Raw genomic sequence first — 54866 nt, 5'->3', positions numbered from 1 at the left:
AACAATAGCCAAGTTAATATGACGCAGATTTGAGAATTATGTTTGACACACATGCATTTGAATTGTCTGTTCTGTACAGTAATTATTAGGGAGGACATGTCCTCTATAGAACATTGACAAACGGGATTAGCCATGTGCTAGCCAGCACAAACAACTCTGTTATAGTTATGTAAATAAATAAATTCCTAACAGTTCCTTACAGTTCTTATAATATTATCCAATATTCTTATATAATATTTTACAGTTCTTTATAAGATTTCTAAAATCTCCCATTTTCTGACATTCTCTTGGCCTATCTAGACCTTACGACAGTTTGGAACTTCCATAGGGGTAGCACGTTTTGTTATCTCTGTAGCCTGGTGGGATAAGTTTTCGCCACAGGACAAAGGGAATAGGCATACGAAGGAAACATCCAGTAATATGTGAATGTACGGTCGAAGCAAATCGAGTGCACCCACAGACACATCCAAAGACCTCCCCTAAATGTTGCTATTGGCTAGCGAGTGTGTCAATCCAGGGTGCTGCTAGGTTGCGCCGTCGAGTCGTTCCAGTACAACTATCAGTATCACCTACACTGTACAGCGGCGAAACACATCAATGGTGGAGTACACGAACGAGTCCATTCAGGGAAAGGTCTGAGGCAGACCATTTTAGGGCTTTACATGGAGAGCTGAAATTAAGTATGCGATTAACGTCCTTAATGATGTACATATCTCCGACTTTGAAATTTATTTTGTACATTGGCCTGACGTTATATATTGGATTTTCTGAAGCTGCACCTCGCGTCAACACAGACGATGCGTCGCCTATCTCCGGGAAGCTTCGCTCAGCCTCCGAGACTTTGGAGTCCTCTTACACCACCATGCCTAACCGCTTACCTGAGGACAGGTCTGGCCCTCTGACGGGGGTCACACATTCTCCCACCATTGTTTCTACAAGCAAAACGAAACAAGGCTCTACATCCGCAACGACCTTTAAGCCACCGACTACGGACCCTACCACTCCAAGCGTAGCATTTATATCAACCACGAAAGAACAAATAACAGCTTTGGGCTCAAGAATATCTAGCTCTACTAGCAAAAGATCCACTGACAAAATGTTGCAGACCATGGTCTCCATGGTTTCTCAGCGTACGACAAATGATGCATGGCCTGCAGATAGCATCGATACGCCGATTACATCAACCGAGAATAGTCAAGGTTAGTGCTTTCATGGTAGAATAAAAGACAAATGTATAAAAATGTATGCATTATTTGGTCTATCCTCAGACCACACCTATAACTGCCATGGGTTCTACCTGTATGACGATGGGATAAATGTTTTTGTTGTTTTTTTTAATCACCATAACACTCACACATATGCTTTCAAACTGTATCAATGCCAACATGTTATATAGTTGATGTAGGCCTAGTAAACGACTATTAAAGTTTTAGTTAGTGCTGTCCGCACTGTTGTTTTGGTGCAGGGAATATGCGGCCGAAAAATCTTGACAGATTGCAACAATGGATGGCTGTCATGGACGGCTATCCTTGCAAAATGTTCCCTCATAATATCACGCCAGTTGACACATATTAGCTGCATTGTATACGAATTATATTATTATTGAATGTGGACCGTGATACGAACCATGGTCTCTTATTTTTGCCAACAGGCTACACAATACCCTCTGGGTTTTTATTAGGCTATAGAGTCTGATAGGCTAGGGCCTCATGCAGTGATTTGTTGGGAGGGGGCGGGTGTGATGGTCTATCCTGTTGTTTTGTCTGTTTATCTAACCCCGGGGTCCTTATCTCAATAGTCGTGATGCTCGTTTTTATTCAGGTCTTTTCGTGAGTTTGTTATAGATTATCACAAACGCGTCTGCTTTAATAGCTGTTTGATCCCATTGTGTCTATGAAGCATCCGCAGAGGGTAGGGGGGATATACCGCATCCATCCAAAATGGCCAGTCCAAGAAAACCCAGCGCCTTGCCTCACACGTCTCGGCCCCCGGATAGTCATTTGCATTGATGGGCTCCCTAACAGAGCATCTGCAGAGATGAGCACGTATACGTTTGTATAAAATAACTTTAAAATGGCCACCCTGCTGACTGCCTATCAGACTGGGATAATGTTGCTGCTTATGCTAACAGGTCCATTTGCGAAATTGTGTTTCATCTACACCCTAGTCATAGGTTCCATTGTTCCCCTGTAAAGGTCACTTGGATAACAACATTAACAATTGCCTCACCATGAGTGACAAGCTAAGAGTCCCAGGTGTCATATGCGTAGGGTGATAGGCCCAGGTATGCTTCCTGGTATTTTTCACACACACATCATTATGAAACTAGGTGTGATCAGATTATGAATTATGATTATGTGTGATCAGAATGTTCATAGTAAGTTCCAGTATATTTGTGTGAAAGATATTCTGACTACCTCCACCCCTGTTGTTTTCATATTGATAGCCTAAACAGTGCCATGTAGGGTCTGCCAGAGTCAAGAGAGGCAGAGGAGTCCTATTTCTGCATTGTTGTGATTTGTCTTCAAGTTGCATACCTGCACACCTGAAGTAGGCTACCATACTAGCTAATGCACCTCACTGGAATGAACAGCTGTGGGGAGCATTCATATTTCTTCATTAAGTGTGCTATAAATACTATAAATCATAGATCAAGCTTTGTAGTTGGATTTGATTGGTTAAGGACAAGGCCTAGTCTAATCTGTGTCAAATCAGCTCTTTTATGTTGAATTATTTTTACACTTCCTCCATACATACTGTAAAAGGCGGCTATCTAAAGAGGAAGTATTGAGATGAGAAGTGTGTGTGTGTGGCGGGGAGGGGGGGGGGGGGGGTTAAATTATGCTGCACAAGATCTTAACCAGTCTAGGAGTTGATCTTGGCCGACAGTTCTCCATTGGACATGGCTTCAGTGAACAAGTGGAAAGCTGACAGTCTGCAGGCTTGCATAACCATGCCCTTTCACTGTTACATAAAGCCCCTGTAACAGAAGCCAGAGATGGAGGAGCCTAATGTTTACTGCTACAGAAAATGACATTTAGCCAGCTTTACATTCTGGGGCGGCTGTGGCTCAGGAGGTAGAGCGGGTCGTCCAATGATCGTAGGGTTGGCAGTTCGATTCCTGGCTCCTCCTGTCCACATGCTGAAGCGTCCTTGAAATTGCTCCCAGTGAGCAGGTTAGCACCTTGCATGGCAGCTGCCGCCATAGGTGTGTGAATGGGTGAATGTGAGGCCATTGTAAAGTGCTTTGGATAAAAGCACTAATATAAGTGCAGTCCTTTTACCATTTTCCATGCCAAACAAAATAACCATGATCATTTTGCCATCAAGCACTATCAGGAACGTATGCTGCTGACCAAACTACATCAGACCTAGGCTATCTTAAACAACATGCAAGGAAAGGACATGTATGGATATACTATAACTATAAGTATATCTATATTTATACCAGTATACCCATATTTATAAGCCTACATCATTGACGTGGTAGGTCACCTAGATTTCCAGCTGCATGCTTTTTGAATGCTTCCATATTTCCATATAGCTACAGAGATACTTTACAGTAGATGTATGCCCGAGTACTGCCTTGTCATTCCTGTACAGTAAACGATGCTTCAGCAACCTTTCAATGAAGGGAAGTCTGGAATTTCCATGTCATGAGACACTTTGAGCCGCAGTGTCTCAGAATGAAACCGCAACGGTCTGGCTACCCTGCCCCCCTCTCTCTCCTCTTTCCTTCTCACTGGTATTCAGGAGAGAGCGGTGGATGGGCAGAAACCTCCCAACGGTTGCTCACCATCCCTAACCTGAGCTCAAATGAATAATAGATACCCACTCAGCAGTCTACAGGGTCAGCCACATGTCTGGCGCATTCACAGATCTCTTTTTACAATGCATGGCTCAAACATTGTGTTTTTGTGTGCGCATACACATCACGCATAGAATATATCGTCAGTGTCTGATGTTGAATACAACCTCTTGCTCCCCTCCCCTCTTATCTGTCTATCCAGAAGTTCGGTGTAACTGCAGCAGTGAGGGGGTTCTGGACCCGGATGACTGTGACCAGAGTACAGGCCAGTGTTCCTGCATGTCGGGGTACACCGGGCCGCAGTGTGAGGACTGTGAGGAGGGCTACTTCACCAACGGCACCACTGGCTGCCTGTCCTGCAGCTGCGACTCCTTCGGGGCCGTCGACCACCTCTGTGACAGGCGAGAGCATTCATATACTCCAAATGCCAACATTTGAAACGCCCTACAAGGAAATTAGTATGATATTGTGACATTACATTACAGTCATTTAGCTGACACTTTTATCCAAAGCAACTTACAATAATTGTATTTAGCGTAGGAAAAGTCAGTGTACTACTAATTGCCAGAACTCGCAAGCAGACTAAGAGCATAATCTAGTGCTGAAGGCAAAGTGAAGAATAGCAAACTACAAATACAATAGGGAGGATCCTGGTAGTACTTCTTGATGAGGTGAGTTTTGAGCCTGTGGCGAAAGATGGGCAGTGACTCTGCTGTCCTAGCATCAGTGGGAAGTTCATTCCACCACTGTGGGGCCAGGACAGAGAAGAGCCGTGACCGGGTCAATCGACTGCGGGGCCTTGGAGTGAGGTAGCAGAGTGTAGTGGTCGGGAGAGTGTATACAGCTTGACCATGGCCTGGAGGTTGGAGGGAGCTGTTCCATTCACCATCACATCCGCAAATGGCTATGCAAATGCTGAGCATGTACGTAGGTACGGGTGTGAGATTTAAATAAAGGATATTATATAAAATAAGGATGTTGCGGTGTTCGCCTGCTAGCTCCCAACATTGTTTTTCTTATCATCGCTGAGTGATTTTCAATCAATCAATCAAAGCTTTATTTGTATAGCGCATTTCATACCCAGAGGCAACACAATGCGCTTTACAGAGAACAAGGGAGGTGGGCATACGACCCACTGTCTACATATTCCAGATTTTGTGGAGTTGTTGCCCGCTACATCTGATTCACTAACCTGGCCTGTGAGCCCATCACCCCTGGCGACCCTGTGGAGACAACAGGGTCTTTCAACCTCACTTGGTCTGAGCCAAAACACACACAAACCATAGTAGGCACATTGCTGCATGGCAGTAGAAGTGTGACTTGGAGAGAGGCAGCGTGTGTGTTGGGTTAGGAACGTGGTAAAAATAGCTGTCGTATTTTTTGCTTCCAACCATTGAAAGGAATGTGACTGGTCAAAAAGCCAAGGGAATATCCATGAAGTATTTCAGAGTTGTTGGGACATGCCGGCGAGAAGGGACGCAATTCTCTGGAATGTAAAAAAGTCAAACCCAGATGCAGATGGTGTTTTTCAGTCTGAAGAAAGGAATGACTGTCCCCCTGTAACACTTATATCATTGCATTGTTGTCCAGTTATGTAATGATATACAGTAATACTGTGATTATTGTAAGACTCGCATGGAGTGGGTGAAGAAGGCTAGGAGGCTTCACACACCTTCTCAGATGGTCTGAGCCTACCTTGAACAGTGCTAGCCAAGCTAGCGTAGCCCAGCTTATCTCTCCCAGCAAGTAATCGCTAAACACAGAACACAGATAAGCCAGCTTTCAGACCCCCCAGCCTGGCGGTTGAAGGGATGTCTTTTATTGAGTGATGCAGCATGAAGCCTCTGTATTGTGCTAATGGCCGCATGTATCTTAAACATTGATGCGGTAATATCTCAATCTCAATGTGACATTAAGTTCTATATTGCAACCACAGAAAAAGAGTGGGATTGGATTCACCTAATGTGGATACGAATCATGGCACACACTGATCCCAGCCTGGAGTCTGTGAGAGGAAGAGGTTGTAATTGGCTTTTCAGACAGCTAGATCTGAGCTGGGATTTAAACTGTTCTTTGCACTTCCTCTAGGACAACCACCACCTCACCACCTCCTGTCATTTTTTTTTTTAACCATACAGCACTCTGTTTCCTTGGGTTTTGGGGAAGGAAGCTCCAGAGACCAAACACTTTTGTTTCTATTGTAGTGTAATAATAGAGCAATTACAATAGTAAGGCTATGTCAACAAGTTAGAGTTAAATGGCAGTAATTTGCTATGGTTCCTTGCATTCTAATGAGTTATGCTCGTAGGGCCACTTCCACTTTGTTCATAGCTAGCACAATATTGTCTTTTTTACTTTTATCATTCAAATAGGGTATATCTATGAATAGTTATCAGGCATTTATCTGTTTGTGTTGTTGATGATGTTCTAACCGTTATTACAGACAGAATACACTTGGCCTCCAGTCTACAGACTGTACTGTCCTCCATGCCTTGTTTTAAATCACTCATCTGTAAAATGCCATTACTGTGTCCTGCTGCGCCTTTACCAAAATAGATCCACAGGGGGCCGAACGCAAACAGGAGACCTGAGCCACGGACCCGGGGTCTGTCAATCAGAACAACAGTAACAGAGCTCGTCTCAGGGCCTCAGGTTGATGATTTGCTCACATGCTGATAATTATTGATAAAGACTCGACCTGTAGCTGTCAGCATGAACTGTGCTCTGATAATGACTCAGTGCTCATTAGGTTGACTACAGTAGGTTCTAATGTGCTCGTTGTTAGTCATCAGGAAACGACTAAACAAGTACAAACTTGCTGAATTCCTGTTCCTCCCCTCTCAGGTCATATGATCTCAGGTCATCACCCTGTAACTATTTGGGCCTTCGTATAGGTGCCTACAGCTAAAAGCTCTTAATTCTTTCCTGAGCAAGTCTGACACAAGTGGCTGAACCACATAATTGGAAACTGAGAAGGGGCCCCTCCTCTCCTACTGTATCATGCGTAGAATGAGAGTTGTGTAACTGACAGGAGGAAGTCTGAATAAAATGAGACTGCTCGAGTCAATGGAAAAGCTAGCTGTTGCTAAGGGACAGTGAAAGCTGTACAGGCGTTGGAGGAGGTTTCATACTATTGTAGAATAGCAACGTTTACTGAAAATGACCTTTAGGCCAATATTACATGGCATCACACTGTCGTCTAATAGCAGATCCCCTGTCAGTATTTTATCAAACAGTGGTCTGGCTTAAATCACTTCCTTCAGCCATAACAGTTATATAAATAGTTTTATATGGGTCAATCCTTTGGGGCATGTTTCAAAGTTGCACATGTAGGCTATTTCTCACCCTTCAGCCACAGTCTGTAATGAAATATTGATCTGGATGCAGATGTTTCCGCCTGGTCCCATCACTGTCCCATTCAGTAATCTGACTGGAACGATTGTCTCCCTTTAGAGTTTACGAATTTTTAGTGCAAAGTACCTACAACAACTGCTACTACTGTATAGTGCCTACAATAAAGTGCCTACTACTACTATGTTTTTTCTACAGGGGAATCGGGGATTAGGATATTATTCAAGCACCTGTAACACATTTTCTCAGAGTGCAGCGGCCTCAGGAAAATGCTTCCTCGTGCCCCTAGTACATTCTAAATGTGTTACAGGTGCTTGAATATCCATGGTTCGGAGGGAGCGCTCAGAGTTCAAAGATTTTTTCTCTCCATTTGAGCCCTTGATTGAACGAGAGTGACTGAAGCAGTAAATGGAAACCTGGGGCGCTCACATTCCGTATCTCTCCTCCCGTGTCGGGGGTCACACGCCACCATAAACCATCTTAGCAGACTGCGGGGGGCAACAGAAATGGATGGCATTATAGCATAGCTAAGCCTTGCTTGGAGATATTCACCCATGAGACCTCGCTTATCCTTGAGCACCAGCTAGCCTCTTGATCTTGGATTACAGTGCGGTTGGATCCGCAGGACGCTACGGAGAGCGTGGCGGCGAATCCTGGCAGGGTCGTCACCTGCTACATTCGCGAATCTAAGCGTTCTCTCTGAAACCGAGATGGAGAAACGGAGACAGATTAAGACTGCTGTGAGTTTGGCCCAGTAGATCCGCTCAAGTGCGGGCTGCCCCACACTCACATAAACAGGTTGGCAGCATCCGAGCCAGTATTTACGACAACAGACCCAGTAGGGAGGCTTTATTGGTCTGATGGTTAGAGTTCAGTGGCTGTGCTACGACTGCCAGCGCATTTTGGGTGGTGTTGCATAACCGTCCCGCCATGCGATCCTGAGCCAGACCCGTCTGGATTGGGGCCGGCTCTGGTAAAATGAGAACACTGAGCCAAAATTCCTGACTTCTGCTTCTCTGTGGCTAGGAGGATCTGCTGCCGGAACACGGCTATGTGATCAGCCGGCATCGCCATGGCAGCAGCGCAGCTCAATGGGGTTAAGCCTTGTCGCGATGTAATACTGACCTACTTAATATGCAGCTCTACGGCAGAATGGCTGGGCCCCCACAGCCGTCAGCCTGGCGAAACCCCACCAAAACAATAACAAGCCCCTCCCCCTAACCCCAACCACGGTGGAGACAACACAAATCTGTATCCATGAGGCGTGAACAGGAACCCGGGATTACGTCTGGAGGGACCAGCCTTTCAATAATATCCAGGTCTTAACTGTCTCTAGAGTCCTTAGACTCTACCCCCTTAGCCCTCACAAGCCCTGCTTCATCCCTGTTCTAAACTGCCATGTCTGCGAGGAACTCTCAGGTTCTTCGGACCGTGTAGGTTCTGTCCCCCTCTTAGCCCTTTTCCACCAAAGGAACTCTGGTTCGTGAACCGGTTCGTTTCAAAATTCCTGGAACCTTGGTTCTGTCCAGAGAACGGGCCCGCATTTCGACCAGTTTTGAGCCGAACCGTTGTACATCAGCCCACGCCCATGATGTCGTCACGGTTTGCACTGAAAAACATACTATTTTGTGGTGCCGGTTCAGAACCAGCTTTCGGGTTCCCGAACTCATTTCTTTTTGGTCGAAATGCTCGGAACCATTCAAAATTAGGTTCACGAACCGGCACCGAACCGGTTCCCTCTTGGTGGAAAAGGCCTATATGTGATACTGTAATAAGTCAGGGAATGTATCAGAACAGCTCTCATGCCATGACGAGGATACCAGAGTTGTCCGAGAGAGGCTTGATCCCACAGATGGATGGTAGGCTCCACAGTGTCGTCACAGGTCAGTTCCTGGGTGGCAGTCTGAGAGAGCTATGGGAGAAGTGGGCCACCGATCTGCCATTGCTGTCATCTCATACAACACTGTCATACAACACATGTCCCGGTGAAAACATATTCAAGATTTTCTCACCATCTGCTGTCTTTGGCGAGAATAGAAAATCCTCTTACATCAGAGAGACTGAATCACTGGTACAGTACTGGTGTACTAGCTCCATATTTCCTGTGTGCTTCTTCACCACCAAGAGAGGGGTCAGGAATAGCCATCGTGTATGCAGTGCTATTGATTAAGCAACGGAGAGAAAATAGCTCTCTTGCCTATGTGGTCACCATACTCCTAAGCTGTGATTGGATGGCGTTCTCAGACTAACAGAGTCTTTGCCCTTAAGTGGGGTCAAGGTGAAATGTGCAAAGATGTCAAAGATGAATATAAAACATAAAACATGTATCTAAAAAATAAACTTTGGTATTTTACAAAAAAATAAATAAAATAGTGTGTGGACATGCCGGGCCTACAAACAGTGGCAATAACACTGACAATGTCCATGTCTGTTCCTCTTGAGGACAGCAACTGCGTCGGTCAGAAAATAATGAAACAATCTTCGTCTTGTGCTACATTGAAGTGGCAGTTGAGGCGCTGCCCTCTAGGTGGGTGAAGGACAGAGGGCTATTGTCCACGTCCAAGTGGCTTGCCTGCCGGGGTGGGTTCAACTGTGTGTTGCGGTGAGGGTGCTGGACTGGGGGACCGTCTTACGGTGGCACTGGTGGTGGCATGGGCTGATACCAAGGGGTAAGAGGGCGCGTTCCAAGGGTTGTGTTGGGCAGAAGCCATGGTAGAGGCAAGAGATGCAGTTGACAGCATCATCATCCCAAACAGTTTCTCCTCGTGGACATGCTGTGTCCTCGGTCCTGCGGTTGCACATGGCTTTGGACATGGCCTCCGGGGTTGTTTCAGACTTCTTCTGGCGGAGGTAGGAGGTAGAGCGGATCGTTCAATGATCATAGGGTCGGCGGTTCGAATCCCGGCTCCTCCTGTCAACATGTCCTTGGGCAAGACACTGAACCCCAAATTCCTCCCAGCAGCAGGCTAGCACCTTGCATGGCAGCTGCTGACATGTGTGTGAATGGGTGAATGAGAGCCCATTGTAAAGCTCTTTGGATAAGAGTGCTATATAAATGCAGTCCATTTACTATTTACCATACAGCCAGCTCATTGGGTAGAAAAAGACAGCAGCACTAAGCAGTGCTAAGTTTCTCAACCTACTACTCAGTGAAACTGACAAAAGCAGACTAAACCTATAAACCGAGACACAAATTATATTTACATATTTTACTACTACTATTATACTCATATACATATTTAGCACATGTGGTATATACTCAGTTACCAGTTTATTTGGAACAGTGAGCTATAACTAATGCAGCAGTGCGATACATCAGTCCTGCAATAAATCTTAGTTTCATGAAGGTTATAATATTCAGCTGTGTTCATTTTGGAGGCTGCAGTTTGTGGTGCAGTTGAATTGTATTGTGTTGTACTGACACGTGTTTCTATTATTTTAAGCACGCCATTTCAATCAGTGAGGCTAAGCTAAATAACAAACACATTTATGTTTAATTCAATACAGTTTAACAGCACCACAAACTCCATCCTCCAAAATGATGAGTACGTACTTCCGCTTGACGCAGTAAGTCAGTGTGGCGCAGGACACATTTGGCATACACCACACTGCTACCTCCTTGGCTCCACTGCGTCATCGTTAACTGTCAGTGTCCATCAACAATCAACAAATGAACCTGGGCGATTCTCTAACGTCGGACGCAGGCATCGGAACGCGGCGCAACGGCTGCAGCTGCTGTCATTAATTACAATGGATTCATTTCCTTAGCGTCTGATGGTTGACGGTTGACGCTGACCGACAGTGGAGCCAAGCCATTAGAATGTGGTCGTACACCTGTACTTAGAGCTGACCACATGTGATCGGATCGCCCAAGACGCATGTTAATGCCAGGTGTGAACAGGGGTGTGAGATGCTCTCCTAGCCACGTCCAGTGTAGTGTAGCAGTGCACTTCCACCCCACTGAGCATTACGATGGGGCCATCTTATTTGCATCAAGAGCAGTGGTATAACAATGCCTCATTTGAATAAGGCCCACGCACACACTCCTGCAGACAGCACTCGCTCTCCGCCCAGAGAGCAACTGGTACTAATTGTCCACAGATGCATTGTATTTATTTTGATATATTTCGGGTGGTGGTAGGGCTTGTTTAGACTGGACCCCCCACTGTGTGTTTCCTTTTGAGAGCCACGGGTAAATCCACAGGATGGTGGGAGTTAGAGAGCATATAGGCTTTAGATGTGCAGGAGAGGCTCTCTCCTCTGCCTCTGTGAATGGATAACTCCCCTCCCAGCCACTGGGGCCTGTCTGATGTATAATTCAGTATCAGCTTGTAGGTTTAGTAGGCTAACCACGCAGCTCAGGAGAAACTGCGGGGTCCCAGGCGAGCGTTGGCATTTTGACTGAACGCATTAGTGAATGAAATCATGTACTAAATTCTGTGGGGTGCTAAAAGGGCTCAAATCTAATTGGATTGAGTGAGCTGAGAGCAAGACCGGATAACCGAGAAGAAAGCACGCCCCAATGAGATCGCTCGTTTGCAGCAGATCGCAATCACCCACAGCTAGATAAACATAATCAACTCCCACGCAACTCTCTGAGCCGTGGTTCAGCTGTTTAAACTGGCAGCCTTTTACTGCAGATCTTGTTTATTACATTTGCCTTTGTCTTACCCACTTCTTGTTTTTTTGGTGATCCCAGAAACCGCCCACTGCACCCTCCTAGGTCAATAGAAGCTGGTTTCCAGCTCTCCGTGACCGTAGGCGGTTTTATGTGAATGAGTGATCGCTACCGATCTTTCATAAGCTCCCCTCTCTTTGTCATTCCGACTGTTCCCTTTCAACACAGCTGGAGATGGGGCTGCGTCTAATGGGCTTGGTCCTTTTGAGCCTCACTGAGAGCTCTCCTGACAGGCTGAATGAGCGACGAGGGTCCCACAGGTACCCCGACCCGCTCGGCTCTCAAGGTCACCGTCTATGATGAGAAAACCTGTCTGGAAGAGGCCCCGCTAGGATAGACTGTTATCATACCCCCCCCCCCCCCCGCCCTCCGGCCCGTTCGCCCTGATCTAGGTCCCTCCCCAACCTTGGACCAGATGTTCTTCCAGAACACTCCGGTCTGTGGCCCCAGAGACCCCACTACAGAACCCGCTGTTCAGCAGCCCTGCCCCCCCCCCCCCCCCACCAAAAAAAAAGCACGCCTAGCATGTTAGCGTAATATGAAAGTTCTAGACGGCTTTGAAGCGCGGAGGGTGGGGGGCGGGCAAAACCCATGCCACGTAACCCGTCTGGACTCTGCTCACCACAGCGAGGAGGCTCTGGTTAACGGGGGCACTGTGTGTGAGTTATTGGGAGCAGATGGGATTGACGGGAGAACTCACTGAAGGGGAACCCGCCAGAGCTCACGCATGGAATCACCAGGGTCGTCTGCTGCACACGGAACGGCGCGGCTAATCCAATTCCACACCAGAGGCCTTTTTAACCCAATAGCACTCTCTCTCTCTCTCTCTCTCTCTCTCTCTCTCTCTCTCTCTCTGTACAGGCCAGGTCCTTTCTCAAGCCCTGCTCGGCCAGAGAGCATTAAGATTATTTGTTTTCGCAAGACTACCGTGTCTGATGTAGGAGGTACTCAAGTATCACACGCCCTCTACTCTCGCTCTCTTCTCAGCTCGGGGACGTGCACGTGCAAGACTGGCGTGTACGGCCCAAAGTGCGACGACTGCCACCCCGGCTTCTTCCGCTTCAGCAGCACGGGCTGCCAGCCCTGCCAGTGCAACAACCACACCAACTACTGCCAAACACAGTCTGGTAAGGAACCACGCATGAACCCCCCCCCACAGCCTGTACCAAGCCCAACCGGCGCGATTACACTTCTACCTAAGGCCCGTACATCAGTCATGAGCGTGGGAGTGTGTGCTGTTCACCTCCCCAGAGTGCAGCTATATGAGAGAGCACTCAAAGCCATTAAGGGGCTGGAGAGTGGATAAAGGTGTGTGTGTGGGTGGCGTCATTTTCAAAACCCATCCGTCTGCCGCCGTGATACGCGGCCAGATGGCACGCGGCAGCCTCTCCCGCCACCATAGGAGGAACGGACGCAGGCCGGATCTAACCCGGCCCAGGGCTGGCGTCCGCCACGGACGCGAGCCCCTCTGCTCGCGGCGCTCTTACATAAGGAGGGACGTTTTGCGAAAGCATCGCCGCTCTCCCGTCTCTAGCCCGGATTAACGTGACGGTGACTCGACACGTTTCTGTGGGAACAGTGGAAAAATAAGCCTATCGTCCTCCCCACTGCGTCATTGTTAGTGATTAGGTAGGCGCAATAGCCAGCGGTGTCCTCTGTGACAGGAAGGGCACAGAGAACACAAAGACAGAAGCGCATATCAAGTAACAGACTCATTGTGCTCGCTTAGCGTATTCCGTCATTCCGTCCGGAGTTCACCACAGTTTCATTTCACCCTCTTCATCTAGGACGTCTTCATCTAGGCTAAGGCAAGCTTCTACTGTATAAAATGGCCCATTAACTGACGCAACCTGGGCTCAAATTCAAACACAGGATAACTCTATTTACCTTTGTAAACATGTTCTTCATGATGTGTTTGAACTGCCTTACGTTTTCGGTGTGGCCAACCACCTTTTCTCAGGGGAAAAACTATTAAGAGCGAAGACATTAACCCAAGTGGTCGTGTTTCCCTCCATTTCCTTTTTGCAGGTTTCTGTGTGAACTGCCTGGACAACACCCAAGGACCCAACTGTGAGGAATGCAAGCCCAAGTTCTACCGCAGCCCCGGTGCGGTAGCAACCGACGCCTGTGTCTCCTGTCCCTGCTCCAACACCTCCTCCACTGGCAGCTGTCACTCTGGTGAGTAGCCAGGCCTCAGAGCCTCAGTCAGTCTGATACTCAGCGATGGTTTCCATTGTTGAAGCCCAGTCAGTCTGGTTCTCACTCCTCTGCTTTGCTTCCCATTATTGCGGTCATGGCCAGAGGGGATGCTTTCAACTGTCACAACAGACACATTGTATAGTGCGCGCAGTCAGGACACTGATATATCAGTTGTGGCAGGTACTTACCTCGAAACTAGAAACCGGCAGTATCTGACTCACCAGAGGGATATTATCGGCTAACTAAGATGTGCAGAACCCTATATCAAAAAAAAAAAAGAAGTGTGTCTGGTCCCATGCAGACAAACAGGCGTTTGATAAGTGTGTTGAGTGAGCGAGCCCGACGTTTGTTTGCTCCCCGTACTGAAGTGACACCTCAGCAGCTCGGGCCTGAGCCCTGGAGTCCCTGTCATTCTCCCTCACCTCCTCCCACCCTCCCCGACGCCACCAATCAGCAGCAGTCGCGGGACTCCTGACGGCTTCCCATTGGCTCCCCAACAGCCTGGCAACAGCCTTGTGAAGAGGGGCTGAGGCTGGTAGTGTTTGCCCAGCCAGGGTAGAGAGGGGGCGAGGGGGGGGGGCGGGGGTGCTCTGCAGCATCACTGTGCATGAGGCAGTGGGGGGGGGGGGTGGGGGGGACAAGGGACACACACCAGACTGAGCTGAGCACAGAACACACACGGGCTCAGCTGGGCCACTTCACAGCAGGTCAGGCAGCAACAGACAGGGGGATGGGCATCGCCCCCCCCCCCCCCCCTTCAGAACGCTACTTAACTGTAGAGGACGCTGTGGCGTGGAAGGAATCACCCCAGATATCCGCCGACAGTCGCCCCCATGAGACGCGAGCTGCCCTTCTAGGTGTGGTCGGCCTGGCTGGGGGAGGACGGCGAGGGGAGCGTTACGGGGGGGGGGCCGTCGAGCGAGACAAGAGACCGGAGACTCAGGCTGGAGGTTGCCCTGACAACGGCGACAAATGAAAGCACCACAATTCAGTGTCGTGTTAAGGACGCGTGAGATGGCTTCCAAACGTGCTGATTTGGCGAAGGGTGTTGTCGGCAAACACCTCGTCATCCCGACAGAGGGAAGAACGAGAGGAAGGGAGGATCGCATCGGTATGTAGAATGTGGGTCACACATATTAAATGATCCGTTCACAGCCTCTCTTCTCATGACGGCTTGACTCAATCATCCTAAGGCTAATAAAACATTGACTTTCCTTTCTCTCTTTTTTCTCTCTGTTGATCTGTCCCTCTCTCTCACTCCCTCTGTCGGTTTGAGCGAGCGAGTGAACTGAGAATGAAAAGCCGGGTTGTTGTCAGTGTGTGGAGGCAGTGCAGTAGGGGAGGATGGGTCAATGAGCAGGTCAGGTTCAGTGCAGAAGTCCTCTGCCTCTGTTCTGTTCTGACTGGATCAGGTTTCCTCCCGTTGATGTAACGCCATATATCTCTCTGCTGGGCCTCAACTCCCACCAGGGGTTAGACGCAGCCAATCAAAAACATCCAGGAGAAAGTTACAAGCAATATCATAAGAGTGTTTTGGATTAAGCTCCGCCCTAGGATATGAATTGTAAGAATTACTCTCATAGGATTTTAATTGTAAAAATGGCTAAATCAAAACGCTACCTAGTACATGATTCAGAGATTACAGATCCTGTGGAGACTCCATTGCTGTACTTGGTGAGAGGATATAAACACCCAAGCTAAAGACAGAGAGAGGTGCATTAACCGCTCAATAAACCGGCGTAAGTGGGAACCCTTTCATTAGTGAAAGTTGCCCACAGGGGAAGCACAGTAAGATAGTTGGTGCTGTCTATGGATTAAGTAAAGGCTTCGTTGTAGTGGCATTATATTACCAAGGAGCAGAGGCTGCAGGAGCAACCAGACCCTTCAGAAAAAAGCCATGTGATGTTAGTAAAGAGTTATGATTCTCTTACAAATGTATAATTCTTCAGAAACAACAGTTTGTGAAAGGCTTATTTATCTCCTGAGCTGAGTCTGTAGTCCACAGAATGTCCCTGGTCCTAATCATTATCATAAATACTGTTGTCCAGTATATTGACTTCAAACTTAGCTTATATGTGTAGGAGCTTCATGAACCTGTTATGGGGTGCTAGCCTCATTCATGTACAATACATTGTGTTTATAACAAGCATGCATATGGTACACTTGAGCCATCTAGTGGCAGAGCATCAGTAGGGTCTCTGTTTGAGGCACAGTACAAAACTGATTGTGTGTCTGTGTGTGTGTGTATGCTTCTGTCTCCAGATTCTGAGGGGTTTCCCGTGTGTGACCAGTGTCTTCCTGGGTACAGTGGCCAGCAATGTGACAGCTGCAGTGCTGGCTTCTACCGTGCTGCCAGTGGCTGTGTGCCCTGTGACTGCAGTGGGAATGCAGACCCTAAAGGTCCTGTCCAGGTCTGCCATCCTGTCACCGGGCACTGTCTGAGCTGCACCAACAACACCACGGGGTCTCACTGCCAGCTGTGTGCCCCGGGCTTCACAGGAGACGCCCGCGCACACAACTGCACGCACCCAGGTCAGGATGAAACCCACAAGAGAAATGTAGTTCTAGAGCTAAACATACCATGTCATAGTTAGTGAGGTTTTTTCCTGTCAGTTATTCACAATAACTTCAAAATAGCCAGTTATGACAGTGGTTAATTAATACTATATCATTATATCCACAAGAAATGAAATCAAACATGTATAGTCTCTGACCGAGGGGAAAAAAAGATGTAGACTGACGCCTTGATATCAACTTAAAGGAGTAGTAAAGGGAAAATGCATGTTTAGCTCTGTTTTAAGGTTACTTATGATCATATACAATGGTTCAGATCAAAACATTGACAAAACTAGCACTTTTGTGAAAGTCTGATAATTGCTCTACCACCGTTTTGGTCATACAATGGATGTGGGTGGGCATCTTGAAAAATCTTTAAAAAACATGTTAAACTCTCGATTTCAAAGACAAGAAACTCACTGAGGTGTTAGTTGGCGTTCTGACATATAATTCGCCATAAAGTAAGATTCTAGTTCATCTGGAAAGGCTTTTTTAAATATTTAGCATAGAACTATTTAGTCGCAGCACATACGTGTGTAAACTTCCGCAAACTAGGTAGCCTAGCAACATAAACAATAACAATAGCTACCGTAAGTAGTTCTGCTTCCTGAATCCCCTCTGCGGATTGATCTACACATCTACAACGGTCGCGTCAATACAAGTCAATGGATTTCATAAAATGATCAATAAAACCCTACAGGATTCATACTTGCGAATTTGATGTCAGAACACCAACGGACACCAATTACCCCCTCGGTGAGCTTCTTGTCTTTGAAATCGAGAGTTTAACATGTTTTTGAATGATTTTTCAAGGTGCCCATCCACATCCAATGACCAAAACGGTGGTAGAGCAACTATCAGACTTTCTCAAAAGTGCTAGTATTGTCAACGTTTTGATCTGAACCATTGTATTGTACCTTCTCTGTAAAGCGCATTGTGTTGCCTCTGGGTATGAAATGCGCTATACAAATAAAGCTTTGATTGATTGATTGATTGATTGATATGATCATAAGTAACCTTAAAACAGGGCTAAACATTCATTTTCCCTTTACTACTCCTTTAACTAGTCGTTATTATTGATTAGTGCAAATTATCATCCGTGATATATTACTTAAATCAGTACATAGTGCAGTAACATTGTTAACTTTTGTTCTTTGTTTTCATTTAGGGGTCATTCCTTTTTTACGGGTCTTTCCTTCTCCAGTGACCAGGACTACAACAGAAGCCCCCAAAACCTCGTCCTCCACGTCAGCTACACCCCCCACCACCATGACCTCCGCCATGCCCACTAGCACTCCATCCTCCATCGCTGCCACCAACTCCACCACCCTGCTGAGTGCAGCCACCACCCAGGCCATGCTGACCAACCTGGGCAGCCCCACGGACAACACCACTTCTACCCTGACCGAGGTCTCCTGGACCCAGTTCAACATCATCGTCCTGGCTGTCATCATCCTGGTGGTGCTGCTGCTCCTGGGCTTTGTGGGGGGAGTCTACACCTACCGCGAATACCAGAACCGCAAGCTTAACGCCCCCTTCTGGACCATAGAGCTGAAGGAGGACAACATCAGCTTCAGCAGCTACCACGACAGCATTCCCAACGCGGACGTGTCGGGCCTGCTGGAAGACGAGGCTAACGAGGTGGCACCCAACGGCCAGCTGGCGCTCACCACACATCCTCCAGGCAACTGCTACAAGGTCTAGCACCCCATAGACTGGACGCTTCACATGACCGGGACATTGTCACATGGATAAAGAAGACTATTCTAAGCTGCTGGACACACCAAACCCAAAGCTCCACATGTAACTACTCATTACCCAGCTCCTCTGTGGCTCTTCAGAACAATTCTGCATTAGGACAGTGAGACCAGATGTTTTCAAGAAAGGGGAGGAATGTCTCTTAGTTTAGTCCAGACAGAAGATGAAAAGGCGTCTGTGTTCATGCTCCACTTATTACTTCAGATGTGCCTGTAGAGGGCACTGTTGCCGTGTTGGAAGGTACTGGTTTTGGGGCACAATGCAAGGAGAGGTAGGTAGAAATTCCTGTTGGCTAGCACACTGATCCTTATGCAGCTCAAAGAACACCAGGACTCACCTGGGGACTAGCATTTCCAAACTTTTTAAAACAGATGAGCAGTTTAAGTTATAACTTAAACAGAGATCTGGTCGAGACGATGATTGTTATTTAATTAATTTTTATTCATTTCTAATTTATTGTTTCAAGTTTTGTTCTTGGGAGAAATGCTGCACATGTATGATGTGTTTTTCATGGTGTTTTGCGTGCTATATTGAATGGTAATTGAAATGGGCAATATGTTTTTCCATGTACAGTACATGTCTTTTTGTGAGAGTTGTAGGGAAAAGTGAAGGCTGCTGGCTAACCTTAAAACTTTAATGACCTCGTCTTTTGTTTAGTTTTTCAAGTTGTATCCTTTATGAAGAGTTGCCAGGTCCTTACCTTCAGTACTATAGAGGAGTGTCTAGACTATAAAATAAACCAAGCTTGTAACCAGCCACTAGGCACACCTGCAGGGCAGTGGCTCGAGACGCCTATATGGACCATCACATTGTTTCCTTTTGTTACTTATGGTGTTCTAATCTGCTGATCTAAGAAATGCCTACCTCAACAGAAGTTGTTGAACAAATTCTCTCTCAAAAAGTAGTTATTGCCTATTTAGGGCTGATTTCACAATTTGTAATGGGAGTCTTATCAGCGCAAATTCTGCTAAATAGATGTTGATGTGTTGCTTGCAGAATCACTCTTGAACCTGATCACTTGTGTTTTTTGATAAGAGTGATGGGCTGTTTGTAATGACATGGTTAAGCTAGTAATGGAACACTCCTCAGGGACTGCCTCTATCCCCAGTGTGATCACTGTAAATATGAACAGGACATTTGTACAGATGAATGTGAATAGGATCATTATTATTGTACAGGTAGAATTAAGTACACACTCATAAAAGGCATCCCCTTTACTACTAAAAGGGTCAAATGTGGGCACAGTCCACAGAATTGAGAATATCAGTAGAGCTACTCTTTGTATTCTTCTGCAAGACACAATCATCCTGAACTCCGTTCTCAAGTGAAAATGATGGTGTAAATATTACAAACTGAGATTTTTCTCACTCACAATATTAAATAAAACTGGCTTTATTGGTTTGTCCTTATTTGTTGTTTTCCCTCATTCGTGCTTGTTTATCGTTCATTAACATTTTCATAGCAAACGTAAATGAAATCAGTAGCCTAGCTTGTGTATGGGGTCCACGTGTAGGATAGGTCATATTCTAAGTAGGTAAGCCACACCTCCCTGCCTGGCTCCTTACATTATCCAACTCAATAAAGTTCCCATTCACAATGTAGCCTACTCCTACGCACCCACGGTGGCTTTAGCTCTGAATAGGAAGTCAACCTAATTCTTTACAATAGACACTCGGGTATCGAGACAACATTCTGACTATGTTCCGGCTGTAGGTGTAACGCGTGGGCGACAAGATAAATAAAAGTGCGCGGTCAAGGTTAAGGTCTATCCTGTAGTAGGGTAGACTACCTGTTATGACTATGGAACTCTCTTGCATTGAAGAAGCTTGTTGCAGTGATTCGTGTCACGCTGGGAGGTGTCGCGTCCAGCATGAAGGAAATCAATATCAACGACCGTCGACAGAATGGAATCAATATCAACGGCCGACCGACGTTAAAATACGGCACTTGTTATGTCTTACGCGTCTGCAAACCGGGATTCTACTGCTTCTGTTTACGACATTATTCGTGTTTGTATACATACATCATCGACAAGCATCGGATCAGGTAAATGAAATAAAAACACCCCATTGCAATCGTTTAGGCTATAGGCTATTTGGCTACAGTAGGCTACACAACTGCATGATTGTATAGGATTACAAACACGTGAATTTGCGTTATATTGTAGACTTAATTTCTGATTAATTTGTTTTTGTAGCACGTATCCGCTTTGGGAAACAACTTGGGTAAGTTATTTATTCAGCAATTATAGCCTATTCATATTATCATTAAGATAGTGCAGTGTTTGACCGACTCTCTTTGTAGGCACTAGTGCTCTGAAGCAGCAGCAGCAGCCGCAGCAGGAAGGGAATAATCCTATTGCCTTTCTGACAGGTAAGATCAATTCACGAATGGCTGCTGTGATTCATGAATGGCCTACTGTAATGATACCAAAATTATCATTTAGTATCCATTAATAATACTGCTTGACAACAACGTTGATTGACAGTGGTTCTCAAATGGGGGTACTCTCTCTTTCTCTCTCTCAGCTCCAAATAACGCATGCGAAACCAAACTATGTGCGGACTTGACGTTCGGGCCCGAGCTGCTGAAGTGGGAATCTGTGCACGGGAATATCCTCCTCGTTGCATTTAAGTTTGAAGAAGACACAGACCTCATCGTGCCCACAGATGGTTACTACAGCATTTACCTGCAGATCACCTACGAATGCCGTGATGATCATGTGACGTGTAATGAGAATTTCGCCGTGGGAATCACCGTGATGCGACGTACAAAGACCTACGACAAGGATGTAGATTTGCTAATATCTTCTGACACTCTGGACTGCAAAACTGCAAAGCATAAAAAATCTATTTACACAGCTGGAGTGTTTGAGCTGAAAGCCACGGACCGGCTCAAAGTGAAGGCCAAATACCATGAACTGATTTCAAGGTCTCAGTATGAAGTGTTTTTTGGTGCTCGACGTCTTAGGTGATATTGATGTGTCCCAGTACCCTGCTACTTAACTACATTATGGAAGTGATGCAGTTGATCTTAATGGCATAGCTTTCACAAGCCGTTGTCACTACTGAGGACCCCAAAATGAGCAGACATTTCTTGAAAGTAGTGGAACCATGGCAATAGCCTACTGTATGTCATTCCAGATGTTTAATGAGTGTCTTGTTGCTCAGTATTTATTTGCAGTGAGTGCTGATTATATTCATGTGCAAGGGCTCTTGAGCCACCAGAGGATCTCATAAATGGCCATAAATAACTTCTAACGCACTTTCGATGACATTGCTGCTATAAGGCAGCTGTTTTGAACAATCCAAGCCTGGTCCGCAAACGAAGTCAGCCCGAAAGACTATTTAGTGAGTGAGATCCTCCCATCCTGCCTTGTGACGTTGCTGGAAAAGTGACAACAGAAATGTTGAGTCACTGCCTAATAACAAACATGGGTAACCAGATATATGGGTCCCGCCAACTAGAATGTGAAATGAAACAATAATAGCAGGAATAACTTTTCTTTATCCCAGATTGTTAATTAGGCCATATGCTTCTCATTCTACTACGAAGTTAAGAATTTCTTAGGAAACATTTCTTATCTAGCGCTTTCAATTTGCGAAATCATGAGATCCACCATTAAGAGAAGGTAGGTCGAACTCATCAAGCGGTTTACGAACACGTGAATCAGACGGGGGCTTTGAAACTTTCTTAGGACGAAATTTAAGAACGAAACTTATATTAGCCTATTGGTGAATGATGCCCATTGTCTTCATAGGCAAGCATAAGAAACCTACTCTATAAGGACATAAAGAGATGTTTATTGCAGTTCATTCCAAATCATTGCTTCATTTTCAGATCATGTGGGGAAAGTCTCACCTTCAGATTTAAACATTATGAAAGTCCGATAATTGCGTAGAATCTGACATGGGGCTGTACAGTCTCAGGTCTTATCCATACTCGGCTGTAAAAAGGGCCATAAAAATCTTGATTGTGAGAAAGCAGGACGCACTAGGGCGAGGTTATAATGTTTGGTATGCTTCGTATTTCATCATCAACTGAGGTTAGGTCATAATGGCTTGCTTCCTGTTTATATTGGAAGTTGTTGCATGTTTTACTGGAATCAGCATGAACAAGTTGTGGGAGCAATGTTTTGTGTCCGCTTGGTTGGTCAATTATATTTACTGAAGGCTATAGCCTACTTGTCTTAGGAAAATGAAATTAAAAGAAATATGAATAGATTGCTCTATGCGTCACATTTTTATTACTTTTATTTTTGTGTGTGTTCTAACGTCAGTGAGTGACGCACATGCAGGATAAAACAGACATGATAATGAAAATGTATACAATTAAAAAACGTTTTAAATTTAATATGATCTATTATAGGTGATAGTGTATGCTAGTATTACCTGAAGCCATGGCATTTGTTCTGCACATTGTGTGTAAGTAAGTCATGAGCTCAAATTACACTACATGGATGGTGTGTGTGTGTGTGTGGGTTGGTATGCAATAGGGTGTGACTGAATGACTGTGTGTGTGTTTATGTGTGTTTTTGTGTGTGGGTGTTTGATTATGTGTGGGTGTGTTTCCTCTGCGCTTCGGGACATATTTGGGCTGTAGCCTACAGTATATGCAGGAAATAGCAACCATCAATGGTAAACCTTTATTCATCCTGTTTGTCAGCTTGAGATCATTATTGTATTCCGCTATTGGTAAAAATTATCAGTTTGCCATACTTTTGAACAAGATTTACAGGTGCCTAAAGGAGAAAGCCTTGTTTCTCCATGTTAGGCAAGGCCTCTGATGCTCACTTTATCTTTTATTTCAAGACTCCTCTTTATGACTCATTTTGTTATGTACTGTTGTTGTTATTATTTAATGCTTTCATATCTGTCTTCAACATTAGTTAATAAAACAATTGTTATGGTTCGCCAGCTCTGCCCTGCCTCTGGACCCTTGCCCCCTGCATGCCACTGCCCATGGACTGCCATGCCCTGCTCATTAGCCTGGTACGACCATCCCGTTCTCGCGAGTTCATATTCTGTTTCACTAACGCAGAAAGGTCTGGCCTTCGCCTCCTCCAGAGCGATTATGCCAAAATCCAGACCATACCGGGCCAATCAGGGACGGGGTTTTAACTGCTGTCCCGCCCCACAGTTCCCCTGCATCCTCGTTCCCTCTGCCCTTGTGTGTGGGTGTCTTGTTCGGTTACCCTTCACATTCTGTCATTGGTGATTGTCTGCACCTGTGTCTCGTCATGTCTTGTCACTCTCCTTGATTGTTCTCCTATTGTATATGCCCCTGTGTGTTACGGCTCACCCGTCATCGCCTCCACGTCCGCTTTTCTCTTCTCCCGCTACATGCTCATCTGGGCAACGCCTCAGACCGGGCATACGGCACTCCGGTTCCCCAGAGTTCCCTCCGGCTACCGGGAGCCGTGAACCGGGAACGGCTAACTCCCCCCGCTCCTCTCACCACATCGCCTTGGACTTCGTAACCGGTCTTCCCCCCTTCCAAGGCAACATCCTCACCATGATGGACCAGTTCTCCAAGGCGGTGCACCTAGTGCCGCTCCCTAAATTCCAGTCCTCGGTGGAGACGGCCGAGCTCCTCACCCAGCATGCATACCGTCTCCATGGGCTCCCCTGTGACGTTGTCTCAAACCGTGATCCTCAATTTACCTCACAGGTCTAGCGGGCCTTCTGCAAGGAGATCGGCGCCACCATCAGCCTCAGAACCTAGAGTCAGCCCTCCCGCTACGTCTCACTGAGGTCTCACTGACGGTCTCAGCTTTCCATCCCACCTCCTGGAGCAAGGACCTGCCCTGGGTCGAATACTCTCTAAACACCCTGACCTGCTCTGCCACTGGCAGGTCCCTGTTTGAGTCCTCCCTGGGATACCAGCCCCCGCTGTTCTCTCTCCAGGAGTCGGAGGCCTCCGTCCTCCCACTGGTGTCGCCAGGTATGGAGGGTCCGCAGCGCCCTGCTCCGCTCCAATGAGCGCTCCTGTCGTGGGGCAAATTACCGCTGCACCCCTGCTCCAGTGTAAGGGCCTGGACAACAATTTACCTCTCCACTACTGACATCCCACTCCAGGGAAGTTGGCACCATGCTACGTCAGAGGGGGACACAAACCTTGTTGAAGAGGCTGATGGCCATGGGTAAGAAGCTGCCTCTGTGGCATTCAGATGTGGTCCTGATGGACCGCAGCCTCCTGCCTGAGGGAAGTGGCATGAAGAGATTATAGCCAGGGTGGGAGGGGTTGGCCACAATCTTCCTGGCCTGCTTCAGGGTCCTGGAGTTGTGCAGGACCAGGAGGGATGGCAGGTTGCAGCCGATCACCTTCTCAGCAGAGCCTCCATGTCCGCCTCTCTCCTTTCCTGCTATGCGCTCATCTGGGCGCCACCTCGGACCAGGCATACAGCTGTCCGGTTCCCCAGAATTCCCCCCGGCTACCGGCCGCTCACGTTCCCCTTCTCCTGACGACTCTGCCCACTCGGCTAACTGCTCCCGTTCTCACCTCTCTGGCCTGGAGTTGGATCCCGATGTTCCCTTTTTGTCCCATTAAACAGCCCCTCTGGACTTTAACTGTTCATCTGCCTCCTCCATTGCCGTGCGCCCATTCTATTTCAGGAGTCTACGCCCCTTAGGGGCTTCGCTCCTATTGGGCGTATCCCTCCAGCATGCGCCGGTTCAGCTGAACTTTTACGTACATGCCTAAGCCAATCAGGATGGGGCAGTCCTGCCTTTTATAAAGGCAGGCTACAGCCGCCATCTTGCCTCTTTCCCAATTCAGCGAGTAACTGAAACATACCTGCTGTGTTGAACTTTATAACTTCTTCTTTCGTATAACTCAATTGTTGAACAAAGTTGGAAAATCTTTGCCACTGTCGATGAACATCTCGTGATGTTCAGATCAAAACGTTGACAAAACTAGCACTTTTGAGAAAGTCTGATAATTGCTCTACCACCGTTTTGGTCATACAATGGATATGGGTGGGCACCGTGAAAAATCATGTTAAACTCTCAATTTCAAAGACAAGAAACTCACCGAGGTGTTAGTTGGCGTTATGACATATAATTCGCCATAAAGTAAGATTCTAGTTCATCTGGAAAGGCTTTTTAAAATATTTAGCATAGAACTATTTAGTCGCAGCACATACGTGTGTAAACTTCCGCTTGAACTGATTCCGCAATGCCTTGAAGTAGTTCCGCTTCCTGAATCCCCTCTGCGGATTGATCTACACCCATACAACGGTCGCTTCAATACAAGTCAATGGATTTCATAAAATTATCAATAAAACCCTACAGGATTCATACTTTGCGGCAAATTTGATGTCAGAACACCAACGGACACCAATTACGCCCTCGTTGAGCTTCCTGTCTTTGAAATTGAGAGTTTAACATGTTTTTGAAAGATTTTTCACGGTGCCCACCCACATCCATTGATCCATGACCAAAACGGTTGTAGAGCAATTATCAGACTAGTGCTAGTGCTAGTGCTAGTTTTGTCAACGTTTTGATCTGAACCATTGTATATGATCATAAGTAACCTTAAAACAGGGCTAAACATGCATTTCCCTTTACTACTCCTTTAAAGAGCCTTTTTCTAATCATTACCGCAAGAGAATTCTTTCACTGTCGCGGAACGTCCCTCTCTCTCCACCAATGTTACGTCCCTCTCTCTCCACCAATGTTACGTCCCTCTCTCTCCACCAATGTTACGTCCCTGCCGGCGACAAATTATATTGTGAATGTAGCTCTCAAATGCACATTGTAGTCCTTTCTGTGTACCTCTCTCTGATATTTTAGAACCATTATTCCAGAAATGTGCTATTATTTCCTCTGGAATAACTCACTGATATAGTTGAAAACGGCATATTATTGACGTGTGAAAGCTTGACAGGCGTAGCAACAGTAACCAAGGGGGCGGGACTTAGCGAAGGGTCAATTGGTATGCCTATATTAGCCTACTAAAGATAGATTTTTGTAGAGGTTTGACAACAGAGACCCCAGGACACAATCACACATACACACACATACACACACACACACACACACACACACACACACACACACACACACACACACACACACACACACAAACACACTCTCTCTCTCTCTTTCTCTCTCTCTCTCTCTCTTTCTCCCTCTCTCACACACACACTGGTCAATTATTAAACAAACATAATACTCTCCCCTGTGGAGAGGAAGCACACACGGCTAAGTCATTTCAGGGAGGCCATGGGACCTCTGCACTAAACTGCTCCAAATTCAGCCTGGGTTGTCTTGATCAGGCGTTCTCCGCAAATGACCATCTGAATCCAACATTTTCCAAAAGGACTTTACTGGGTATCCATCATGGAAACGGGTAAGTACCATATTATGACTGGATTCATCTTAAGTCAAATAAAGAGCTCAAGCAAAATGTTTGAGTTATCATTTGGTGAGATTGAAAAGCAGCAGGGATATAGAATATGGATAATGGAGCATCAGCTTTGATTAAAAAAAACATAGGGAAGAGAACTCGGGTCTCTACATGTGTGTGGCAGATTGATGTGAAATTGTTGCTCATGTGCCTTATTGAGACTGCCCTGCGGTTTGTATGCTGGTTTCTGTCAACAACCCCCACTCCCGAGTAGAAACCCAATGAGCCTTGACAGCTCACCATCCACCGGAGAGTGACACTGAATAACCACGCTCATTTGGCCTGAGGCCTTTAATTAATCAAACACTGTTTCCACTCCAGGACTAGGGCCCTAGTGTGTCAGTCCATTGTTGGTACAGGAAGGGTTGTTGGGCAAAGTGAGTTACTTTTCCAGGCCATGTTTACAGATCACACGGGGGACTTCCTCAAAATTCTTTGGTTATTATTGTTAAGTTTAATGTTATGTTTGACCAGAGAACAAGGAGTGGGTAGAATTGTCTCACATTCCCACCTCAGGCATCCAGCCACCCAGCCCTGAAAGCCCCAGGCTATCCAGTGGGAGAACAGAACCTGAGGGAACCCCAGGAAGACAAGACTTTGTCGGGCCAACAAGTTCACCTGTCCAAGTCTTCAATATAGCAGCCACCAGTGACAATGTCCACACTTCTTCTCTGGGAAATCCCATTCACTACGATGAGACTGTCCATCCAGTGTGTGAGACAGAGAGTCAACAGACTTCCAGTCCAGTGTTCAGTGCTGCCAGTGATGGGAGGTTAACCAGAGGCGACCAAGTCGAACAGGCTGACCAGGCAGGAGGGATGACAACTTTCGGCATCTATCAACCACAGATCTCATCCGCCCAGCCATGTATGTCCACCCCATCAGAGGATCCCCCACCCTACAGCCCACCAGACCCCAAGATGGCTTACCTGATCTACCCTCCCCAGCCACCTCTCTACCCTGGGCCGCCAGTCATAGGGTGCCAGCCAGGACCCAACCAGCCAGCGTTCTACCAGGCCCAGTTCATGCCTTCACCCAACTACCCTCCCTATACCATAGTAAGACAACATAATATCAGAAATCATGATCGTCTGAGTTAGTAGCCAAACTCTTAATTTCCCTTCTATTAAAATTAGTAGTGTGCACTTGTTCATTTGAATTTAATTCTTTGATTGACTGCTTGTGTGGTGTTTCAGTACATGAATGCGCCGCCACTGGGTGAGGAGCAGGCTCCCCTGCCTAAAGACTACATGGTGGAGTCTCTGCTTGTCACCATATTCTGCTGCCTCATGAGTGGCCTCATTGCTCTCATGTACTCTTATGAGGTAAGCACTCCACAATTCAGAACGTCATTACTCTTGTCTGCTTACTGAAGGAAATACATTTGAGCTAGGACAGACTGAGTTTCGCTGTAGGCGTTGTGGAATCTTAATAATGTGTTTGGCATGCATGTGAAAGTCATTCTCAGTCATGCTTTGATGCCACTCGTCTTCATAAATAGATATCACCTTTGATCCCCAAGGGGAAATTCCTTAAAACGTATGACAGCAGTGCTCAGGAAGGAATTATTCTTAAAAATATTTTTGATATTGGCCAATTTATCCTCAAAGCATGGGGGAGAACAAAATGTGTATTTGTGTAGTGTCTGATAATTATGTTAATTGCATCAAAATGTTGTTTTATGTTAAACTATTTTGATTTGCCTGTACAAATGTGACACGGAAATAAAAACCAATCAATCAACCAATCATGTAGTGTTGGGACTGATTGTACTGTAACCTCCCTGCAGACGCGTGCTGCCCTGGCCAGAGGGGACATAAGGGAAGCTGAGAGGGCATCCCAGAAGGCTCGTCTGCTGGTTCTATTCAGCTTAATGTTTGGGGTGTTTGTCTGTGTGGGCTGGGTCATATATGTTGTAATAGCTCTCTGTGCATAGTGAATCAAGGATTCTCCACTAAGGATTTGCACGTTCAGCAATGTACATATTGACAGACCTTCATATCTTGTGCAGATGTGTCGCTGGATAAAAGCTGTGATTTGAACTTTCCTACAGCACTTATTTGATATGAATTGATGATTAATGCCAAGCATTTCAGATCATCTACCAACTGCAGAAGTATGACCATGTAGACAGACGGTAGGTCTACTAAATCAGAATGACTTTAAAATGGTGAAGCAGGACGTTGTGTCAAACAGGACATTACCAGTATGGTATAGGTTTTTAACAATTTAATGTTGCCGTAATTAATTATGCGGTAACACTTTACCATAAGGGTACATTAGTTAATGCATTATTAAGCATTAAGTAACAGTTAACTAATGTCTCTATTAACCATTTGCTAATGTTATTTGTTAACTAAGGTTAACTCACCTAACCCTAACCCTAATCCTAACCTTAACTAAGGTATTAATTAACATTAGGCACCTAACCTAACCCTAAATAAGCATTAGTTAACAGTTAACTAAAGTTTTTTGTGACCCTTATTGTAAAGTGTGACCAATTATGCTGACAGGATCAAAATCACTTCCACTTCCAAAGTGACTCAGAGAGCTGAAGTAGCAGTTATTGTGGGGTGAATGTAAAAGGATGTTCATAATGTAAAACAATGAAACAGACTGTGTCCAAATAAAGCTAACTTTTTGTTAAACCCAATATATTTTCATTTATTGAGCATGGCTTAGGAACAGGCAATAAATAGACCAGTAAAAGCAAATAAGGAATAATAAGGAATACAGGGTCACAGGAGCAATACTTCAAACCTGACCAGAGCGCATGCACATATACATGTACAGTGTGTGAGTGACATACTTCTGCTTACTCAAATGCTTTGGTACAAAAGACCTGCGAAAAATAAAACATCCAGACATTTCTGATCTAAAACTGCTCACAATAAAAAGCATTCATACAAACTACTACCAGTAGCACATGCAGGAGCAGGAACAGCAGCCTGGGCATGGTCTGAAATCACTGAGACCTCATGACATACAGTATCAGATCATTAAAACATACACACAAGAGGACAGACACAAAGAACAATACAACTGCAAAATGCCAAATTAAAAGGTCACACAAATGGTCCCACATACATATTATAGAATATAAATAATAAGTCACCGTCATGCATGCCAGAGTGTGGTATTCAAGCTTCTCTTGGTTCAAATGTGTTTCACCAACAGGCTAGAGAGTGGACATTGTGTCGTGTATATAACGTTCTCTAGGTTTTAGTAAATGGTCATAGCATTCATTTCCCATCATTTTAAGGCAGTTCATACACAAGTGGGAGTGGTTAACATTTATGCAGCAGGAGTGTTGAGATTTTAATCAAGCCACTAAAATACAGGACATATTCCCGTTCGTTGCACAGTTGTGTCTTAATATATGGAATGGTAAATCTGGGTGAGAAAATAAAGTACATTTCCAGCTTGACTTGAGCTTCACCATCACACTCTTAAATGTCATAATGACAGATCTTTATCCTTCGTATAGGTACACTCAGTTCATTCTACTGTTTAAAAGAGAATAAAACAATATTGCAAGGAATTTCATTATGTAAACAACTTCCATTGCAGGATTTACTGCTGTCAACTCCCACTCCATAATCAATTGTGTGCATTTGCCTTCATATTCACGTGTTCATGCTGTCTTTATGAGCACAACCCGCATTTGGATGTGCTTGGTCGTAAGTATCAGGCATGATTGAAGACAAATATGTATATACTCTATGTGTTTCTGTGTGTGTGTGTGTGTGTGTGTGTGTATGTGTGTGCGTGTCTTTAGCTGAGCAGTTCCAGGTATGTGACAGGCACTTTGCCTTTCTGGTTCCCTCTCTCTCCGATGAGCCAATCAGAGTCCATGCCAGGAACCGTGTAAACAGTGATGAGCTGGGAGAAGACAAAAGAGAATAGAACATTCTTATATAACTATTCACATAGACGTTCATAGCTGAACAAAACACACTGGAATACCGCTGCATTATTGTTTATGCCATTGCCAAGCAGCTATCATAACTTCTGAATGTTATGATTAAGCAATAACACACGAGAGACACACGGCAGCACAGTGACGCCAACAACCATAATAAAGCAGCACCTTTCATGTGTTATTGCTTTTATACAACAGCACTGCACTGTTGTTAAATAGTTCTCAATTGTTTACCGTTGTTATGCCAACTTAACGCAGCAGACACGGAGCGATACCTTAACTGGTGTTTTGCCCATTATATTGTGGTTATTGGCATGGCTCTGAATGCGTCTTGGCCAATCACAATGCGCGGTACATTATATATTGTGATTGGCCAAGACGCATTCAGAGCCATGCCAATAACCACGATATAATAAGGTGCTGCTTTATTATGGTTGTTGGCGTCACTGTGCTGACGTGTGTCTCTCGTGTGTTATTGCTTAATCATAACATTCAGAGGTTATGATAGCTGCTTGGCAATGGCATAAACAATATTATTTATAATAACTGTTGTATAATATGAAATTAATGCGGTCAGATTGTACCCGGTAGTGGTTATAGGTATAAATGCCAGTGTTTTTAAACTAGATTTATCTATACTATATTTAACAATAGGGAGTGCACAATTTTAGGAAAAGAAAATGACTGCAGGACTTCAATATTTTATTAAAATATAGTTATGTATCCCGTGGTGGTTCTATTGCTGATAAGGCAATGTAAAAAGACTAACCTTAACATGAAAGAATCAATGGTTTACTCTGCCAAAGTAGGACATATGAGGTCTCAATGTCTGACAAATGTATGGTAAATGGTAAATGGACTGCACTTATACAGCGCTTTTCCACCTTAGCGGCACTCAAAGCGCTTTACAATGGCCTCTCATTCACCCATTCACACACACATTCACACACCAATAGCGGTAGCTGCCATGCAAGGCGCTAACCTGCTCATTGGTTAGCGCCATTTAGTGTGTGTGTGTGTGCCCACCTCATCAGCCAGCAGGGAGAGCTCACTGGTGTCTGCTGCATCGTAGTCGTATAGCACCTTGGCCTTGCGCGTGCCTGTGGCAGGCGCCTGGACCTCCTCTATCTTCAGAGTGTCAGCTTCCACAGAGCCGCCTGTGCCAACGTCCAGGGTGGCAGCAGCGTCCGCGGACGGGGAGCCAGCTGGGGACATGGGGTGGGCGGGGTTCACAGCAAACGCATTGGGAAACCTGGACAGACAGCAGGGGACAGTGAGCACATGTAGAACCCCGAGGACTCGGCCACAAGTTCACTGAACATCATCCTCAGCTCATACTTACACATCTCCACTGGAGCTGAAAGCATAGGGAACAAGGGAGATGGACGTTTATAAAGAGGTTTGTGCACTTTTGAGTGAAAAAAATGTGGCAGCGTAAGAAAGTGGTCCTCACCTGCTAAGCTCCTTCTGGAGGTCCTGCATGTGCAGGTGGCACTGCTTGTAGTAGGCTGCCTGGGCCTCCACAAACTCATGCAGGCAACGCAGGTGGTTCACCTACATGTACACACACACACACACACACAGACACAGACACACACACACACACACAAACACATACACAGCATCATCAGGTGGAACCTCACTGTAATAGCTCTATAGGACATGACCAAAATTACAAGCATACTGTAAACTACGTCTGCGCCCTCCTTCATACCAGAGCAGACCACGGTACTCACATGAGTGCTGCTGATGCCCTCCAGCAGGAGGCGCGTCACCTCCGCCTGTCTGTCAAACTCCGTCTGAGCCACACGAAGCTCGTGCTCCGCCTACATCACAGAAGACACACCGGCCGACACCGAGCTCCTCAGTGAGTACAATATAAATGCAAGAATACAGCACTGTACTGTACGTTCACCTAGCTAATCAGAAGTGAGTAGGAAACGCCTGGGAAGATCAGGGTGCGTAGACAAACGAATGGCTGAGCAGGATGTGAAAAGGGTGTCATACTCACCTTGTCCACCTCCTCACTCCAGAGCTGAGGCAACAAGAGAAGAAGAGAGAAGGCAAACTGTGATCAGACCACAGAGGGGACACACACATTCTCAGACTTGATTCATATTGACATTTAAAGGGTCACTTTTACTCCAAATCTATTTTTCCCACGGCACTGGCTGCAGGCAAGCGGTGGACAGACAATGCCAAATTCAAGATACTCCTGGACAAAACATGCGAGAAGCTGCGACGGCGCCTACGCAAATTGCCGTTGTTAAGCACACAAATCTGTGCTGTTAGGCAGGCACGAGCAATGTTGCTACTAGGCACAATGAAAATATTACATTACTGCTATAGGAAATTACAACATGATGTTCAACTATTACCATGACTTTGGTATGTAAAATAGGATAAAGTATTCTGCACAACCTGTGCACACATGACATTTGTACCCCCAAAACACTGCCTTAAGTGCCATAAGGCTGAATGGCCACACCACCGTGCCGTGGGCTTCAGCATATCTGTGCTTGTTTGATGTTTTCCATCGATCCACCATTTATAATGTAGAAGAAGTGTATACATGTAAATAGTAAACTGGTATGAGATAAGCAATCTGTGGTACGAGACAAGCTTGGCAGTCCATGAGACTCACACTCACGCTTCTTGGATTCAACCCAGTTTTTCACCGCTTATAAAACCACAACAGGAAGGTATCTCCTCAAGTTGACACAATTCAAATGAATGACTCAACAGGGGAAATCCGGACTGCTGCAATGTACGTAAAACAAAAGTCACGAGTGATGCACAAACAAATGGGTTTGAACAAGATTCTGAACTGTGAAGCCAAATGGTGCTCCCCTGCAGCACTGATCCCAGACTGGAGCAGGAGGTATCAGAGGCCTGGTCAGAGGCCTGGTCTGCCAGCTCATCTGGACCATGTGGTTATAGATAGATCTGCAGTACTGTTGCCTTTAGAGAGTCCTGTAAGCTTAATTAGGTGGGTTAGCTTGCAAAATCTAGTTCAACGTATGATATTCCTACTATTTCTTAACTATTATTATTATTATTATTATTATTATTATTATTAGGTGGGCTAGCTTGCTAGCGTGCGTGCGCGACGCCGCCACCATGCTCACAGCGGAGGATCCGTTAACTTAATCCTCCCATCATTTCATGACTTGGACGTATCAACAACTCATAATTAATCACAAAAGTGTATCTTACAGTACCTTGTCTTGCAAAACAGCATTCTCGTGCTGTTTTGCAATTGAAATCCAAATCATGCATGTTGTGCAAGCAGCAGCCTGTTAAAGTCCCAAGTAACATTAGTAAAAGTGTAGCCTACTGTTCTTTTTTTTCATTTATAGTAGTTATTATATAGTTATTATAGTACTACTGTATCAGTAGTTGTATTAGTAGTTACAGTAGTAAAAGCAAAAAATCTTTTTGGAGTGACATTAACAAATCAGCTACATATTCTTGTCCTTCTAATCTAGCTGTGACTGCTATAAACATGTTGTTGGGTTGTTATTGAAAATCTATTCCATATCCTATAAGAGGCCTCGTAGTTCCTTAAGTTAACTTGGGCTTATCAGCACCTTCATCAGCCTACTTGAATTCAAAGTTTTATATTCCTGTTTTCTTCCACTGGTACTAGTAGTACAAACTCTAGTATTAATAGTAGTCTATAGTAGTTTTTATATTTATAGTAGTTAGTAGTCATAGTAGTATTAGTAGTTGTATTACAGTAGTAGTATCAGTAGTATTTATAGTATATTTATAGTAGTACAGTAGGACCCCACTTATCCGAACCCAACGGGACCGAAGGTCGTTCGTATCTCTGAAATGTCCGGATGTCCGGAAACTTATGTTAAAATGCACCAAATTCAATAAGTGGTATACTTGTTTCATATAGACTCATAATAGACCAATAAATACCCTTAATTACTTGTGAAAATGCATCAAAATTGTAATCAAATAGCCAACTAAACTCATATAGCCTAGCCTATAATAGACCTACAGTAGCCTATAATAAAATAACCGAATTTCCACTTGAGTGCGTGCTTTGATAAAATACAGTACTTTATTCTCAAATGAGGCGTACGCTGCATCGATAGGCTACTGTATTTGCAGAACATGGTATAGCCTAAAAACAACCCAACATTAGAACAATTAGAGCAAATGATAATCAATAAATAAATAAATGAAATGACAGACAAGTTGTCGTGTCTTAGGCTATTGTAGCATAAAAGAAAGTCTCTAAAAGAACCGATGTAGGCTAACGTGGCCTAGGCTGTAGGCTATTATTTAACAAATACAGTAGGTCTAGTAGGCTAATCTACATGCTCACAACACGTCTGTGTTCCTGAAGTCCATTAACTGGGAACGAAAAATAACTCGATGCTCTGCTTCAGGTTGCTGACGCGCTTTCTGGCTACCAAAGAATGCAGCTCTCGCGCAGCAGACTCGTTTGCGTTTTGCGCTCGACATTAGAGTAACAAAGAAATGAAACGTGACAGTAGGCTACAGCCTACAGGCAACATGTAGGTCTACATACAGTTCTGTTTTTATTCACAGTAGGGTACAGTACTGTAATGAAAATCCCACCAGTAACCAGATAGCAGGCAAAAAAAAAAAGTTTTTTAAGCCTGTCCGGTAGACCGGGAGGTTCGGATCTCTGAAGTTCGGATGAGTGGGGTCCTACTGTAGTTATAGTAGGCTAGTATTAGCAGTAGAAGATACAGTACGTCCGGCTGGGGCAGCTGGCCCACCTCACATTTTCTAAAGGAAATGTACTTGTATACTAGTTTATACTGTATAAGACAGGCTATGGCTCATGCCTCACAGCTGTGGGACAGAGATGGAGGGAGGGGGCTGCCAAGGAGACCGCCCTCCGCTTCTTTACGCAGGGAAGAACCATATAGCACCAGCTTGTGTGTGCGTGTGCATGGGTGTGAGGGGGGACATGCGGTAGACACTTCTTACCGCAGAGGCACTGGCGGAAAGGATATAATTCCGTGGTCTGGTCTCCTGAAAGTCAGGCACCGCCTGTAGATATTGCAGAATGGTTTACACATGTGCACACTCACCCAGCAGAACAAGAACTCTGTCACGATGACGCAACAGAATGACTAAACCAGCAAGTGATAGTAAGCATGCCAGGAAACCATTATTCACCTTGAATCACTCATTTCACTATGGTCACATAAGGCTCCATGGGTCTGAGTTGAGTGAGTGTCCAATAGCAATATCTGTGTATCTGTATGTAGGTGTACATGCTATGAGTAACAAAATAGACTAAGGCTATTGACGTTACAAGGAAAACAGAGATTAAGTGAAACATTTCACATAGTCTCACTTAGATACAGACATGGTGTTCTGATGTAGGTAGAGAGAGACATCCAGGATCATGGTACAATGGGGACAGGCATGCTCTCAATCCTGCCTCTCAATGCAAACCTAGCCATCTATTACCGCTTTTCCATTGACAAGAACAGTACGGTACAGGATGGCAAGCATTTGTATCTGACCCGCAACTTGCTCCATTGTGCTGTGTTGTGTCTCGTGTCTATAGGTTAAGTGACTATACGTCACCACCATATGACACTTTACTCCTCCTACCTTCCTGATTATCTTCCCAGGTCTGTTGTGTAATGGAGAGGCGTTATGGACCAGTGCGGTGCCGGTCAGATAGAAATGCTTGCTGTCCTGTACCGTACGGTGCTGGTCAATGGAAAAGCGACTCTAGTCTCACATGGTACCAGGAATCAACTCAGGAGGGCCGCTGTATTGCAATGGGTGTTGTAAACTTTCTAAGTGGAACCAACTGTCCCAGGGAGCATATTTGTGTTCCACTCTCTGTGTGGCCCCAGTGTACCATGTCACAGGCTCATTCTATTTACTTATAAGTAGGGCTGGCACGATAACCATAACTGGGGCAATGACATTTTTGCAAGTTAACAACCGTCACAACCGCAATACATTTCAGAATACATTTTTCCTGCTTTATTTTTAACTAATTTGGCCTCTAGTTTAATCAGTTTCAGGAATGTCCCTTATTATTAAGAATAATGCCTGTTTTAATTTTGTCTATCAAACTGTTATATCATCCCCTTCCTCTCTCTATCCTTCAAATTGCGCTCAGTGTGAAGTTAAGGTAACCACTACATTGAAAGCAGAGTGGGGTAAGGGATTGGGAAAGGAGAGAGAAAATGTATTCAAAAATGGATTCATGTTCTCGGAATGGACATATTGTAGCCCAACTTCTAATCTTAAATTTGGAAGGGACCTGCATATAAGCAAGCATCAATAAATTATAATTTCTGCATTGGATTATAACAGTTGTTTTCATCTGCCCGTGGATTTACCGTTTCCAGGAAAAAGAGATTTCGACAATAGCACATTTTTTCTACTTCCGTTTTTGACAGTGCACAACTTGAAAAAGGTAGAAATTAGCAGAAGTCTGGTGTTCTTCTTGTACCCACTGCTTGAGTCACACCATTAACACTTGTCTTTTTCAAACTTGGTATCTAAAATGTTGCTCAGCAGGTTTTGGCACGCGCTAACCCCTGCAAGTTTGTTCTGAATCTCAGACAAGAAAAATGGTGTGTATTCGTTATTACGGTCATCACAGGTATTTACAGAGTAATTATTTGCAACCAAACATTCTATAATCGTCACAGCCCCATCTATAAGTATAGCTGTAAGTGCCTCACAGTACACCAGGAGTTCATTGTGCCAATGAGAAAATGGGAAGAACAGGAGAAAGAACAAAATATGAATGATGTTACACACTAGTACTCACTTCCCCCTCACACTGTGAACGTCAGAGAGATGTGACACAGAGAGAAACATAAGTTAGTCATCAGTAGCACATGGCCAGGGGTCCCATGGGAAAGGAAGGTGAGGAAACAAGGGAGGGGGGAGGGACTTACCGTAGCCTTGGCCTCCGCCGCTTTGGCCTTCTTCAGCCGGGCTTTACACACATCCAGGTCCAGACGACGGTTCTCCAGGAGACGCCTCTCTTTCTGAGATACACATAGAAGTAACGGACTCACACAACACTAAGTTACAGTATGCTCCATATTCTGCCTTTAGGGCTTTAGGGCACAGTAAGTCATAGGCCATACTACAGTAGGTATTAACTCCTCGGTAAGGAAACATATGACTGATTCAGTTATCATTGGATCCTGGGCCCGTAGCTGTCATCAAGTGTCTGAGGAAATCGGTCCTAACTGCCCTCTCATGCTTACTTATGGCAAAAGTAATCTCAAACAATCAGAGGTTACAAACGTGTCATCATGCATGTAGCCCTGATCTGTAATTGACTACTGTAGCTATTGTGTGTAGCTAGCAAGTTGATTACATTTTAAAGTAGTAAAGGGAAAATGCATGTTTAGCCCTGTTTTAAGGTTACTTCTGATCCTATACAATGGTTCAGATCAAAACGTTGACAAAACTAGCACTTTTGAGAAAGTCTCACCATGCTCTACCACCATTTTGGTCATACAATGGATGTGGATGGGCACCGTGAAAAATTATTCAAAAAACATGTTAAACTCTCTTTTGATCTGAACCATTGTATATGATCATAAGTAACCTTAAAACGGGGTTAAACATGCATTTTCCCTTTACTTCTTCTTTAAGAAACAATATTTATTGACATAGACAGAGTTGTGCTTGGTTGTTAAGGGATGAGAATTGGATGTCACGTCGTCACAAAGCTAGTAATGATTAGTCAATCAGCTAACACCAGCTGTGTCGAACCACCTAGCTACCTATAAACAGCAACGATAATGCACCATGAGCAGAAATTTAAAAAATATAGTGGTCTCTCACATTGTTTTATATATATATATATATATGTCACTGCGTCACATTTACAGAGCATTGTGGGATTTTTTTCTTGTGCGCTCCGGTTGAAGTTTGCACAGCAAGCTTCATACATATACATAGCGGAATATTACTTTAACAGTAGAATAAACATGTAAATTACTCCTAAATTTTGACACTAGCTTCCACTACTTTGAGGAATGATCCATCATTGGTGAAGGGGGGGAGGCAGCATGTTTACTGTGTACTTGTTAAATTCAGTGACGCTGTAATCGTACAAGGGATTGCTCTGAACACGTGGCCAGAAGCAGAGGTGGGTTGAGTTTCATTGACCTACATAAGGTAAATCAACACACTGTCTGTATCCCTGATGATACAACTTTATCAGTGTATGACAAGTGACAAGGTGAATTGCAGTAATAAAACCTACTGTAAATGGCACTATTTGGCTTTCAGGCGTCAGCAGCAGGATAGCGTAGTGACAACTGAGAGACATGACCAAGGGAAGGGAGAGTCTCAGGAGAGAATGGCAGAGCACAATACGCCAAGATGATACTGACCACAGGGAGTTGCTGAAAAGATTCTACAAGACTGGCAACAATGTTTAAAATGCACAGACTGTGATATTTGCATGAAGGCTACATCATGCCTTATTTGTGTGCTTGTTGTAGTCTCTCATATAAAGATAAATGGTTCCATAACTTAAAATAAAAGTAAAACTTCAATGTGACCTGTCCATTTGGTCACAGGGAGGGGGGGGGGGTCAAGAAGAGTTGAAGGCACATACATTTAGGGAGGCGAGGGAAACATTTAATCAAAAGATACCAGTTACAGCTCTCATAAAAAGGACAGATTACACAGCTGAGATTAAGAGACAGCTCTGACACTTGGTTCTATAAAAAGCTTCAATATGATCCTACACACCGCTTCAAGAAAGAAATATAATTTTTTGGACTAATGCCCACTCTTCATACCTAACCCTAACCCCCTTTTGACCCAATCTGAAAAATAATATCTTACCAATGATTATCCAACCAAACAAGTAATGTATATGTTGTCCCAAGTGCACAAATCCCTTACCAATGATCCAGGCAGGTCCATTGTTTCTGGCATAGGGTCTCTAACTGAGCCCCTCTCTAATTTGTTGATGCCCACATACGCCCTCTAGTTGCCCTCCTACCTGAAAGACACCAGCAACTTTCTCGAGCAACATGTCCAAATTTCTCATGATGGTCAAATCCACTTGGTAACACTTGATGTCACTAACATCCTCCACTCCAGTAGCCTAGAGGCTCTCCAGTTTTAGTCCATGAGCCAAGACCCCAAAATTGACCTACGGCAATCGAACGTGTGGGTAATTTCTAGTTTTTTTTTTACTTGTCTAGTCTTCTCTAGTTCACAGTTTGGCATGATAACCATTGCAGACTGGTAGCTTAGTGGTAGTTATGCGTTGAATATGTGGTAGTTAGTGGTAGTGGTAGTTATGCGTTGAATATGTGGAATAGAGCAGACACCTGATGACTGTGTATGGTGCCTGTTCGGTATTATGCGGCTTGTTGACTACTCAGGGTGCCTAAATCAATCCAATGTAATTTTTTTTGTCATTGTACAGCATCAATATCCCTACTGTAATAATAATAATTGATTCACCTCAGGAATATATGTATGTTTCTGAGTGTGATGAAAATCACAACATACTCATGAAATAAGTCTTTAAAGTATTTTACCTTTTGAGCAATAACAATAACAGAACAAGAACAAAATATGTTATACAAAATTAACTAAAAATCTTGCTCCTTATGTCACAATGAATGGGAAGCACACTATCAATACAGTATGTAAAGTGTGAGGGGTCCCTAGGTCTTTGAGCGCCTCATCCTGGCCCATCTCACGTCCGTCACAGACCCACTCCTGGACCCTCTGCAGTTTGCGTACAGAGCCAACAGGTCCGTGGACGACGCAGGCTCTTCACTACGTCCTACAGCACCTGGACACCGCAGGCACTTATGCCAGGATTCTGTTTGTGGACTTCAGATCGGCCTTCAACACCATCGTCCCGGCCACACTGGAGCACGGGCTCTCCCTGCTACAAGTGCCTGACTCCACCTGCAGGTGGATCACAGACTTCCTGTCCAACAGGACACAGTGCATGAAGCTTGGGAAGAACATCTCCGACCCCAAGTCCACCAGTACCGGCTCCCCACAGGGCTGTGTTCTTTCCCCCCTACTATTCTCACTGTACACAAACAGCTGTACCTCCAGCCATCAGTCTGTGAAGCTCTTGAAGTTTGCGGACGACACCACCCTCATAGGACTCATCTCCATAGGAGACAAGTCCGCCTACAGGTGGGAGATTGAACAGCTGATTTCCTGGTGCGGCCGGAACAACCTGGAGCTCTAAAGACAGTGGAAATGGTGGTCGACTTCAGGAAGAATTCATCACTCCCAACACCCTGCATGACTCCCCGGTTACCACTGTGGACTCCTTCCGCTTCCTGGGTACTGTCACTTCCCGGGACCTCAAGTGAGAATTGAACATCAGCACCCTGATTAAGAAGGCACAGCAGAGGATGTCCTTTCTGCGGCAGCCCTGCACGACTCCAGGGCGCTGAAGCGGGCCAGGAAGACCCCTCCCACCCAGGCTATGGCCTCTTCACACCGCTCCCCTCTGGCAGGAGGCTGCGGTCATCAAAGACCAAATCTGTTCGATACAGGAACAGCTTTTTCCCCATGGCCATCAGCCTCATCAACATGGCTCCCTTCTGACTCATCTTGGAAATGCTCTGATCTCATTCTAAGCTTTTAGGCTCTGAGCCCCCCCCCCCCCCCCCCCCCCCATCAGCAACAACTCCCCAACAATTTATGAGTGTTCCCTCAACGCATCGGCAACCCGCAAAGGGGGGGGGGGGGGGGGGGGGGGGGCAGATCCGGCTTAAAGAGTGGCCTGACTGGGGCTACACTTCCCGGCCCTGACTCACAGTCTCACATCTGGCACATCGAGCTTCCCACGGCCTGTGAAGGCACTCACAGTGTTAAAGTTAAAGTCCCAATGATTGTCACACACCCGACCTGAGGGTGGTGAAATTAGTTCTCCGCATTTGACTCATCCCCTGGGGGAGCGGTGAGCAGCAGCGGTGCCGCGCTCGGGAATCATTTGGTGATTTAGCCCCCCAATTCCAGCCCTTGATGCTGAATGCCAAGAAGGGAGGCAATGGGTATTTTTAATAGTCTTTGGTATGACTCGGCCGGGGATCGAACTCACGACCTCCCAGTCTCAGGGCGGACACTCTAACCACAAGGCCACTGAGCTGGTGTCACATCTGGTGTATGCGTGCATGCCAATCAGAGCATTACAGACACCATTTCCTGGCCCCTGGCGTAGCTTTGATGTCAAGATACCTAACCCGGTTCTTTGTTCCGCATTTCTGGAATATGGGACAGGAGGTATCAGCAGAGATTGCCAGGCAGAGCACCAGCACATCAGTGTCATCAGCTGCTACTACAACAGCGCTGTAGCCTTCCTCTGCGGCATGAGGGGCAACCCCTGCCCACTGATCCTTGCTGATGTGCAAGCAGCTTTCATTGCTGGTGATGTAGAGCTGCTTGTCTTTCAGCTTGTCCCTCAGCTTGGGTGTCTTCTACTCAGCCACCAGGAACCTTATGAGGTTGACCTTGTTGGCCGAGCTGCTGAGAAACTTTATCCATTGCTAGATCCAGTGATCTGGTGCAATGTTTCGGAACTGTATTCCTGTGGTGCACCCCCTGTTCGCTCTCTCTGCATCATTGATTGAGTCCTCCCGATATATACATCGAAGACCACATCGATTCTCTGGCTTCTGGCTCCTTCATGTAGGATCTGAATCAGGACTGAGTCTGCAAGTTGAGAGGTCTGGTTATTACCCTTCATCTTCTGAGCCACATTCATCCCATCAATGATGGTAGCAGACGGCCCAGGGATGGTCTCTCAGGGTTTTTCCTGGCTCAGGGTGATGCACATGGAATTTTGGATGGAAACCTCCCATGCCAAGTAGCCTACCAGCATATATAGGCCCATATTCTTCACTGTCGTTCTGACTGAGCTCACTTTTCAATATCGCGGGAAAGCTCCTGACATGACACAAAAATGGATATGAAGCCAAAAAGTTTAAGATACTGATAACCAGTCTATTAATGATCTTAATTACTAGTGGTCCAAACCATGGACAATGCAAGAAAGGGGGATGGGCTGCACTTGAAACAAGCTATCAAACACTTTTGGAGAGGATTTGAATTCATTGCTATTTTTATTCTCAATTTTTAGCATTTTGGCACTGGTTATTTTCCTTTGGCTCTGGCTAAAATCTCTTTTGGGGCGCCAAAAATTCCTCTATACAGGAAAAACAGGGCATTTCTGCAACTGCAAAGGTGATCTTAATCATCAGTACTGGCACACAAGGTATGAAAATTTGAAAATGGCCACTATTCACGTATGGCATTTTAATGGTCAAAATAGTGAATGCATGATAAATATTGTTAAGCTTTTTCTCTGCAAAGGCTATCATATCAATGAATAATGTGGACATATATAGGATGAAGAAAATAGAAAAAAAAATTGCCCACCCTTTTGATAGCGATCAGTGGCCTGGCTCATGCACTATTTTTCCTAGACAAATTTAACACCTCCCACACAACTCCTAGTTGATACTCTAATATCATATATCTTATATAGTCAATGTAATCAATATAATCTATATTGATGACATCTTCATTATCTTTAAGGGTACCGAATCTGAATTAACTGCTTTTGGTGACTACATGGACTCCCTGGCTGATACTATTAAACTCAACATGGAGTCTAGCCCCTTCTCCATTCATTCATTCAGCCTAAACATCCATGACAGGCTGGTACATGCAGAACAAGGAAAGAATTCAAGATAAAACAATTCATCACGTCACTCCACCAATGTTATTTCCCCTGTGACTAGACATTTCCAGGAAGTTAAACATCCAGTCTCTACACTCAGATTCTGTGGCATTGACAAAATCAACCCCAATCGCAGATACACTGATCTAGAATACAAACTACTTCAATGCGAAAGCAGATTGATTTTTATGTTGAAAACAGAGCATCCCGTTGGCCTTAATGAAACTCTTAATCTGACATGTTTCCTTTAGCCTTGGCTACCTGCATCTGCATGTACCAACCAACCCACCCCCCCTCTAGTGTTTACGTTTCATGTATTCTATTAATTTTTCAGCCCAATTTGCTCACTATTCAAGTTGTGTTTTTCTCTATATACCTGCTTTGTGTATTTTCTGAACCCATGTTCAGTTTTTTACAATATTGGTCTATCCATGGTAGCCCTTCTGAGTTGTTGTATCCCCTCAACAAGCTCTCACTAATTGATAGGCTATTGACTCTGTTCCAGTGCTGCTCAGGCTGACCCACCTTGTTAATTGTATTCCAGGGACATTCTCACTCTGCTGCCTTATAATCATTAGCTGATGAGCTGAGCTGAGCCTTGTATGAGATGTCTTTGTCCTCTATATATTGTTGAAAAACCTTCACTGCAAGCAATAGCACAGATGATAGTCAAGTGACTGAAACGTTTGCTCTCCTGTCTTTCCATTTTATTTTTTCACCTTAGCACTTTTTTCACTTTTGCACTGTACAATGGCATTACCGTTTTTGCTCTGATGTCCTGAATAAAGGGACTAGTTTCTTCGCTAGACCTCAGGCTCATGATGTTTTCTTGGACGGCTTGTTAGCTCCAAACATTTTTGGGTGTGCGGGTGTCCTTTGCCCTAACTGTGGTTCTTCTTGTAGATCATATAACCAGGTTCATGAAGGTCTATGACCATCTGTTTCTTTTGACCTGCCGGTTCTTTTGTTTTCTTCATGGTGTTGGATGACAAAGGGATACTGTATGCGTGTTACCTCACTTTATACCATAATGGGGCAGTAAGTGATGTAATGGCGCAATATAGTTCCTTAAGACTTTGATTGTTTATTGATTATTTAGGATCCCCATTAGTCATTACCTCAGTCATGACTACTCTTTCTTGAACTTAAATAAATTTAATTTAATACCTGGTTTAATTTTGGTAGATGTTATTCACAATAATCTTAAAGGGTGCCATTAACTGTGCAACCTTGATTTGGAGGAAATGGTTTTGGTTGGTTTGATTAGAACATTAATAAAGTACAGTATTTATTACATGCTGGTATTTGGAGTTTCTCTATAATTATATTGTTTTGAATTTTTTAAAATGTTGTTTGTGCATTTTCTGTCAGCGGTGCCAGTAATTTGAGACCACTGTATATAGCGGAAATAAAATTGATCCACAACAGTATTAAATATTTTATAATGATTACATTATAAATATAACAATAAAAACAAGACATATCTATTTTCGACATATCGAAAAACACTAATTGGTTCAATCTTGTTATAGAAATGTAGAATCTACTCAGTGTGCCCTTTTTCTACTCGAAAAACTACAAAACGTCATCACAATCACATGTCAAAACATGCTGAGATCATAAGACTAACTCCTACTCATCGCTGAGAGTAGGAGTGATGCTTGATAACTAGCCTAGCCTACAATCACTAGCTAGGACCTTGAGACACAGAAAGGCAGCCTCAAACCTACCTGTGAATCCTCTGTATACATTGGTATTTATCCTGCTATGCAATGTATGTATATCAAGTAGTGTACAGAAGCTGGTTATCCTGAAACAGGCTTGTTCTGACTGTTGTGTTGCTTCAATGACTCAGTGTGCTACTAACCGTTTTCTGTCTCCCCTAGTGTCTCTCTCTCTCCCTCCTATCCTCTAACCAGGTCCAGTGTCAGCTGCGGAGCTGTGGATATCGTAGTATTTAGTACACACACACACACACACACGTACACACAGACACACATCAGTCCACATCCGGCTTAGGCCTGGACCTGATGCTCTTAGCCTTTCTTTCTCCGAAAATTTTATTTAATGTTATTTATTGTTCTTTAAATGTTCTTAGCCATTAGACAAATATATTCCAGGAGCTTGCCCCAGGTTGCCTGTTTCAATATCTGTGTGGTCTGTATGGCTCTATGTGCTACTAACCCTGCTCTGCCTTCCCTCTGCCTTCCCTCTCCCTAGTGCCTCTCTCTCTCCCTCCTATCTTCTAACCAGGTCCAGTGGATGCCCCACTGTCACCAGCAGACCTCCCGAAGTCCGATAGATACCCCTGTGTCTGCTGTGGATGATGTAGCATGTCCGTAGAATATTCTCTCTCCTATGATGCTTTTAGCCTCTCTCACTCTGAAATGTAATTTAATGCAATGTATTGCTTTATAAATGTTCTTAGCCGGTATACAAACATACTCCTGGAGCTTGCTCGATCGCCTTGTTGAGAGGGGTCAGGGAAGAATTTTTACAGCTCACTTATCTGGCCCCCGGGTGATTACTGTTTTTTTGCTTCCCTCTGGAATATGTAGAGAGTGGGTCGTATGCCCACCTCCCTTGTTCTCTGTAAAGCGCATTGTGTTGCCTCTGGGTATGAAATGCGCTATACAAATAAAGCTTTGATTGATTGATTGATTGAACTACTTTTTAGGTCCTTCTCTTGAGTGGGTGAGGAAATATGGTCATAATCCTACTTTTAGTGCAATTCCCAGGAGTAATTCTTTGACGCTTGATAACTACGAGCCCTGATCTATAGTCTTTGAGAGCCAGACTCACCGAGATGGTCCTCCAGTCTCCTTCCAGGAAGTTCCGGAGTGGTGTGAGGAAGCCGATGGCGGAGGCTTGGAGGAGCTCTCTCTCTGCCCCTCCCAGGCGCCGCTCACACTCACCAACCTTGATCAACGTGCTCCCTGCAGCAGCACAGACACACAGTTAAGAAACACATTAGGAAACATTAGCATTATTCAAAACCAACAGCTATGTTACAGTTTGTTATTGTGCTGTTTTTCTGCTTTGACTACAAATGTGAATTAGCTTTAAGCTACAATATGTATCAAATCGTGACATTTAGGTTTGAATTGTACACTTACACAGTCAAGAACTGCACATGCTGATAACAGGTGTCAGGGCATCACTCGTCAGTATCGCTTCCCCATCGCATCATACCCAGGTGCTCTGATTTGCACTCCCACATGACCACCTCTCCCTATTAAGGCTGCAGTAGCCTATTACACTATTAAGGCTGCAGTAGCCTATTACCCTATTAAGGCTGTAGTAGCATATTACCCTATTAAAGTTGCACTGAAATGAAAAAAGCATTCTGTCCCATTTTGTTTCACATAATTGGTCATAGTGTTCACCTATTCAACAATGTATGCCCCAAAAAAATCAAAATTCTATCTTTGTTGTAATCTTATATCAAAGTATATAATTTCTTACTTGACGGTAGGTCACGTGCAATGACGACAACAGGTAACTTAGATTTTAGGCCAGTAATCTCACGACATCCACCCGTCAATCAACGCTATTCTTCTATCGAATCTGTCTAAAGTTCTTAAAACCCGTCCACTTGTCAATGTTCCAATCAAATTCCTCTAAACATATGTCCCACCCTCATAGCTTGTTTGCGTCGGAAATACGTCAAACTACGGAAGTTAGATGATCTCAAACGTCCATTTCAGTGCGACTTTAAGGCTGTAGTAGCATATTACCCTATTTAGGCTATAGCAGCCTATTTCTCTACATGATGGATTCACCCACACGCAAGCACGTTCATGAAGCACATTGTCATGCCTACTTGCAGCAACGTCAACCCTGCCCTTTCTCTTAGGTAGTTTTCTGGTTTCAACAGCTTTGTAAAGTGCGATGTATATACATATTCTTTGTAATTTATGATTCCACTGAGTTCTATCACTAAACAGTTGTGTATATACATTACCAGATTATACAGTACTTTGCTGAACTTACACAAATATATTTATTTCACATAAATACTGTTCATTAAGACCATACAGGAATGTCAGAGCCGTACCTCCTATAATCTTATCTACATATGAGGCAGAATAAGTAGATCAAGGATTCCACAATGGTAACTATTCATGATGTCTGATGTTCAGGCTATTGCTATATATATATATATATATATATATATATAACACCAGGACAAGATACCATGTATCTACTATCTACACAGGGCAGTGCACAAGCATCACTCCCCCCCCGACCACCCCCTCCATACCCACTAGAACACTCTGCCTTCAGGCCGCAGGTATCGGACTCTGAGGTGCCGCTCTGTGCGCTTCAAGAACAGCTTTGTGCCATACAGCATAACTGTGTTGAATAAGGCATGGTCTGGCCAGTTGGACACAACTTAATCCATCCATCACTGTCAAGTATACTGTATGGGTACAGAGACTGCTTCTGTGGAAGATTTAGACCTGATATGTGCAACACCCACTGCATGACATGGATGGCCTACAATGACACAATGAAACAATGAACGGCCTAATGTGAATGGCCTTCCATGAAACCTATCTACATCCAAAGGAAGGGAAAGAGAGCAGCTCTCTAGAATGACAGCATTCTTACAAAGACCTTGCAGCAGAAACTCTGCACCTCTTAGGACTACTTGGCAACGCACAGGAACGGAACAACTGTTTGGTATTTCCCAGACAGTAAAGAAGGATGCAGGTGACTGAGGAAAATTACAAACAGCTTACATTTTTCTTTCTACCAGGCACATGTGTATGATGCTCTGTATTACATAATCTCAGATAGTTCTGAAATATTACCTATAGTTAGAAACATAACATGAAGCATGCCCGTAGCAGTATTTTGCAGAAATATAATTAGATCTGTGAGAATCAAGCTAACTTTTACAGCTCACTTTTCTGGCCCCGGGTGAAACTGTTTTTCTTTGCTTCCCTCTGGAATATGCCCCCCCCATTTTCTCTCTGTAAAGCGCATTGTGTTGCCTCTATGTATGAAAAGCACTATACAAATAAAGTTTGATTTGAACTGATCACACCCACATTGCATTGTATGTAGGTATGGTTCACATAAGATTCTGTAAATAAAGTACTCAACATCATATTTACAGAACTGCTTCCTGGTACTGAGACATGAGGAATCCAAATACATAGTCAAAATCGACCCACAGACCTCCTATACCCCACATTAATCCCACCCCAACAAGCACTATATCACATCACTTCTATATCATGTTAGTCAGGGGCAGCACATAGCTCTGAGCAGCTGGCTGGGGATCGCAAGGTCCCCGGTTCTATCCCAGCCGATCCGAGGAGAACATTGAACCCCAAAATCGCTCATATGTGGCATGGTGCGCAGTACCTAATACTGTTGCCTCACAGCAAGAAGGTCTCTAGGCTTTTCTGTGTGGAGTTTGCATGTTCTCCCCGTGTTCGCAAGGGTTTCCCCCATAAAGAGCCCAATGTAAAAAACATGCAGAAGAACAGATCGCCTGTCTGTCGAAGGCGAAGACAGACAGGAGCACTTGTTTGGCCCCGGGAGCATCTCATGCACGCGGCCTACTGTCTGCTACCAGCTGCCCTTGGGGGAAGGACGACGGGATGGGTTAAGAGCAGGAAGACAATTTCATCAGTGGATGCTCCAGCCACTCTTGTGTGTGTGTGTGTCTCAGCATTGCCGCCTACACCGTGTGATGTGTGCATACTCACTGTGTAACGAATAAAGATGTTTGTTTGTTTTGTTTCTACAGTGTCTGACAAGTCAGTCTGACAAGTAACACAGAGCTGTGCTTTGGAGTATTATTTCTTCGTACCATCTGGTAGTGAATATGGTGATTGCTACTTTGCCCTGTACAAATGAATTAGTCATCGAAGTTGTTTGTGTTTTGTGCCATCATACAGTGTGAAATATCAGCTTCTGCAGAGTGTGCAAAGTGAGTGAAATGCACAACTGTAGTGATGAAGTGCCGGCCAGCGAAAAAACAAACATGAAACTAATGAAGGTCGCTGCAAACTCATAGCTCTGGTGCAAAAGATTTAATAAGACATGAAAAACAAGGTTGCTGCAGCTGTGCTGCCCTCGGCAGGGTTGATCTGACCACCAGATGGTGCTGTTCCTGCTAGAGCCTTAGTTTCAAATGATAATGATTTAGACATGTAGAGCTGTAAGAGTTCATCTTAGAACATTTATTGTCCCTCGTTATTAACCCTCAATGCAACATTTAATCTAAAATTAAAAGAAATTATAATTTCACTTTCTCTGCCTCTTTATTGCATCCTCCATTGCAGTGATGTAAATGACATTGCTGACTAGTTGCAGTTGCGTTGATGGTTCAGAGGATGCTGGGATGGGGGTACCAACCATGTGTCCTCTTTTCGACAATTGCAAACACAATGCGGTGTGCCTTTTGGACATTTACCTTTGAAGATTATTGGAGACCAGAACTAGAACCATTAAAATGTCATTGTCAATTTGCTTGTGCACCAGGAATGGTCTAACTGGTCTACACTTTTTTGAAGGGACTGAGCCACAAACTCAATGTATTCTAAGCCAATAGAAATGTTTTAGAAGCTTGAACCGGTCCCCCTACCTGGGTAGTACCAAACCTCAACTGAGGCCATTTAACCTCTTAATCAGTACTTTCTAGTTCCTTACCCGCAAACTCAACCAATCCTAATCTCAACCTAAAAGCAGCAATCTCAACCACAATCCTGAATTTGGAATGGACATAATGCTATTCTCACCTAAAGGTGAACAGCACCATCTGGTGATCAGAACTGGGTATTCACATTGCATGATGGACTAAACCCAAATAACTTAAAACATGCATAATAAAATGTTCACATGTTGTCCCTGACCCATGATGCATGTTCCTTTGTGATAATGAACTGCCCATAGAGATCCACATATATGCCCATAGAGATAGATATATATGCCCATAGAGATCCATATATATGCCCATAGAGATTCCTTGTGTACTTAGCAGTGACATGAGCAATGAGCACTAATATCTCAAGAGTGCACAATTCTTCTCTTTTTTTTCTATGGACCATTGTATATGATCGTAAATAACCTTATAACAGGGCTTATGACGCTTAATACCAAACTACTCATCACTAAGTGATGAACATGTGGCTGCATACAGTACAGTATATGCTAGATGACTAGGGACAGCTGTCAAACTGTAAATTCAACCTTGCAGGCAGCACAATAAAAGACGGCTATTTTTGTTGTTAAACATGAATCATCTAGCCCACATTGTCCACCTACTTCGGATGCCTCCGTGTTTTTATGCAGTGTTTCCCATAGCCTATGGTTGGGCGATTTGACAATAGTCTCCTCAGATGCGCATTTCAAAGCGTACGCAAATAGGCTCTGCATTGGGCAGCAGTCAACAAGGAAATGTTTTGGCTGTCACTAAAGCATTTTCACGGACGTAAGAGCTTGTCTATGGGAAAAAATAAAATTCCAGCAGATATCGTAGAAGAGTGATCTAGGAAAGCAGTTTTGTGTTGTGATATTCCATTTGGGAAATAAATTCCTATATAAATCACAAGGCAGGTGAGTGATCTTAGCCTCTACTTCTCTCTACTTCAAGAATCTCAGTCGACTTAAGGGTCTCCGACTGTTGATTCGACTCGTCGACTTTCAGGGGGCAGCCCTAGAAATGACCGTATGCCCAGTCGTCTGTCTTACGTTTGTTTTCTAAATGAGTGCCGTTGCCTCTGTATTCAGTGGCATATTGAGGTCTATAGGCAAACACAAGTGGCGATCATCTGTAGAAATAAACCTAGCCTAATTGTGCAATCGTTTTTAGAACTCGCAAAATGACAAAATTACGACAACAATTGACAAGTCTATTGAGTCATTTTTGCAGTGTTCTGGATTTCCAGAATTGAAAGAAAGTGCTCAGGGGCCCTTCTACTTTTTCACACAGAGTTTAGAGTTCTGGGATACGATACAAATAAATAAAAAACATTTAAAACATGTTCATATTCAACATTCATGGAGAAAATATTAAATTTCCTCTCCTTCATTACCACAAAGGAACATGCATCATTGGTGGGAGAGTGTTTACTGTGAACTTTTTTTGATAGATTAATAATAAATCTAAGTAAATACTAGTCTCGCGATGCCAGACTTTGGAGATCTCCGCCTCCGAAAGTCTGGAGACATCTCCATTGAAAACCGTCGCTAGAACAGCGCCGGAAAATGACACTACCAGCATAGCACAGCGTTTAGAGACTGACTCGTGTGTCTAATCAAATACAAATACGAGCGGAGCCCAAAATCAAGTTGAACAGGAAAAATGGATCACTTACTACCCAAAACTCAAGCACTTTCACTACAGAGACAAGCAGGCCCTGCCCTGGAAGCAAGAGTTGATTTATTGGCCTGACAGAAATGAGTAGCCTGGTGGTGGAGGTCCTCAGGGAGGGAGAACCAATTCAATAAAGCTCACAGCAGTTCTCATCACAAATCACACTACTCACCTAGAGCAAGAACAGCAGTTGAATAAAAGCTCAGGACGAAAAATTGCCTATAGGTTCCGAAACGTTTAAATGTTCAATGTTTAACATTAAATGTTAACAAATTAAAACAATAAGCATTGAACAGATACGTCTGCAGCTGCAGTTCTCATATACTGCTTGGGAGGGGGGTTAAGTGCACAGAAAATAAATCATATGTCTGCTGCCCTTTCACTGAGCCCATCAGGTGAAAGACATTTCCAGTTATTGAATGTGACTGCGGACCAAGGGACAGGCTAAGCTACTGTATTATTGAATGTGACTGCGGACCAAGGGACAAGCTTAGCTACTGTATTCTAAACCTATGGTCAAACCTCTACAACAAACAAGATTTGGGGCGACACTAAAAAGAAAAAATCTATAATATAAATATAGCTTGAGAGTTCAACGCTCACCATATGGAGTTCCAGGACCAAAGTCTTTGGCTGCGTCCAGCATGTAATGGCCAAGCAGTTCTCCATTGGTCGATCTGGAGGGTACCTTTCTGTCCAGTTTCTCATAGAGGTACTCCTCAATCCTGGCACCTATAGAGAGAGAGAGGAACAGCCTGATAAAGACTGGTACACAAGACACCTACTACTACGGTTGACCTTTCAACTCTGACGCACACAGTCATTATCTCATTGGGACACATTGTTATATTGTGTAAAAAGGCTGTAAGTTGAGGGATGATCATGCATCACAACTATGCATGTCCCAATCCCCTCTATTTAACCATGCCATCACATGATGATGTGGCCAACACTGCTAGACAGGTAATGATTACACCAAGATGATTTTGAGACTAACCCCTCTCCTAAAGAAGTCTACAAGGACGGAACTCTACTGGTATGGAAATATAGAGATGATTAAATGAATTGCAATTCAGAACAAACCATTACAAACCACAAGTCAAAGCCAATCAACAATCATACAGTTGAACATCAACTGGTTTAGGAAAACAGTGGTTGAATTTAAAAAAAAAACTGGAAATGCCTAGTGAGAGCAACAGAGCGTGTAAGTGGTGTTCTGCTGAATGACAGGGATGACATGAGACTCAAAGATAGCCCACCCACAGATGAGTAAGCCAGCCTAGTGTTAATTATAGACGCTGGGCTGTGAATAGTTATTATCCCCCCAGTGTGTTTCTGAGGATTAAATTACTACATACGACAGAACAGGAGTGTCAGACACAGCAGTATCTGATTCTAACCATGGGTTTACAGTACACCTGCCTGCAGCAGAGGAGTTTATTCTCTCTCTCTCTCACTCTCTCTCACACTCACACTCACACCAAGTGATAGAAGACACACAAAAATCCCAATACTCCCTGGAGCATCTAGTCTAGGCAACTACACTTGTCTACACTACCAGTCCACAGAGATGGAGAGAGTCTCCAGCAGAGTGCTACGGGAGGAGCCATACTCACCAGTGTGATCAACTGTAGCATGGAGAATCAGAAAGTCACAAGTTAGAGCTCTCCGCTCTCCAACACCACAAAGCCAGGGTCCACATCATGTATTCTGGTCTATATAGCCAAGTACAATCTAACAACATAGTGCAGGGGCCTATTAGATATTGCATCTTGCTTTCTCAATGTGACAATCAATACCAAGACTAATGAATTTCTGTGTGTGTGTGCGTGTGCGTGTGTGGCTGAGTAGGATTATAGGTAGGACGCTGTTTAGGGGGAAGAGCCTCAGCCTGCTCAGTTCTATTGGCACATCACATTGAGCCATACTTGGGTTGGGCTGCAGAAGAACCTCTGTCTGTCTGAATATTTTCTCTGTCCAGTTTTTGGTGCAGTCAGCTCGGCTGAGCAGGTTCTCAAAGTGGGCATCCAACTCCGTCTTCTCTGCCTGTCCCAGCTTCTCCTCTGTGAACTGTGGTGAATTAAACGGTGGATTAGCCTTTAGTTCTTTATCAAGGCCTACTGTCATTAAGCTTATCAATTGATAGAACTTGTGCGATGTCATTGATGAGCACAGCTTTCTGATACTAGCTAGTTAAGATATGTCTAAGTCGATTAAGATCAAGATCAAACACTCGTTTACAACAATTCACCAATGTAAACCCTAGACCTGCTGATCGTTACCATCGTGACTGTCTAGTGGTGTACTGTTTCAGCTACAGTAGCTAGCTAGCTAGCAAGCTAGTGCTGGCTCACTTGTCCTGTTTTGTGACAAGCAGTAGGTTACCTTTCTAGCTGCAGCCAGCTAGCTATACTAATGGCTTGGATCGAACTTAAATCAAACTTAGCTGGCATTTAGCTAAGTGTTAGCTAGACTTTAGCAAACAAGACAGGATATCTAGCCAGGTAGCTACATCTACTAGCTAGCTAGCCACAATAGCAGCACCATTATTCGTTAGCTAAGATAGAGCTAACTCATTTTGGACTTGTGGTCGGCGCTGCCAAACACTGTAAAACCTACCTGCACAGCCCGTGTAAAAAAAACACCTGCATCTGAGGCTAGTTTCTTCACGTTAAAATCCATCATGTCAGAGTCTAGCTAGTCAAATACACTCCTTGTCGTCGGCATCTGTAGTAAAAACAGCTGTAAGAGGGAGGTCTGCGCCTGCACTGACGTGTGGCGTGGCCAAATAACAGCGTTGTCATTGTTTCTGACAGTGACTTCCAGACGATTATGCTGTCTCAGTTTACCTCCTTGGACCATAATAATCACCCCCATCTAGCACTGACTAAACAGTTATTAAGAAATGTACTTTTCATGTGCAGTGATATATGCCATTGTAGCTAGAATATATACAACTGATTTGAACAGTCTGAATTCCATGGGCTTATAGCCCACAAACAGGTACACACTGCACAGTAACTTCAACATTTTGTCCCACACCCATGATGCATTTTCCTTTGTGGCAATGAAGGAGTGGAAGGTGATATTTTCTTCATGAATATTATTAGGCTACAGTATATA

General features: G+C 44.5%; 4 protein-coding genes across 6 annotated transcripts; 3 read left to right on the top strand and 1 right to left on the bottom strand.

Annotated features, from left to right (window-relative positions):
- Nucleotides 1-703: 703 nt before the first annotated feature.
- Nucleotides 704-18296, top strand: LOC311324921 (multiple epidermal growth factor-like domains protein 9; the record flags this gene model as incomplete). Its single annotated transcript, XM_084457518.1, has 7 exons — nucleotides 704-888; nucleotides 1078-1199; nucleotides 4011-4209; nucleotides 12825-12964; nucleotides 13866-14015; nucleotides 16299-16568; nucleotides 17761-18296. The coding sequence occupies 7 exons, from the start codon at nucleotides 704-706 to the stop codon at nucleotides 18294-18296; spliced, it is 1602 nt and encodes a 533-aa protein (XP_084313644.1).
- A 313-nt stretch (nucleotides 18297-18609) lies between these two features.
- Nucleotides 18610-22457, top strand: LOC311324920 (tumor necrosis factor-like; the record flags this gene model as incomplete). Its single annotated transcript, XM_084457517.1, has 5 exons — nucleotides 18610-18621; nucleotides 20220-20396; nucleotides 20548-20575; nucleotides 20655-20723; nucleotides 20879-22457. 5 exons carry the CDS (start codon nucleotides 18610-18612, stop codon nucleotides 21322-21324), a joined length of 732 nt encoding a protein of 243 aa, XP_084313643.1. The 3' UTR covers nucleotides 21325-22457.
- A 4083-nt stretch (nucleotides 22458-26540) lies between these two features.
- On the top strand, nucleotides 26541-29341 carry prrt1b (proline rich transmembrane protein 1B). Of its 3 annotated transcripts, none has more exons than XM_084457562.1 (4): nucleotides 26541-26702; nucleotides 27276-27817; nucleotides 27956-28084; nucleotides 28549-29341. In XM_084457562.1, exons 1-4 carry the CDS (start codon nucleotides 26693-26695, stop codon nucleotides 28693-28695), a joined length of 828 nt encoding a protein of 275 aa, XP_084313688.1. In that variant the 5' UTR covers nucleotides 26541-26692; the 3' UTR covers nucleotides 28696-29341. The 3 variants fall into 3 exon arrangements, with proteins under 3 accessions (XP_084313688.1, XP_084313687.1, XP_084313686.1); XM_084457561.1 differs by having other exon boundaries at nucleotides 27252-27817; XM_084457560.1 differs by having other exon boundaries at nucleotides 27234-27817.
- A 1089-nt stretch (nucleotides 29342-30430) lies between these two features.
- LOC311324670 (endophilin-B2-like) lies at nucleotides 30431-54494 on the bottom strand. Its single transcript, XM_084457204.1, has 12 exons — nucleotides 54363-54494; nucleotides 53672-53813; nucleotides 52347-52475; nucleotides 46211-46344; nucleotides 37608-37700; nucleotides 35659-35721; nucleotides 32693-32716; nucleotides 32418-32507; nucleotides 32135-32235; nucleotides 32024-32038; nucleotides 31708-31933; nucleotides 30431-30641 (listed from the first exon to the last, which is right to left on the bottom strand). Exons 1-12 carry the CDS (start codon nucleotides 54426-54428, stop codon nucleotides 30534-30536), a joined length of 1191 nt encoding a protein of 396 aa, XP_084313330.1. The 5' UTR covers nucleotides 54429-54494; the 3' UTR covers nucleotides 30431-30533.
- Nucleotides 54495-54866: the final 372 nt, after the last annotated feature.

The sequence above is a fragment of the Borostomias antarcticus genome (assembly GCF_949987555.1).
Source record: "Borostomias antarcticus genome assembly, chromosome: 23".
Taxonomy (NCBI): Eukaryota; Metazoa; Chordata; class Actinopteri; order Stomiiformes; family Stomiidae; genus Borostomias; species Borostomias antarcticus.
Note: the sequence above shows the minus strand (reverse complement) of the source record. Positions and strands in the feature narration are given on the sequence as shown.

Bases quoted from the DNA above. Each gene is read 5' to 3' on its own strand.
- prrt1b (XM_084457560.1), top strand. The intron at 27,818-27,955 runs GTAAGACAACAT...GTGGTGTTTCAG, and splicing joins ACTACCCTCCCTATACCATA to TACATGAATGCGCCGCCACT. The intron at 28,085-28,548 runs GTAAGCACTCCA...ACCTCCCTGCAG, and splicing joins CTCTCATGTACTCTTATGAG to ACGCGTGCTGCCCTGGCCAG.
- LOC311324670 (XM_084457204.1), bottom strand. From the start codon at position 54,428: ATGATGGATTTTAACGTGAAGAAACTAGCCTCAGATGCAGGTGTTTTT. The intron at 35,722-37,607 runs GTAAGTCCCTCC...CAATATCTACAG, and splicing joins CGGCGGAGGCCAAGGCTACG to GCGGTGCCTGACTTTCAGGA. The intron at 32,236-32,417 runs GTGAGTACCGTG...GTGTACATGTAG, and splicing joins AGGGCATCAGCAGCACTCAT to GTGAACCACCTGCGTTGCCT.